This window comes from Balaenoptera musculus, chromosome 6, assembly GCF_009873245.2.
Source record: "Balaenoptera musculus isolate JJ_BM4_2016_0621 chromosome 6, mBalMus1.pri.v3, whole genome shotgun sequence".
Classification (NCBI taxonomy): Eukaryota; Metazoa; Chordata; class Mammalia; order Artiodactyla; family Balaenopteridae; genus Balaenoptera; species Balaenoptera musculus.
This window is the reverse complement of record NC_045790.1, coordinates 94604770-94676858: the sequence shown is the minus strand read 5'-3', so window position 1 is coordinate 94676858 and position 72089 is coordinate 94604770. Positions and strand designations below refer to the sequence as shown.

The window sequence follows — 72089 nt, the reverse complement described above, 5'->3', positions numbered from 1 at the left end:
TTCGTCTTACATAAAAGAGCTAGTGAAATGCTCTTGACACCCAATTACCATGTTCCCTTAAATGAAGAACTGTTGTAATGTGTGTCAGGAATGATGGGAATGAAACTGGTAAAAAGCAGTGCCTAACTTTATTTTTCTAGAAGGCTCTGATGTTGCCTTGGAAGTCACCAAGCCCAGAACTTTATGAATAAAGGGTAAATGAAATGGTGAGAATGCCTGAAGGGGGACTATGGTATACACTGGGTAACAAGCCATGGTGGGTTCTGACCCCCAGCTCTTCAGACGATTCCAGGGATGACTCTAAAGCAGAGGGGCAGTTTGGGTCTAATTCTTTGTAGGCAGCGCCTGCTTCCCTATCTCACACCATGTGCCCTGCACTGGGAGGTCTGCCTCTTTCTATAGGATCTGTTTGCTATACATCATCTTTCTGCACAAGCTGAAGGTACTGTGTTTTTTTGTTTGTTTGTTTTTTGTTTTTGTTTTTGGTTGTGCCATGCAGCTTGTAGGACCTTAGTTCCCCGACCAGGGATCAAACCCGTGCCCCCTGCAGTGGCAGCACGGAGTCCTAACCACTGGACAGCCAGGGAATTCTCTTGAAGATACTATGATGCTGAGTCTGGCAATAGCTGAGTGAGGCCGGCACTCTGAATCTCTCACCCAGGGACTCTTAGGATGCAGTCAGCTGGGATCCTTCTCTTCTAGTAGTTGTATTCATTACAGATTGTGATGATATAAAGGGGTTTTAAATGCTCTCTGGACAAAAGAGTTCCTTCCTGCTTGAGGTCAGAACTGAAAATGACTTCTCCATTTGCACAAGGCTCTGGCATCTCCTGTGCACCATTACTAAATGCCTCTACAGCCATAGTAAGTTGAGATATTGCTTTTTAATCCCCTTTTGCCCAATAGCTCTTATTGCATGGTCACAGTTCTCTCTTCCTCTGGCAAATAAATGCTGGAGAGGGTGTGGAGAAAAGGGAACCCTCCTACACTATTGGTGGGAATGTAAATTGACGCAGCCACTATGGAGAACAGCATGGAGGTTCCTTAAAAAACTAAAAATAGAGTTACCATATGATCCAGCAATCCCACTCCTAGGCATATACCCAGAGAAAACCATAATTCAAAAAGATACATGCACCCCAGTGTTCATTGCAGCACTATTTACGATAACCAGGACATGGAAGCAACACAAATGTCCATCAACAGGGGAATGGATAAAGAAGATGTTGTACATATATACAATGGAATATTACTCAGCCTTAAAAAAGAATGAAATAACGTCATTTGCAGCAACATGGATGGACCTAGAGACTGTCATACTGAGTGAAGTGAGTCAGACACAGAAAAACATATGATATCACTTATATGTGGAATCTAAAAAATGGGTACAAATGAACTTAGTTACAAAACAGAAGTAGAGTCACAGATGTAGAAGACAAACTTATGGTTAACAGGGGAGAGGGATACATTGGGAGATTGGGATCGACATATACACACTACTATATATAAAATCTGTAACTAATAAGAACCTGCTGTATAGCACAGGGAACTCTACTCAATACTCTGTAATGACTTATATGGGAAAAGAATCTAAAAACAGAGTGCATGTATGTATATGTATAACTGATTCATTTTGCTGTACACCTGAAACTAACACAACATTGTAAATCAACTATATTCCAATAAAAATTAAAAAAAAAAAAAGAAAGACAGAAAGGCAGAAGTGTTGGTGAATAGTTTGAGTTCTCCAACTGCCATCTGTAAGGGAGGTCAGTGAGGTGCTGTCTACGTCATTCTACTGGAGAAATCAGAGGAAGGTTTGATGGAGGGAGATGTCACCTTGCCTATATCCATTCTCCATCCAGACAAGCTGTGGGCTACAACACTGGTCATCTCATATCATGACTGCAGAGAATTCCAAAGACTGCTTCTTCCTCATGAGAGCCATCCTTAATGGATACTCCCTGAAAGAAAGAGATTCAACATAAAGTTTGCTACATGTAGGAGTATACCTATAGACTAAATCCCTAGAAGTGGAACTATTAGGTCAAAAAGCATGTGATCTGTAATTTTCATACCCCAAATTGTACCAATTTATACTTCCACCAACAGTCTAGGAGAGTGCTTGTTTTCCTGTGCCTTTGTAAATAAAAAGGGCTTTTAAACTGCCAATTTTATAGGTGAGAAAATTAAATAAAGTTTGCACCTAATGGTGAAAATTCATGTTTTTATCACCAGAGACTCTTTGGGAGAAGGAGACCTGGATTTTGCAGATGCTTCCTATGGGTTTACTCATACCACCCAGGGTCAAGGGGATGGAAGAGGAGAGAAGAGTGGCAGAGAGCAAAAAAGGGGTGAGGAGGGTGAGGAAGTAGCGTAGCAGTTGGGGCAAATCAGAGCGAAGCTAGAGGTTATATTTCTGAGCTAATATGGGGGCATTCCTGCTCTCTCCCCACTCAACTTACCTCCTTCCATCCAACACAAACATTTCCACCCCGCAGCTCCACTTCCTGTAAATAGGGAGTTTATGCTCTGGGCATTTAAGCATTTTGACTGCTCATGCCATGTTAGGACCTTAGGACAGACACTAGACACGGATGCAACGACTGCCCAAGAAATCCCTGCTTAGAGTGTCAGGAAAACAAAAGGAGTTGGTGAGGCTATACCTGAAGGTTTCTAAAGCTGTATCACTGATTATTTGAGATGGAAGAAGTGACCACAGGGAGTTCTGGGTTAATCAGAAGACCTCAGAGGGGATAAAACTATTGGATCAAAAATTATAATACTAATTTATATGGTTTGTACAGGTGCCGTTGCCAGTATGAAAGCTAGTGGGCTAGTCCCTTTGGGTTGTAAGGTACAAAGGGGTTCATCTAGACTACCCTGAGTGTTGGTAGTTTATGAAGTTATACGTTTTAAGAAAGGGTGGTATCTTGACCATACAGCCAGATCTCTGGCGAATCTATAAACAGCACAATAGCTAGCCTCCCCAGGGCCCAGAACACAGTTTGGTAATTGAAGGGCAGTATAGGATCCTATGTGGGTCTGACAACTAGGTGATCTCTACCCCTCCCTCAGCAGCAGGAGGAGCTGATTGCTACCTTAGAGCTTCACCATCATTTGAATCCGGCTCTTCCATCTTTTCTTCTACTGTCCACAACCCTACCTAAAAAATGCCCTTTATTCTCCACCTGACCTCACAGCCTCTGCTCACTCATGGTTTCAGCTCATGCCTCTTGCTGCCTGTTCTCTGTGTCTTTTGCCCCTCCATTCAACTGTTCAATGTCCAATGTCTCATATTCAAAAATCCTCAAAAGACAGAATCTCATTGATTCAATCGGTCACTGGAGTGCCTACTGCCCAATTTAGAGAGTAGCATATAACCTGGCTACCCTTGCATCAGATACCCATTCAGGGATGGCCAGGCTAGAGGGGTCACCAGTGTGAGCATGGGACCTAAAAACGAGAAAGCTTTAGAAGGGGCTCATGAGTATGGGGCAGAAGTCATTAGACTTCTTTAGGACGACCTGACTAAAAGTCTGAGTTTGCATCCCAGCTTCCATATGATGGTAACTGCTTCCTTTATGACCTTGACAGACAGGCCTGTCAGGTGTGCAGGTATTTATTGTACATTATCTCTAAGGTTCTTCCTTGACTGGTGATTCCATCAGTCCCCAACTAACACACCTACTCGTCTAGGTTACTAGTCCTCCCTCCTATATGACTGCCACACTTACCAACTATTCTAGATAAGACAAAGACCACTGTCTCTCTTTCCTCATCAGAAGGGATTATATGATTGCATCAGCTGATGGTCCATGACTCAGGATGTTGCTATGTAGGAGGCACAGTGCTGAGAGGGACGAATGCGTGCTCCCCTTTCCTTACACTGTCACAGAGAAGAGAAGAAATTATGGGCAGATGTGTCCATCTCCTCTGTGCTTCCTGCGGCAAGGAAGATTGATTAACCAGAAGAGTGAGAATGTGGAAATCCTCTTTTGGAGCAGCCTACTGTCAGCAAACTCAGGTTCTCTGCTCCTTCAGGCAGTGAACTTACCAGTGTTCTGCCCCTCATAGAGGGAGGACTAAAATGCAGGGGATAAACAGTAGGAAGTCTGGGAGGTGAAGCTATGGTCTCCTTTATCAGCCAGAAAGCTAGTATTTTGATCTTGGACTGTGTAATGCCTATGATTAAATCTCAGTGGCTTTGGGAGCTGGCTTAGGAGGGAGGAGTATGGGTAATGAACATTACCCCTTTCCAAATACGCTGCCATCCCTAGGCCTCGATGCTGAGAAAGCATGCCACACCAGCTCTGAGTACAGGATATGGTGATTTGCCTTAAGGGTCCCAAAGCAACATGAGGAAAGAAGGACATCCTGCAGGAATACCGGCCTCCAACCAGGGAGTCCCAGGTGCATGACTCTATCCAGAAAGATGCTCCATCCCTCATCTTCCTTTGTGGCTTAATGTATTGAAAAAACGCACTGGTTTTGGAGTCAGAGGATTTGAACTCAAACTTCAGCTCGGCTGGTTACTAGTTGCATAACTGCACGCAGGTGAGTCTACTACTGAGACTCAGTTTCTCCATCTTTAAAATGGGCCTTGTAATACCTACCTCAGAGAGTCCTTGTGAAGATTTCATTCAAGAGAAAACAAGCGGGAACCATGTTTGTAAACTCTGCAGTTGGGAGTGGTTGCCATCAATCCTGAGGATGAGCACACTCTCCTTACCCACCCTCTTCCCTCTGCTTTTCCTATTAGGTCCCCGTGGTCCCAGGCAGGAAGTGAAAAAGACACAGTAGTTCTCTCCATGACTGTAGCATTTCTAAGTTTCCCATGAGTCTCTTAATATAGAGCAAAAGAAGAACAGGGGCCACAGCCAGGCCAACTGGGGCTAGATTAGCCTGGCAGGTGGGAATTCTGAAAACAGTGGGGAATCCACTTGTGACTCTTATCATCTGTAAAATGAATATAATCATGCCAACCTCATAAGATTCTTGGAATAAATAGGCTCATGGATCTGGCATGTGATAGATCATCAAATGTTACTTCTCTTCTTTCCATCAAACACTGAGTAAGACACTACTCCTCAGAAATGTTTCCTATAGAAGGAACATGTTCTGCATAAGTGCAACTTTTGAGGACCTCACAACAAAGGAAGTTAGGGAATGTCAAAGCCAACCTTCAATCCACACAGAGAAGATACTCTCATGTGACATCTAGACAGATTTGAGTTTGATCATTCTTTCATTCAAATACCAGAAAAAATGATTAGCAGTGACTTTTAAGAGATTAAAAATTGTGATTAGAAAGACATGTGAGTTCTTTGCCCACAGGCAAACCAGGAATGAGACTGCAAACCATCTCTGCTATCCTAGATCTAGACCCCTGATCTAGTCTAAGCCTCAGTGTCTCAACATAGACTAGAGTGAAGGTCTCTTCATTGGCCTTGTCATGACCTTAACTGAACTTGTCTCAAGTTTTTCCTTTATATAGCTTCCCTACTGCTACCAGTTTAATTCTCCCAATGTAATTGTCAGTTCCCTGCTCAGAAACCTGAACCAATTCCACAATCACACTTTCTAGACTTTCCTTCCATTCCTTCTTTTCATGTATCTTTCAACCCTTTCAATGGAACTAGTCCCTATATGGATCAGGCAGAGTCACCAGTTGCAAGCAACAGAAACGGTCTCTGGATATTGGGCAGTTTGCAGACCAAGAGAATCAGCCACAGTTCCACATTTCCAGGGACCTGAAACCATGCCACAGAACTGGTTTTATGAGAAAATCACCTAAGTTGTTTCCCCTGAGCACTAACCAAATACTGTGGTTTCTCTGCTGCCACTTCTGTGTCAGAAATTTGATTTTATTGCAAACATGACTGCTGCCAGTATCTGTGGCATCTCTTTACCAAATATTCAGTCTCGAGGGCTCTGAGAGTCAGTTACTTGTTACTTTATCGACAGAAAAAACCATGCAGTACTGCTTCCTTACATTGGGCACTTTGAAATCTATGTCTACATGGATAAGCCTTATTGGTGGAGTCTGGGTTACTTACATTTTATGCCACAGTTGCCAGAAAAGCTGGGAAAGAGAGTCTTTTGGGCTTTCACCTTGGGGACGTTAAGTGGGACTTAGAAGGTGGTAAATTTCCAAAATATACCAAGTCTGCTCAAAAATTTACTGGACAGCTAGAAAATGTGACAAATATCTACACTATAGTCAATCTTTTGTTTGCCCAGCAAACAAAACATATACCATTTTTGTATTCTTAAGCTTACCAATAACAACTTTCCTGCCTGAGATAATGCAACTATCCCTCAAATGAAAACAGGCTTATCCTCTGTCCAAAAAAGGAGTCAAGTTCTCATCAGTTAGGGCATCCAGCTTCAAGCCCAGGATCTCTGTGTGATGTATATTCTTACTCTAGTTCCATCTGGGTTCTATCTTTATATCCTGTAACCTATGGTTTATATTGTAAAGATAGCCACCGTCACCACACCCTCCATATAAATTAGTAGGGGAGTAGAAAAGAAGGAAAAGAATAATTAGTTATGACACATCAAGGAAAAATTACAAGTACACATTATAGCCTCCCCTCACGACAACTGGTCAAATGGTCAGAGTTGGTATTTATATGTCTTCTTTCCTCCATCATCTACCCCATGCTCCTTTGCCCTCAGTTAGCATGTTGGCTGGTTGCTTCTATACATGCTATGGCGACCTAAATCTTTATTTGCCTGTATTTGGTTTCTGCAGTTTTCACTTAAATTTTACTGGACAAACAAGTACTGGGAGGTATAAGGTATATCCTGGACTTCAGACGTACTCTTCCCTGCCTCCGTTCTATAACAGCAACTCTATTTCTCCTTGATTATCAGGATAAATCACTCCCATCAACACCATAACCCCTTGTTCTTCAAGTAATATAAGAAGCCCCGAATGGCCAAGTAACTGTTTCAGCTTTCACTTCAGTGCCATCCTTTTTGTGTCCCTGATGGACAGATTTCTTGATTGTTTATGAAGACTTCTAAACTAGCAGAGTTCATAGTTGTGAAAATGAGCATCACATTTTTTTTTCTAAGTGGGTCATTAGATGTAATAGTGAAAGATGCTACACCCACCATTTCTAACCCTTGGCTACAGAACCTACGTATTTGGGCTATAGAAGAAATAGCACCACAGGTTCAGAGCATGTACTTTAACCCAAATTCTCAAGGTCTTGTCTTTAGCCCTTGCCATACTGAGTCTTCAATAAACAATTTCACTTGTCTTTAAGGCTGGCTGCTTTTGGGTGACTGGGATACATGGTGAGACACCTGAATCCCATGAACACCAGCCCATTTTCTTCTTAAATGATAAAATGAGTTTCTTGGTCAGAACCAATAGAGTCTGTGATACCTGGAAAAAGCATGGAGAGAAGGGAAGACAAATTAAAACCCAGAAAAAATGTCTCTCCAGGGAGGACTATCCTCTGTAATGGAAGGAGTCCAATGAAATTAACCTGCCACCAGGTAGCCTACTGGTCCCCCTGCGTTATATCAGCATATCAGGGGCTTTGGTTTGGTTTTACTGCTAGTAAGTGAGCATTCAGTAATAGCAGTAGCCAGGCCAGCCTTGATGAGGGGAATCCATGTTCTTGAGGTGTGCAAAACCTTCAGTCTTGCCACCGTGACCTCCTCTGCAGTGGAGGCTTTTGGTGAGTATTCACATGGGACACACCCTCACACTCTCACATATCTTGTGAGGTTCTTCAACAAACTTCTTCCATTAACTTTTTGCCATCAATATGTTTTGGTCATTCCAACTTCTTGAACATCTGGCCAAACCATTAGCCATTTCCCATGAATCTACATTGTACGTTCCCCACGAATCTACACAATAGATCCATGCTGAGGCCACCTTACTTTACAGGCAAAGTTCTGCCTATTGGAGGATTTCTCTCTCTCATTTAAGGATGGTCTTTCAGGGCTAACCTTAAGGGGGCTTAAAAGGCTTAGCATTCTACTTCCTTCTGATGCCAGAACATCACAGAGTCTTCTGAATTAGGCCAACAAGTTATAAAAAACTCTGCATGAGATCATAGGTATGTGTCAAGGAAGAGGTGGCAGTGTGACGAGTAGAGGCACACTGAGAATTTGAGTTATCTGAATTTGTAATTTGTGCCTTCAGGACATTTTGATGGGGTGTTATTAAGTATGCTTGGCCTTATGGCTTGGTGGATCAGATAACTTCCCGTCCACAATGGACAGTCCACATTGTGTGAACTCTTGGTGTTCACTGACAGGAATCCAATCACCATGTACCAGTAACAAGCCAAGACTGCTTCTCCAAAGGAAAATAGTTACTTGCCAAAGAGTGCTTGGCTTTTCTCCAAAACCCAGGGGACTCTGTTGTGGTTCTCCAGTTGAGGTTTGCTACAGGTGCCATATAGCATCCTGTATCTACACACACACACCTCAAACACCACTGGATCTGCAGGAATCCTAAGTGCTGAGTGTTAAAAACAGCTGTGGAGTATTTTCCTTGCTCTGGGTCCTGCTCAATCCTGAAAGACTTTTAGGTCCTGCTCAATTCCGAAAGCAGTAAAAGGGTCAACAGCATGCTTAATTGTGGTATATAGTGCCTCTAAAATCTAAAGAAGTAATGTGTTTCTTTCTTCCTTCCTTTCTTTTTTTTTTTTATTGAAGTATAGTTGATTTACGATGTTTCAGGTGTACAGCAAAGTGATACAGCTATCTATCTATCTATTCTTTTTCGGGTTGTCTTCCATTATAGGTTATCATAAGATATTGAATATAGTTCCCTGTCCTCTAAGTAGGTCCTTGTTGTTTATCTATTTTATATACAGTAGTGTGTATCTGCTAATCCCAAATTCTTAATTTATCCCTACACCCCTCCATCCCACATGTGCTTCTTTCTTAATGGTAGAAGTTACAAGGTACACTCACTCATCTTTTCCTTTGAGGGTGAGATCCCAATTCCTGAACTTTATGAGGGATTTATACTTTAATGAGGTGGCAGCCCCCTATCTTTTCAGGGGTTACATCTCTCACTTTAGGCACAGATGTGTCCTTTTTAAAATTTATTTTTATAATTTATTTTTTTATTTTTGGCTGCATTGGGTCTTCATTGCTGTGCCCAGGCTTTCTCTAGTTTCGGCGAGTGGGGGCTACTTTTCATTGTGGTGCGTGGGCTTCTCATTGCGGTGGCTTCTGTTGTGTAGCATGGGTTCTAGGCGCGTGGGCTTCAGTAGTTGTGGCACGTGGGCTCAGTAGTTGTGGCTCGCGGGCACTAGAGCGCAGGCTCAGTAGTTGTGGCACACAGGCTTAGTTTCTCTGCGGCATGTGGGATCTTCCTGGACCAGGGATCAAACCTGTGTCCCCTGCATTGGCAGGTGGATTCTTAACCACTGGACCACCAGAGGAGTCCCTAGGCACAAATGTATCTTACCCAAAGTATCTAAAGCATCTGCTACATCCTGGCCTCCAAGTCTTATTAGTTTGATGTCATCAACTTAATGAGCCAACATCACGTCCTGTGAAATAGGGAGAAAGTTAAGCATGGACTAAATCGCGGCACAGATGCAGAGTTGACATAATCCCAAGGCAAAACAGTGGAGGTGGATGGCTCTGCCTGCCAGGTGAAAGCAAATTGCAACTAATGCTTTCTTCTTATTTGAATGGACAGAGGTTACTGCATCCATAGTTGCATACTAGATGTTAGGAACTGTGCTGATTTACTCCAACAAAGAGACCACATCTGAAACAGCAGATACAATTTCAGTCACTACCTAATTAAGCCTTTAATAATCCTCTGCAACCAGCAAGGGAGCTGTACTCAATATTTTGTAATAACCAATAAGGGAAAAGAATCTGAAAAAACTAGATGTATAATGTATGTATAACTGAATCACTTTGCTGTGCACCTAAAACTAACACAACATTGTAAATCAACTATACTTCAATTTTTTAAAAATCACAATAAAAAAATAATCCTCTGTATTTCTTTGAGATCTATCTGACAACTGCATAGACAACAGATATGTTAAAAAAGGATATGAAAGGAACCATAACCCCTGCAACTCTCAGCTCTTTTTTGATTTGACTGCACATGCATTTCTGAGAATCTTCCAGGAATGAGACATTTTTTTGGCTTGTTTTCATGGTGGGGAGGGGAAGCTCTAAAGCTATGCTGTCCAATACCATAGCTACTAGCCACATGAGCACTTGAAATGTGGTGAGTCTGTAATGAAATGTTCTATAAGTGCAAAATATGCACCCTGTTTTGAAGACTTAGTACAAAAATAAGTATATTAATAAGTTGTGTATTGATTATATGTTGAAATGATAGTATTTTGGATGTATCAGGTGAAATAAAATGTCCTATTAAACTTAATTTTACCTGTTTCTTCTTCTCTTTTAGAAATATGGCCACTAGAAAATTTAAAATTAGATTTGTGGCTCACATTATATTTCTATGGGGCAGTACTGCTTGAAGGCTTAATTTGCTTTTCCTACTGTAATAGCGCTCTTGATAGAGGTTAGGAAACAAATCTGGAAATTATGCCAATGGCTGAATTTATTTATTCCAGCTATATGGTCACCATAAGATGAGTTTGGGGTCTCATAGGGCCCACTGTGAGGCTGATTAAAATTAAAGCATTTATAATCTGATCGCCATAAGGCTGCCACTGACTGGTAATCCATAGTGGCATTCTAGTTTCCCATTATTTCAAAGCCAAAGGTTGGGATATTTTCTTTCCCTAAGTGTACATTTACCCTGATCAATAGTTGTCTTTTGGAGAAGAGGAAGAGGAAGAGACACATATAAACCTGTCAAGTTATCAGAATCTTTTGTCAGGGGTATGCAACCTTCCTTTCATTTAAGGGGCTCAGAATTTCTGAAATAAGTCATGCCTGGGAATTGAATGAGGAAGTGGAATTCTCTATTGCAGCAGCCCAAGTAAGGTCTCTTTCCACCAGACTGGTTTTTTTTTGGCGGAGGGGTGGGGGTTGGAGGAGTGGTTCATAAATCAGGTAAAACCTTGTGGTTGGCTGCCTATGTTTCACTTCTGGATCTTCTGTTTAGTTAATTGGCTACAATCAAAGAGTCAGACCAATCAGATTACCACTGTAGCACCTTTGCCAATTATGATAATTATACATACCATGCCTCGGAGTGTTAAGTCTGATGTTTTGGCCTTGTTTAAGTGTCCTGCCCTCATCCTATTACCATTGTCGGAATCAAGGAGACAATTTCAGCACAGCTAGTTCCTCCCATCTGCATCCTCGGCCTACATGTGCTTTTCAAAGTTTCTAGGTCTTCTGAACCAACGTATTTTTCAATGGTTTGGTGATATGAGTACAGTGGTCTCCGTATATGGGTTCTGCATCCACGGATACAGAGGGCCGACTGTACTATGCCATTTTATATAAGGGATTTGAGCATCTGCGGATTTTGGTACCCACAGGGCCTGGGGAGGTGGGGGTGGGGGTGTCCTGGAAGCCATCCCCCCTCAGATACTGAGGGATGACTGTATATTCTTGATCTTTATTGAGAGGAGGGCTGAATCACCTATGGTAAATCCATTCCCAGATTCCTGTCTTCCTAAGTCTTTTTATTCATCCCTCTTTATTATATCCAGGAATTTCTGACTTCTTGGCTTTATTTGGTGTTGTCCATCTTTGAGTCAGTTTGAAGTCTGCCAACTGAGAAAAACAATTAGACTCACTCTGGCTGCTGGAGATACCATTTTCATCCAACATCTCTGGAAAGAATATCAGATCAAAAAGTGTAGCCTAATCTTTGTTTATGTCTCTCTTTCCTTGGCCAAGCCCTTAATCTCGCATACATTCTCCAGGGTTTTGCTGATAAATTAGGAAAGACTTAAAGTCTTTTTATTTCTTAGCCTTATTCCGGGTTCTGGGTCTCTGGGGACAGGCTAGGCTATAATTCTCATTGTAAGTCTGGAGACAATCAGAGATGGTAAAAGGACGGGGCATAGAGAGAACTGGCTCCCTTTTGCAAGGTAAATCCCTATAGCAAGATCTCTGTGGGCTCCCAGACAGGAGAGGAGGAGGAGGAGAAGGGGGAGGAGGAGGGGGAGAGCAAGGGGGAGATAGTTGGGGGAAGGAAGAGCTGGACCTGCAGCCAAGAGAGGCTCAGTGGGGATTTGGGATACTCTGAGTCACATGAATTCCGCCAGGTTAATTCTTGGCACCTACTTCTTTCTAGTCAGTGCCATAACTTTTGCCCTAGACCTGATGAAGCTCTGAATTTAACGAAGGTTTGAATTTAACATGCTGTAGAATCAAACTTTGAATATTAGGAAGCAGCAGGGAATGCCAAGCTGGTCATCATATTCAAGAGTGAGTAGGAGACTGGATGGGGAGATACAGCCAGTAGCACTGAGAGCCAGTCATACGCAGAACCAATTGGAGAATGATGTCTGGGAGAGCTCAGGTAAAGGTGGGAAGTCAGATGAAATGGCTGTGATCCTGACATGGACTTGTCTTGGGTGTCAGCCTCCTGGGACCTTTAGAGCAGGGGGTCAAACCCTCATAAAGGCAGACTTAGGGTTGGTATGAAACAAAGATGAATTCTCATTGCAGAAACTAGGCAGCTTACAAGTGGTACATTCCCATCTGACCTGTACAAAAGGAAAAAAACAAAAGTTTCCATCCACACTTAGGTCACAGGGATGGATAGGATTTCTGTAAATAAACAGAATTCCTCACTGGGATTAGAGCAACAACTTTCCTGCTGGCTTCTCTACTTTCAAGCCTCATTCATCTCCACACAGCAGCCAGGGATATCTTTCTTTCTTTCCTTCTTTCTTTTTGATGTGGACCATTTTAAAAGTCTTTATTGAATTTGTTAAAACATTGCTCCTGTTCTACGTTTTGGCTTTTTGGCCGCAAGTCATGTGGAATCCTAGCTCCCCAGCCACAGATCAAACCCACACCTCCTGGGGTGGAGAAGGAGAAGGAGAAGTCTTAACCACTGGACCGCCAGGGAAGTCCCAGGGATATCTTTCTAACACACAAAACCTTTAATGGCTCCACTCTGCCTTCAGGATAAAGCCCAAACTCTTTAACTAGGCTCTCAAGGCTCAGCAGGCTGCATCCTTGCCGACCTCTCCATCCTCATCTCATTGTCCCCACCTCCATCCTTACCCCTATTCTCAACCCTACAGCTTTTCCCTGAAAGCTGACACTGAACTTCTTACAGGACTCTGGAGCAGATGGGGAGAAATGGTCTTTAAAAATGCACAGCCTTCTAATGAGGGTGGATGCTGTCAACGGAAAGACCATAATCACAAATTTTCTGCTAGGCCTTTTCATTACTAAAGGAGAAATTGCTCTTTTTGTTCAGCTGAGCATCTTGATGGATTTTGGGATGTGCACAGGTGAGCCTGGAGCAAAGTCTGAAATCTGTAGTTAATTTGGCCTGTGTGAAGAGTGAGATGAATATGGGTAGGGAGAAAAAAAAGACGAGGAGCTGAGAAGGTAAAGAAAGGAGACAGCTAGGTTAAAGAGAGAGAGAGAGAGAGAGCGAGAGAGAGAGAGAGAGAGAGGGAGAGAGAGAGATACTACTGCTAGTAAGAAATCCTCAGTGAAAGAACAAAGGACTTTTGGGGCTTCCCTCGTGGCTCAGCAGTTAAGAATCCGCCTGCCAATGCAGGGAACACGGGGTTGAGTCCTGGTCTGGGAAGATCCCACATGCTGCGGAGCAACTAAGCCCGTGCTCCACAACTACTGAGCCTGCGCTCTAGAGGCGGCGAGCCACAACTACTGAGCCCACGTGCCACAACTACTGAAGCCCATGCACTTAGAGCCCGTGCTCTGCAACAAGAGAAGCCACAGCAATGAGAAGCCTGCACACCGCAAGGAAGAGTAGCCCCAACTCGCTGTAACTAGAGAAAGCCCGCCTGCAGCAAGGAAGACCCAACGCAGCCAAAAATAAATAAATAAGAAAAGAACAAAGGACTTTTCGTGTCTAAGGAGCAAGTTCAAGTTGTTTTTTGTGCACTGCACCCCTTCCTTCAAGATTCGTAAACCTATATAAAACTTTGAACCATTTTTACTTCTCCATTTTCTTCTTTCACATCCCTACTCCTAGGTTTTGAGAGAAAAGAATTTTAGCTAAAGCTATTGATATGTCCCCTAGAGTCGGTCTTATGTTATTCAAAAATTCTTATTATTCCATGTCACACTAGCACTATCCATTTAGATTATGACTAATACAAGGTACATTAATCACCACCGTTTTCCTGTATTTTTTGTCATCTTCCATGCAGAGGTTTTTGTTTGGGGTTATTTTCTCGAGAACTTTCTTGACAAATTTCCTCAGAGTACAGGGGTATAGATTTTCCAAGGCACTATGTGTTAAAAAATGCCTCTTTTTGCTCTCATATAATGATTTGACTGGATATAAGATTTTCAGATCATAATCCATTTTTCCCCCAAATAGCCTATGGATATCATACCTTTGTCTCTCAAGAGCCTCCAGTATTGCTGATAATCCAATTATGGCCTCCCTCTTTTTTTTGTCAATAACTTGTTCTTTCTGGCTGATGAGGGTTAAATTAATCCTTGAAGCTGAGAACATTCACCGGGATACTTCTTTGTGTGAGTGTGTCTTTTCATTAAACCCACCTGGGACCAGGGGAGTCCTTTAAATGTAAATAATCAAGTCTTTCTTTGGTTTTCTTCTATCTTCTTTCTCCTTCTGGAACTCCTATTATTAGACTACTTAGTCTCTGCCTAATTGGTCCTCTATGTGTTGTATTTGTGCATTTTTCTTAGCAGTTAGTATGCTTTGTTTTCTTTTGCTTCGGGTTATTGGGACAACCCCCTACACCCACCCCAAATACCAATTTAGTTTTCAGAAACTATCATTCTCTTTCATTTCTGCGTTGAATTTCTCAATTTAGAAATCATGCTCCTTAGTTGCATAATTTCATTTTTTATGCTCTAATTCTATCTTCTTAAAAGTTCTCATTATGGTTTTTCCCTCATTATGTTTTAATTGAATTTCGCTTCTGTGTCTCCCATGAATTCTGCCTCTGTTGCCCACGTCTTCTGGCCATTCAGTTTGGGCTCTTCCCTAAAAATGACATGTTCCCTTTGTTTGTAGTCCGTTTGCCTGATCATTTGGCAACTCGGCTGCTGGAATCCCTCAAGCGGAGTGGACTGATTGCCACTGTAACATGGGCCAGCAGTGTTGGGACAGGAAGCCAGGACTTTTCAGCTTAGGATTTAGGTTGTGGGGAGAGGTCATTGTTCTCAGATGTAAGAAAGCTAAGCCTCCCTTCTAGCACTCCTGGCATCAGTGGAATCACCTCCGTTTCCCCCAGAGAGGGTCACAGCAAGGAAGAGGAGGTAAGGCAGCCAGATCTGGGTCCTCACCCCTAGATGTCAAACAATAAGCTCTTAGCCGTGTCTGGACTCATCATTTGATGCCTGACTTGTCCTAGATGGGAGGGACTGAGATGAGGAGTGACTGCACAGGTTGTCATTTTCCCAGAATTCCCTAAGGATGGGCAAGGGCAGCACTTCTGGCCCAGATCAGTGGGACTCTGAAGGCCAGAGACTGCTTCCTACATTCCCTTGGCAGCTCTGGTTCAACCTCATTAGATACAGCAATGGTACTCCTCCACCACATTTTTCTCCCTGGGCTGGTCCATGAAAACAAAGTAAAAATTTTAAATTCCAGTTACACTGGTGATAAGTTCAAAATCGCAGTTTCTCAGAATCAGGGACGTAGAGAATAGACTGGTGGTTGCCAAGGGGGAGGGTGTGGGAGAGGGATGGATTGGGAGTTTGGGATTAGCAGATGCAAACTGGTATATATAGAATGGATAAACAACAGGGTCCTACTGTATAGCACAGGGAACTATATTCAATATCCTTTGATTAAACCATAACGGAAAAGAATATGAAAAAAAATGTGTATATATGTATAACTGGGTCACTTTGCTATACAGCAGTAATTAACACAGCATTGTAAATCAACTATACTTCAATTTTTAAAAAAGACAAAAAATACTGCAGTTTCTAAGGAAAAGATGTTTGAATGGAAAACTTTGTTAATTTTTCAACTAGTTTTGCTTTGTTTCTATCTCTTTCATTACCAGACCTCTTGTTTGCCAATCAACATCTGCTGTTTCGAATGGCCCGCCTTGCAGACTCCTGGGTGTCGTGGCAACCTCTGGGGACTACACCCCTACTGGACCACAGTCTCGTTCCCGATCACAATTCCAATGTGTGAAGGGGGAGGTTTCTTCCCACATTGCCCAGCAACGCTTGGGACACCAGCTAGGTGTCCAAAAATTCAACTCAATTCTGATACTATCTACCTGGAGATAGCGTCAGATCCCACAGGTTAAGGACTCAGTCCTATAATACTGCCCAGCCCCCTCTTCAGGCACCAATTGCAAGTCCAGGTTGTCACCTGTGCTTCTGACCTACTGGCTATAGATGGGAGGCTCTCACGACCCCCTCCTTGGGTTCAATTAATTTGCTAGAGCAGCTCATAGAACTCAGAGAAACATTTTACTTACTTGATTACTAGCTTATTAGAAAAGGATGTAACTCAGGAACAGGCAGATGGAAGAGACGTATAGGGCGAGGTATGGGGAAGGGGGGTGGAGTTTCCATGCCCTCTCCAGGCCTGCCATTCTCTCCAGATCTCCATGTGTTCATCAACCAGGAAGGTCCTCGAACTCTGTCCTTTCGGGTTTTTATAGAGGCATCAATACAAAGACACAATTGATTACATCATTGTCTATTGGTAACTGATTCAACCTCCAGCCCCTCTCCCAACCCCAGATGTCGGGGTGGGAGGGGTGGAGCCAGAAGTGCCAACATTCTAATCACAAGGTTGGTTCTCCTGGCAACCAGTCCCCATCTTAGACGTGGTCCAAAAGTCACCTCATTCACATAACAAAAGACACCTTCATGGCTCTCATCCCTTAGGGAATGCTAAGGGTTTTAGGAGCTTTGTGCCAGGAATGGGGATGAAGACCAAATATATGTTTCTTATCATAAACCACAATATCACAGCCACTTCACCTAGAGATCGACGAAATGAGATCCTAAGAGCAGAGTCTCAACCTTCCTCTGCCCAAGGCCACCACCCTCCTCTGCTCCACTGTCCTTGACTTCCATAAAGTGCATTCCCCAGTGATGGACCTCCACTGAAATGTTCCTCAAAGTGTACTGGAAGGTGCCCGCATCAGAATCTCAGGAGAGCTTATACAGGCTGAGAGTTCTCAACTTCATCTCAGGGGAGTAGGGCCCTGTGGTTGGCATTTTACATAATTCTTATTCATACTACAGTCTGGGAACCATGGAAGCTATAAAGCCTTGTGGAAGAAAATTCCCTTTCAGATGGCCAGTTTTAATCCCCCACACTCACTGCTCTGAGTGCCACAAGTCAGAGAACACCTGGGAAACTGCCTTTGCATTATACAAAACCAGTTGTCCATTAAAAGAATGATAGCTGGGAACATTCCAGCTGGGTAAAATTCCTTGAGTGTTGCCCACGTCATGGGTGCAACTCATTCCACAGAGCATGTGCAATGCCCTGCCGTAAACGCCAGGTTCTCTCAGCCTTGGGATTTCGTGGACTATTCTCGCAGGAATGCAGGCCTGTGTCCTGAAGCCTTGTAACTGCCTGCCATGCCTTGCAGCTCAGTCCATTGGTGCTAACATTCTGGACAGTATTATATGGGCTACACTAGCACTATTTATAATAATTCAAATTAATCAGATTGATTTTCTCCTTGAATGCTAGAATATTCACTCTGAACCATCAAGGGCTGAGGGTCAGTTGTCCTAGAAAAGCTCATGCAACCCTCTCCATTAGATTGTGAACAATTCTCTTCCTCAAGCCTTGAAGGAAAGAAGAGCTACTTTGTCGACTGGGTAGCGAAACTTTCGTTTTTACTTAGCGACCACAGCCTAACACTGGAGATCCTTATGATACTAACACAAAGCTTTTATTGAGAATGTGCCTTTGCATATGTATTATCTCCTTTAATTCTCAGATCAACCTGAAAAGGAGGTAACGCTGGTGTCCACTGAGGCACAGAGAGGTACAGGGAGCAAGTGGTGATACCGACAAGTGAATGCAAGCAGTCTGGCTCCACAGTCTGCATTCCTAACTGTTGTGTGATTAGCTATAGGCATAAGATTCGTGATCAAGGCATACTTATCCTTATTTGTTCATTAATTCCTTCAATATAATGAACTTCGTGTCAGGTCGTAACCTGGGTGCTTGGGACACAAAGTCGGATATTACTGACCCTCCCTGCTGTGACATTCCCAATCGAATGATGAAGACAAACAACTGAAAGGTCAATTAAAATAATGAGCGTTAAGTGAGGGGTGAGGTTATGGAGGCACAGACCCAGGGTGGAGGGGGGGCGGTACCTAACCCATAGTTAGATAAGTCATGGAGGAGTTGGCTTCTGAGTCCCAAGGTCAGGCTGGGGGGATAGTTAGAGGAACTGGGGGACCCGGATGAGGAAGCAGAGCAGAACAAAGGCCCAGAGCAGGAAAGGGCAGATGTCAGGGAAGCTACAGGAAGTTTACTACCAGGAGAGGTTATATGAATGGGCTAGGCAAGCGGCAAGGGACAAGACTGGAGGGATTGGCAGGGACCTAACTTAAATGGCCTCTGTATGAGAAAAGCTTGAGCTTTATCCTGAAGGTCACACCAAGCCATTCAAGCTTTTTAAGAGGAAGAGTAACTAGGTTGGTCAGCTTTTCTTCATATTAAAAGGATACTGGTGTCACAGGAGGGATGGCCTTGCCTGCCACTCAGCTCTCAGATCACAGAGGCCCAAGTTCAATTGGCACAGGGGCCGCAAACCTCCTGGACAACAGCATATTTGGCCAGAAAGAGTTTGTAAAGAATTATGAAAATGCTATGTGCATCTCTATGGTGTAACTGACTAAAACTGACTTTTAAAAAAATGTAGAAAGTATGAACTGATTATTACCAATGAAATAAACTGAAAATGTTATTGAAGTGCCAGGCCCCTAAAGTTTTAAGGATAAATTCTTTCAAGCTTTCAAGGAACAGATAATTCCTAGCTAAATCATTTTTTTTTCTAGAGCATAGATTAAAAAAGAAAAATAAAAAGGCCAATTGACTTTGTAGTTAGCATAACCTCACTCTACAGCCTAGAAAATATTTCGTAAAATACTAGCAAATAAAGTTCAGAAATGTATTGGAAAAACAGTACCCAAAAGCTTTAAGTAAGCTTTATTTCAGAAATGTAAATATATGTAGACTCTGAAAAAAGTGTTACTTCAGAACTGAAAAGGGTTTTGTGCTAAAAGAGGGAGGGAAATAACATTTGGGAAAACTGATCTTTGATCTGGATGCCTTCGTGGGCCATTTAGTTGCACAAATGTTAATCAATTATTTCCATGCCTACCCCATCTTGCCTTGGGGAAATATCCTAAAGGCAAAGATTTTAGCAGTGTGTTCTGGTTGGCAATGTAAATTGTTTCATATGGTTAAAAAGAAAAGAGGTGTGTAATAAGCAATAGGAAAGCCTTAAGACTCTCAGGTAAATAAGATTAAGAAATGGAAGAAATTTCAGTGGCTAAAAATCATACATAAAGAATACTCAATCATAACCAGTCACTTAAAAATCTATAATTTAGACAATGAGGTACAATATTTTCACCTGTCAAATGTAAAAAGATTTAGAAAATGGCAATCCCGAGTTCTAGCAAGGATGCCAAGTAACGAGCAGTTACCCACACCCTCTCTTGAAACATTTCGGCAATACGTGTCAGCACACTGGAAGGAAATAATACATTAACAGTGACTTTTATTTTTCCTTTATTTAAAAAATTGAGATATAATTCCCATACCGTAAGATTTGCCTTTTAAAATGTACAATTCAGAGGTGCTTTTTTGTTTGTTTTGTTGTTGTGCAACAATCACCACTATCTAATTGCAAAACATTTCCATCATTCCAAAGAGAAACCCTGACTCTGTTAGGAGTCACTCCTCTTTCCTCCCATCCTCCAGCCTCTGGCAGCTACTAATCTACTTCCTGTCTCCATGGATTTGCCTACTCTGGACATTTCATACAAATGGAATCATACAGTATGTAGCCTTTTGTATCTGACTTCTTTTACTTAGCATAATGTTTCCAAGGTTGTGTTGTGGCATGTATCAATATTTCACTGTTGCAGTTTCCAAATATCTGTGCCCATAGCTTTCATTTCTTCCTCACATGCTCCTTAAATCCCAATAATCTGATTTCTGCTCCTTCCACTCTACTGAACAGCCATGTTTTTTGGTTTTTGGTTTTTTTTGGCTGTGCCACGCAGCTTGCAGGACCTTAGTTCCCCAACCAGGGATTGAACCCGGGCCCTCAGTAGTGAAATCATGGAGTCCTAACCATCGTATCGCCAGGGAATTCCCAGAGCAGCCATTCTTAAAACTTTTTTTTGGCACGATGGTTACTCTCAGGGTCAGGAGCGATTTCTGGCTCTATCTGAACATCCCACCCTTTTCTCTTTCCCTGAAGAGAGTATAATGTAAAACAAGACAGACCATCCATAAAGAAGCTATGTTCTCACATGCTGACACTTCACCTATCATTATGCGACGATTCACAATGGCCCGAAATCCAACAACACTGGTGCCCCTGCAGGAAGTACTTCTGCTCCTGAACTCACCAGCCATCATTCCTTTTCGTCCATGACCCCACTGACCATTTCCTTCTTGAAACCTCTCTAAGGCACCCGTGGCACTCCTTTCACTACTTCGTCTTTGAAAGGGAAAAGGAGCTAACCATCACTTTATACACATTAGCTCCCCATTTCCACATGGTTAATAAACGTAGGCTCAGAAAGATTAAGTAAACTGCCCCAAATCCCATAGCTACCAAAAGGCTGTCAGACTCCACATTGGCAGCCTCTTTCCCTGGATGCTTTTCTCCCATTGTATGTCTAAATAGGTCCCCAAGATTCTCATCCATTGACACTCTATCTTTGGTTGTCACGTTCATTGTCGTCAACTATCACGTCTATGGAAAGGACTCCCAAGTCTCCACTTCCAAGCCTACTCTTTTCCGTGCTCCAGAGCAGCCTGTCAACGGTCTGCAGAATTCTCTAGCATCCTGCCTATGTTCCTTCCACTGGCCTGATGTTGGTCAGCCATGAGGGAAGATGACAGAGGTTCCAGGGCTGATGACAAGGGTAAGAAAACAGTGAAAACAAGGTGGCAATGGGAGGTGTGGAGGCAGCAGCGGGGGCAGAACAGATACTTCCAGTCCTGGCATAAATAAGTGATATCCTTAAATTGTTTAATTACAAGTCCATGCTGTTAGCACGGATGTCTTAATGATGAATCGACTAAACAGCAAAGCACATGAAACTACCCCCAGTCTCTGCCAATCTCTCCCAGGACAGGGCAGGGGTCGTGTAAAGTGTTTAGCACATTTTGGTTCTTAGGCAAGTAGCTGCTTAAGAAACTGTTAAAGTTATACATTTTTACTTGTTTTTAGAAAATGTGGAGATAGTGATTCTAAGCTATCTTGCAGATATTAGTATTTTTAAGGCAAATTACTCAAACGCATTCCTTGCAGCTCTGCAGGGATAACTGCTCACCATTTTGCAATGTTTGTTTCCTTTCCAACAAAAAGAAGTTGGTGTAGTCATAAACTATAACTTGAAATGAATAAATAATCCAAACACTATATCCTACTAAACATGAGAAGGAAATGTCTGAACTATTTTCATAAACATGAACAGTCTTGTGGTATGTACTAATCTTATCTATCAAATAATATATGTAAAGCATTTACCTTAAACTAGCTTTATAATTATTCTTGTTTGGCAGGTTTGAATCTGGTTCTCTAGAACAATTTAAGAGTTGGAATATAGACGGTTATTGAAATTATGGATTTTTAAAAAAATTTTATGGTTTATATACTGAGTTTTAAAGCTGTTGTAGGCAGAATTTTAAACAACAGGATCTAGTGGAGTGACCGACAATGTTGGGACCTGAAAGATGCAGGGGCTACTCCCAGCTCAGCCGACAACTGTCCTCCTACCCTCTGTGACCACAGCTTTCACAGTGGGTGTCTCAGTTTTTTACTCTAAAATAAGGGCAAGGGCTTTTCAAAGTTTGCCTAGCTATAAAACTCTAAGACTTACACCAACTTTTTGTTGATCGTTTCTTCAACGTTAGGGTTAGAAGTATACTTTACAAACCAGGAGGAATGAGCTTGTTTACTGGGTCAGGGTGCTAGGAGTGGGGCCCCTGGCAGGCCACAGCCAAACCCCTTCTAGAGTCTTTCTCCCCTGGGACTGGCTCTCCAGTTAAGAGCATTCTTCGCTCACGGGCTGGTGGTAAAACAGGCCTGGGGGTGCCTCTAAGCTTGGGAGGAGAGCCTGACCCCGGACAGTGTGTGGGATGACACGTAGTCTGTTTCTCTTTTAGATGTCCAGCAGCAAAGCCGTTCCTTTCTTTTCCTTGGATCTGCCTTTCCTCGCCATTGGGGTGGTAAGATCTCAAAGGCTGAGTTCAGGTTGTAAGCGCGGGCGAGAGGGGACTAAAGAACCACTGAGTCTTTTCTAAATGTTATAATGGGCCAGGGCTTCTCAAATCTGCTTGCACAGAACAAAGAGCAGTGCTCAGGCTCCACCCAGAATAATTAAACCAGACGCTGCAGGCAGGGCCCAGGCATCTGTTTTTTTTTTTTTTTTAAGTTCTACTGGTGATTCTAACATGCAACCAATACAGAAAAGCCTGACTTTAAGTCATACATCTCACCTGTAGCACAGGTAGAGGGAAGATTTCAAAATTAACACTACAGAATTCTTCAAATAATTCTGCTGTGAATGGTGGAAAATGTTAGATTATTTATAAAAATATAAAATAAAAGACAAGAAACAAAAACACATGATTGCTAATGTTTTGATTGTATTCAAATTTTTATTTTTTGAACAAAAAACTTAAGACAATGATTTTAAATAATAAACATGGTATATTCTAGACACCTGGTGTTCTTTTTTTAGACGGTTTATTAAATTTGGACTCCTACAGTTCTGCTGTGATGCTTTCTTCATCATTATAATAACATTTGATATTATTTCTTGCCATTTTATCATCGCTCTAAACTTGCTAAACAAAGAATCACTCTGTCTGCTTAAGTGAAGCTTCACTGGAAGGAAATACTCCACTACCACATTAAAAACACACATATACAGAAAAGTCATTTTTTATATTTACAAACACAAGAAGTCTGTCCAGCCATTTGGGTTTTGTTGTTACACTGCCCATACCGAGATCAGCAAAAAGCTAAGGAATAAGCAAGATTTCACTTCAGCAGTGCAAAGGATGGCATCAACCAAACTTCGTTAAACAAACAAACAAATTACAAACACGGTCAGCAAAATTCAGCTTGCCTGATACTGACTTAAAAAAATAAACAGAGTGGGTCACAACTAGACTGGTTTTCGCTATGCAACTTTCCTCAGGGAACAATACTACCCCCATTTCACGTAGAAAGGAATATGCATCAAAGCCTTTGTTCATGAAGAAAATGCCCTTCAAACAAATTCATCATAAGGCAAAAAAACAAAACAAAACAAAAAAATGAAAAAACTGAATGAAGCAGTTTGGCCCAGAGAAAGCTTGTATATACCGTATATACTCAGTATACACACATTTACAGATATACTGCAATTTAAACCATGTATATACTCATTAGACAATTAAATGAAATTGGCTCAGTGAAAAAGTGTTTTTTATAAATATGCAGTTATTGCTAATATGTGACACATTATGCTTTGACATGGAAATTGCAGTAACTTAAGAGTTTGAAGCTGCCATATTGCCAGTGTCAGCCCTGCAGCAGGCATTCATATGGACAACATGCCATCCAATCCTGAAGAGAGAGCAAAACGTCCACTACAAAAAAAAAAAAAAAATGAAAGGCTTATGCACTGTCCCTTACATTTCTGCCTATTCTTTTTTTTTTCTTTTAAACAAAAACAAGTCCAGCTCACCACAAGTTAAGCACAACCTGACAAGCAAGTTTAGCGGCATGATGGGGAGAGAAGAGTGAAATACAGCATGCATTTACAACCAGAACTTCTCTAGTCTATTTTGTCATACAAACTGGAATACAAAAATCCAATTTAAATAAGACTAGTAAACAGTAATAGTAAATTAAAAAACAAAACAAAACAAAACACACAAACACACAGTAGACTTAGTTGGATACTGATTAATTTTAAGAATAAAACTCATCCTGTCCCCTCTTAATACTCTACTGCAATTTATTTATTGATGGCTAGAATATTTATTTACTTAAAAAAGATATTAAATACCTGTATCATGAAATTACATTCTTTTTAACAATAAGACAGACCGTGTAAGAAAATAGCTCATGTGTGAAATGTGTCTGAAATGCATTTTTCCTCACAACTATCAAAACATCCATTCACACTAAAACAAACCCCCCCACCCCACCCCCTGCAAAAAGTTAAGGAAAGATGGGATGGGTCAGGTGAGGAGCAGGGAAGGAAAGACTTACCAGCACAGTGATTAACAATGGTTCAAGACAGAACCAACACGAGTTGGTCAAAAAGATGCCTTCAAGACATGGCTACAATTAAAAACCAAACTCAACCACTTTTGGTTCGTTGCGGTGAGACCGAAAAAATATTTCTCACAGATTCATATAAATACTAGACTCCAGCTCTTTTGTTATTATTATTTTTAAAGTTTTTCCATTTGTTTTTGCAAGGCCTAGCTACCATATTACAGTTTATATTTCCTCTGCAACGACTACAAGAGGTAGGCATAAAGCATGAAAAAGTTTCTCAGTTAGTACCTCACTGCAGGCAGTTCACTGCATTAATACCTTTCACTTTAGACATGAAAAGGGATTGCACCTTCTGCTCTTTTCGAGTCCCCCAAACAAAGCTGTTGCCATCCCATACATATTCTAAATGAGTGTACTCACCAATAAGAAACTTTCTCTACTGAAGGATACTGTCATAGTGTTTGTTGCAGAACATTCATATATATATAGATAGATTTATTTATGTATTTTTAAAAAGTAAACAAACAAACAACAACAAAAACCGAACCCAGGTTCCTAGAACCAATTCTCTTGATTCTCTACTTCCACAAAATAAAGTATAACCATTTGGCCAAGACTACAGATGTGGTTTTTTTTTTTTTCTTTCCTTTTCACAGATGCAAGTGCCATGCAAAATAAATTAGAGAACAGATACCAAAACATACATGTGATAAAACTACGGAAGGTAGATTTTTTAAAAGCATTTATATAAACATAATTTATAATCCTCTTTTTTTCCTTATGTACAGTCACAAAGCTGTGGTTAGACATCTAGGATTTCCTCGGCTGTGCCTCCACAGCGTAGTCTGTAGCGACCAGTTCTCCAGCTTATCGTTGGGTCCCATAATGCCGACAAAAAAATGTATATTGTCATGGATTCACGGATGAACCAAGCTACTGCATAATCAAGTTTTGAAAAACACAGTGTGCCACCCTAGGAATTAAAAAAATAAATTATGTACTGTCAGACTAAAGACACAGTTTAAAAAATGAGATTCTTCAATTTCACTCTTTTAAATACACTATACAAAGTCAAGTCTGCTTCTTAAGATAATTCAACTGTCATGCTATATTGGTTAAGGAAATGTTAATTAGGAAGAAAAGCAGCATTAAAATAACTGCTATCCTAACATATTCTTAGTTTGAAGACTTGTTGATTTGCTTAACATCATTCTTTTTTTTTTTTTTTTTTGGAGCCTTAATAAAAGTGATTGTATAACCAGCTGAAAGTTGAAAATCAAGTTCCATTTTGTGTCCACGTTCCATTAAGGAAAGTAATGCTTAAACCTGATTTTAACCTTCACTGGGAGGCTGAAGAATGGCTCAGATAGATTTTCTTCAACCTCTTCTAAATCAAAAGTGTTTTAGTTCCACCAAATGACTGCCAACTTTCCCAAGCCTATCCACGTACCTGGACACCCCTGAGTTGAATGTAGTCAAATATAAACCATGCCAGGCAATGACACATGAAAAATACCATAATATCCCATCTGAATACATGGTGGGCTGCCCATCCAATAATTAAACTGGCAACAAAGCACTCTGAAATTGGCTCACAAATTATTGTTGCAGGAAGCATGTTAATTCGCAATTTGGTCCACCTTAAACAAACAAGCAAAAAGGGATTTTCTTTAAACAACAGCCTGGTTACAAGACTAATCAATTTTTCTCAAAATGATCAGCATTTTATCCTGTTATATAAAAGCCTTTTATATAAACTTTAAAGACTATTTAATGAATCTCTTTTCTATTTTTATTTAGTATCTCAAAGAAAAAAGTCTATCAATTCATTTGTATGGCCTATACTCTGATGAATAAAGATCATAAAATTCAAAGGGTAGAAAGTTAGAAAATAGAGATTGGCATAAAAAAATTCAAAGTCTCAACATCTCTTTTTTGAAAGCTTTCAGTGTTACATAGGAAAGAAAATATATTTGGACGTTAAATTTATTTTAATAAGGAAGTTAACCTCTCTTTTCTGGAAATAAACAAAATCTGACTTTTAGTTTTTTTTTAAAAACGAAGTTAAAACCATGTAAAAATTACTCTCCCTTCCCCTTTTCTTTTAATAAAGTATAAAAAGAAGAAATCCAGCTGATTTACCTGATCATTCTGGATTGAAACTGAGAAATTGAATACGAGCCAGAGTTTTGCATTGCAACTTGAGTGGACATTGCAAACCTCCAACCTCTGAAAATTAAGACAATTATAAAATGAGCTATGATGATGAACACATGCAAGCATGACTGATTATGCATTTATTCATCCTTATAAAGAGTAAGAAGCATTATCTACAGTAGCCAAGATATGGAAGTACACACACACACACACACACACACACGCACTAGAATATTACTCAGTCATAAAAAAAGAATGAAATCCTGTTATTTGCAACAATGTGCATGGACCTAGAGGGTATTATGCTTAGTGAAATAAGTGAGACAGAGAAAGACAAATACTTAGTGAAATAAGTGAGACAGAGAAAGACAAGTAGTCTGTTATCACTTATATGTGGAATCTAAAAAATAAAACAAATGAATGACTAAACAAAAAAGAAAAGACTCACAGACTTAGAGAACTAGTGGTTACCAGTGGGGAGATAGAAGGAGCGAGGGGCAAGATAGGGGAAGAGGATGAAGAGATAGAAACTACCTTGTATAAAATAGGCAACAAGGATATATTGCACAGCGCAGGGAAATACAGCCATTATTTTGCTATAACTTTAAATGGGGTATAATCTATAAAAATACTGAATCACTATGTTGTATACCTAAAACTATATAATACTGTAAATCAACTATATTTTAATTAAAAAAAAAAAGTGAGCAACTGCCAGTGTTCAGGGTGAGCCTCGTCCCAGGATAGCACCCTACGTAGGGTATATCATACTTATACACATTTTAATCATTACAGAGGCCCATGATAGTACCACCTAAGAAATGGAAGGAACAACTCCTCAGTTCACAGTTTAATAAACTTAAAATACAGACATTCTGAAAGTACTAAATGGAGTGGTTCCTGTATTTAATAGTTCAGTCTCTGAACACTATTAATCAAAAAAAAAGGGGGGGGGCAGGGTGTGAAACCAAAAGTGGTATTCCGTATCTCATGAGAAACGCTATGAAACCATGGACCACATTAACACCATCAGGAGAGAAGTTTAAAAACATACTTCGATTTTTAAGATCGCATCTTTAGTAAATTATCAGACAAGGAAACGACCCCCTTTAAAAAAGCAAATGAGTGTCATTGTGTGATAGAGAATGTTATTAAGCCAATCATGTGAATCATTAGGTGGCTTCTTAGCAAAGTATCAAATAATCTACTGAGAAATTTCAAAATTTGAAATCATATTCTTTAAATTTTCACCTACTGGCTTATGACTGCACTGACATTTTTAATTCTTCTAAAACACATAAAAATTTACATCCATAATAATGAAAATTTATAATCACAGAGAAGCTTCAATTTAATAACTTCAAACCACGCAGTTTTTTTTTTTTAGGGTTTAAATGTATTTATTTTATTTTTAAATTGAAGTGTAGTATAACATTAATTTACAATGTTGTGTTAGTTTCAAGTGTACAGTAAAGTGATTCAGTGTGTATGTATCTGTATGCTATACAGTAGGTCCTTGTTGTTTACCTGTTTTATATAGTGTATATATGTTAACCCCAAACTCCTGAGTTATCTCCCCCCACCCCTCCTATCCTCGTTGGTAAACATAAGTTTGGTTTCTATGTCTGTGAATTTATTTCTGTTTTGTAAATAAGTTCATTTGTATCGTTTTTTTAGATTCCATCTATAAGTGATATTATATGATATTTGTCTTTCTCTGTCTGACTTACTTCACTTAACATAATCTCTAGGCCTAACCATGTTGCTGCAAATGACATTATTTCATTGTTTTTTATGACTGAGTAATATTCCATTGTATATTCAGACCACATCTTCTTTACCTATTCATCTGCTGATGTGCATTTATGTTGCTTCCATGTCTTGGCTATTGCAAATAGTGTTGCTATGAACATTGGGATGCATGTATCTTCAAATTAGAGTTTTCTCCAGGTATATACCCAGGAGTGGGATTGCAGGATCATATGGTAACTCTATTTTTAGTTTTTTTAAGGAAACTCTATACTGCTCTAGAAACCACATTAATTTGAAGAATGTAGAGAAATTAGAACATTTATTTGCTTCATTAGTATATAACTGAATAATTAATAGGAATTACATTCTAAAAGTATTAAACTATTCTGTATTCACTAGCAAAAAATAAAATAAAATAGCTCTTAATCCATGGGTTTAACAAACAGAATAAACCAACAGAAGTTAGGAACCAAAAATGTAACAGCCTAATTTAATTTAGTTTTCTTACCGGTCAGCTATTGCTTTGGCCATGAAGTAATCTTCAGCAATGTATTGAGCAAAAGCTATAAGCCCTCCTGCTTGATCTAACACATCCTTTCTCATTAAACAAGACATTCCCGTCACACATTTGAAACCAGTGACATTGGCAGAGATATAGGACCTTGGATGAGAGGTTCCAAAATACACCTGTCAAAACAAAGCCAAAAACATATGTATACAATTAGAATTTTATGTTAAAAGTATGATGTTTATAAATTCTTTTTCCTAATGAATTTAAGTATGATTGGGTGAATATTCTCTTATTCTTACATAAATTACCTGAATAAAAAGTGGTACAAAGTAATATTTACATATAGCAAGCAGTCAATAATTTCTTATTTGATTGACTACACTTGTTATTATCACCATTACAAAGAAGTATTTACTTCTAGGAGGGAAAAGTGTATTTTATTCTCAAATAAATACTGTCTTCTCTAAAACTCCAAGATTTAAAGATTTACTGAAGTAAAACTTAATTTGGATTTAAATCAGACAGGTAAAAAATATCACTCACTTCATATAAAATATTAATATTTAACGTATTGTTCTCAGAATGTTCATGTAGATATACACACATCTACATATATAGGTATACGTACGTACATGTATATGTGTATATGGATGCATGTGGCTACACACATGCGTACATTCATACACACAATACTTATAGGTACATCAACCAATAGGACAATCTTATTTCTTAATTCCTTTTCTTGTGTCAAATAGCTAGCTATTTCCTGCCGGAGTCACTGAGCTTCCCAACTTCCCCATTTTTCAATGTATTTTTCATAAATAGGGTGGATACTAATATTCTGTCTTCCATTTTACTGCCCTTTTCCTAGATGTGCTTTGAAGTCATGAGAAATGCAAACTACTTAATTAATGGTAGAATTAAATGGTCATCACCCAACTTATCAGATATAAAACCTATTTATTATTTACATCTTAGATATGCTGCCTTTTGTAATTAGTCATCTCTCTGTATCCTAGGGGAATTGGTTCCAAGAGCCCTGTACCAAAATCCACTGATGCTATTTGCGTATTACCTACACCTGTCAGATTACTTGTAATACCTAATACAATGTAAATGCTATGTAAACAGTTGCTGGCACAAGGCAAATTCACATTTTGCTTTTTGTAACTTTCTGGAATTTTTTTTTCCGAATATTTTTGACCTACGGTTGGTTGAAGCCACAGATGTAGAACCCACAGATATGGAGGGCATTCTCAATGGCAGAAGTCACATACATGGCGTAGAACAAGGTAATTCTCAGAAACAATTACATATGTGATTCTTGCTACCTAACCTATGTCCAGACTGGAATGAAGCCCTAGTATTTGTAGGATGGAAGTGAATCAAACTTCTAAAACCAGAAGCACACATCTTAATTCCTTAAGCAGTTATTAAGTGAGGTTTTAGGAATGAGGTGGGACTAGGTACTGTGTTGAAGGCTCCCAGGACTTCTTTACAGAGTGGAATAATTCCTTTGGCCTATCTCCATTCACTCTGTATGACAGAGTGACCTTTAGGGATTAAACCTTTAAACTAAGGGAGAGGGTATAATCTGGGAGATATCTATTATTGACATACAAATCAAGTTGGATATTTCCAAAACAAAAAACACAACATGGTGCATAAGAATAAAAAGTTTTTGATTTTAAAGTAACTACCCAGAGCCTCTTTTACTAACCAAAAACTGGTATTTAAGACTAATGATTTCTTACAGCGGGACAAATATACTCACAGGCAATATTAAGAAAGACCTCATGGTTCAAATTCCCAAAGGTTAAATACAAGTTTCTACAATGTACCTTTCACCCTCAGATGATTGCAATTCAAAAGAACATAAATGCAGATATGCTTAAAAGCAAGTTGGTATATTTAGAGACTGAAACTGTATATCCTTCCCTTATAACATTAAGTCTTCCCTCCTGAATGTTTAACAGTACAGGAATGGTTAAGTATAGGACATACATATGATAGACTATGATAAAGCCAATAAAAATTATACTTTTATAAAATAATATTAATGATATGGGGAAAAGTTTATGAAGTGACAAAAATAAGATATAAATTATTTTGAGTATTATCTCCACTTTGTTTTTTAGAAGGTACATAGGAAGAAAAAAAGAGAGTCCTAATGCTAAAAGAAAAACAAACAACCTTAATTTTTAAAAATAGAAACTTCCTCTAATGGTAGGGTTCTGGGAGTGGTTTGTGTTTTGATCTTTTTGCTTATTATATTTTTCCCCATAACTTATATTTTCCTACACATAAGTTTATATTTCTGTTAAAAGGTGAGGAGTAAAAATGGAAAACATAAAATAAGTTGCTCAGATAATTTTTAGAAGTCTGTTATAGCAGGAAATCAAATGGATTTTATAATGACTTGTATGAACAATTTTCCTTTTTTAATATATTTGAAATACTTCATGATACTTAAGCATTTCTTCACTAATGAAAACAGCTACTCTCAACTTGAGGATGCCAGAACTCAGCAGGTTAAAGCAGACTTAATACAGTTAACTTCAGGTAGCTCATCCCAACTCTCAGCATAGTCTCAAGCTTCTGGGAGATTAGGGATCTGATAACAAGAATATTATTTATAACCATTGCACTTACCTGTTCTAGCGTGGCGGCAAAGCCCTGTCTGTCTGCTACATATGGCAGCCCGTGAACCAGGCCTACTTTCTCTGTCATTTGGTTAACCATGTCCGTGAGTGTGTCTGGAATCACTAGGTTGCAAAAGAAAAAAGGTGCAGAGGGAGAGAGGAAACAATTTCCTTTTAGTAAAATGCCCACTAATGTAAAATATAATTTATGAGTTATTAAATTCTTAATAAATGTTTTTCTTTGTATGTGGGTCTAATAAAATGAATCTCAATCACCTTTCTGAGTAGAATACAAAATTTCAGAGAGGTTAACTTATGGTAGCTAATTTATTCTGGACACTTGCAGGCTGGTACATAACTAATATGTAACAGGGGCAGGATGTACCTTGAAAACGTTAACAGTCCGTTTCTGAACCTCCCAACTGGAATAACGGACAATACGTCCTAGTACAAAAGGTACAGGAGCAGAGGTCAAAGGGGCTCAGTGTTCACTATGACTCCTCCATTCCAACCATAGGGAATGAGCCTCCTCTTTCTGGGGGTATGAGATATTCTCTCTCAAAACTGCTAATTGGACTTGAATGAGAATATACTTGACAGAGACTGATACACTGAAAACATAGCAAATATATGATAGTAAATAATTTAAGATAGCAAATGTGAAAAACGAATGTAATCTGTGACCACGAATTGACAGATCTGTCATGATCTAATTAAGTAGGAGTGCCACACTTACTATTAATTTTCAAATTTGCACATTTCAAGCTGATAAAATTTAAATCATTTTCCCATTTTTAAATAGAAAAAAATCTCATATCATTTTATACGACTTCATTTTTATTTCCTTCAAGTATTTAAGAACTAAATCTACTGTATAAAAGTGTATTTGGACCTTAAATACAGGTAGTCTGGGTAGTGGTTCTCAGCTACTGCCCTGGAGGGGACATCTGGCAATGTCCAGAGACAGTTCTGGCTGTCACAACCAACAGCGGCTACTACTGCATCTAGTGGGTAGGGGCTAGAGATGTTGCTAACATCCTGCAGGACAGCCCTGACAACAAAGAATTACCCAGCCCAGAAGTGCTGAGGCTGAAAAACTTGAGGCAATTAGAATATAACAGAATATTACAGAACACCAAAATTATTGTAAGTATAAATGTTTAAAAATGCAAAAATACAAATTATAATGTCAGTATATTGATATTGAAATTATAATTTCAATATAATTGAAAACATTATTATTGAAATAATTCCTGATAAAATCAGCTAGGTAAAAAGCCATGAATGTATTCTAATAAATGTATGTAATTCTAGTAAAATACGCACCTATTAATTTCTGTCCCTTTGCATGAGACAGTACATTGCGCATGCCACAAACAGATTAAAGTAAAAGATGTCACATGAATAAGGGAAAACTTACACCTATGAAAAAGCTCATAGACTATATAACGGACCACGACTATTTTTTTTTTTTTTGGCTGCATTGGGTCTTTGTTGCGGCGCGCGGGCTTTTCTCTAGTTGCAGCGAGCGGGGGCTACTCCTTGAGGTGTGCAGGCCTCTTACTGTGGTGGCTTCTCCTGTTGCGGAGCACGGGCTCTAGGCGCGCGGGCTTCAGTAGTTGTGGCTCGCGGGCTCTAGAGCGCAGGCTCAGTAGTTGTGGCGCACGGGCTTAGTTGCTCTGCGGCTTGTGGGATCTTCCCGGGCCAGGGCTCGAACCCGTGTCTCCTGCATTGGCAGGCGGATTCTTAACCACTGCACCATCAGGGAAGGCCCGACTATTTTTTTTTTTTTAATAGTTGGAATTTTCAAAATGAAAACATTTTCACACATGTAACATTCTAGGTTAGTATAAAAAACATCAAAATCTTAGTAAGCATAACTTGACATATTACCACGAAATAATGATAAAATGAATTACTTTATTAGGCAAACAAATAGGATTGATAAATGTATTCTCAGACTGCTCTTGGCGTTTTATCATTGAATGAATAGTTCTGCAAAATAAATAAGAAAAACCTCACCTCTTATTCCACTATCACAAATCCATATAAGATCATACTTTGCAACTTCATATCCTGGCATTAAATTGTTAATTTTAGGATTAATGCCAACCTTTTTGCCACCTAAAAATTTTAAAGTACAGCAGTGAACAATTCATGCAATATTGGAAATATTTTCTATTATACATATACATAGTAGAGAGAAGTAAAAAGTACTTGCAGGTTTAATAATTTAAACAAACATACTTTAACATTATGTTTCTCTTGAGACACAGATGTAGAGAACAAACATATGGACACCAAGGGGGGAAAGTGGCGCAGGGTGGTGGTGGACACTGGTGGTGGGATGAATTGGGAGATTGGGATTGACATGTATACACCAATATGGATAACTAATAAGAACCTGCTGTATAAAAAACTAAATAAAATAAAATTCAAAAATTCAAAAAAAAAAAGAAAATAGTAGGTGAAACCATCATACATAAAAAAAAGCCAAAAAACCCATTATGTTTCCTATTATTCATAATAATATATTTAGAAAAAAATTGTTCATTCTCAAAAAGAAAATTACATCATTTATCTTTGAAAATTCATTAGTTTCAGTTTTCTAATTCTTAAGTGCTTGCATTAATAGTAAACATTAATCAATATTTAATAGCAAATATACCTCTAATGAGTCTTTAGAATAAGCCTGTAGGCTTTTGGAAAAATATTCTTTTTGCAATATTACAAAAATGAATTCTATCCCTCACTCCCAATTATAATCAATGAGATACAGAAAAGGCCATAGATTGAAAATATTAAAGAAACAAAAATAACAGACTCCCATGTCTGACTGACGAGTAAAACATAATTTGGGATAATTCTGTTAATCCTAGATATGAAAAAAAAACTTTGTCTTTATAACTTAAGTCTTCTCAAAAGGACAGAAACACCTTTCACTGTATCTAACAAACATGTGTAAAGTAAACATGCTAATAACTTAATGGGTGTCTAGCACCCTAATCTATAGTTTAATGCAAAGAAGATTACTGATATTTAATATATTAAAGCAAAAAGGTTATTGTAGAATTTGTTACTTACCTATAAACAATCTAGCATCAACATTTGGATATTTTCCAAGAAGCTTCTTACACACATCAATGGCTGGATCATCATGATCTTGGACACAGAGGAGTACTTCATACTAGTCAAAGAACACATTTTATGTAAATTAACCTCTTTTCCAAAGATAACCACTTATTATTAGCATTTACTGATAGATGAAAAAGCATTAAGAAAAACAAGCAATTGTACACACAAAGTTTAAAAGTTAAGAGAGTATTCATAATGGATGCAGACATTTAAAGGATTATCAAGTGTTGCTTTAACCGAAAACAGCTTCTCCAGAAGGGGCCTGTTTGCAAGCCAAAGAGAGAATGAAGAGATTGGCAGGGCCCACAGCTGAAGTCTTGCCATTGCCAGATAGGCATGGCCTAATGATTCAACTGGATTCTAAGCTTCTCCATGGCCTTCATCACTGAAGATTTACTAGATGCTCACAGGGTGCCTAGCAGTGTAAAAGCAACATAGAAAGCAACCAAAATGAACACACCCTTCGTTCCCTAGCTGCTTTGTCTCTGAACTTAATATCATTTCATCAAGGTGCTAAAAATTACATATTGAATACTACTATGATAAATTTAAAGAGGTTTCCCAAACTCTTCACAAGGACAAAGTGAGATTAGATGTTCTGTTGTATAATAATTTTCTGAAGTAAAATAGAATCTGATTTGATTAAAAATGTATCCTGAAAAGCACACTTAGCCTTTTAACTATAAAAACACCCAGGATTTTATTTTGCCCAGACCCATGTTTACTCTTTTTTTTTTTTTAATTTATTTATTTAATTTTTTTGGCTGCATTGGGTCTTCGTTGCTGTGTGCAGGATTTCTCTAGTTGTGGCCGGCTGGGGCTACTCTTTGTTGCGGTGCGCGGGCTTCTCATTGCGATGGCTTCTCTTGTTGCGGAGCATGGGCTCTAGGCCTGCTGGCTTCAGTAGTTGTGGCTCACGGGCTCTAGAGTGCAGGCTCAGTAGTTGTGGCGCTCGGGCTTAGTTGTTCCGCGGCACGTGGGATCTTCCTGGACCAGGGCTTGAACCTGTGTCCCCTGCATTGGCAGGTGGATTCTTAACCACTGCGCCACTGGGGAAGCCCTATGTTTACTCTCTGATTGTACACTAAGGAAGTCATTTCTTAGCACTTGGCTGGCTGTGTCAAAATTACCCTCAGACAATTTTTTTAAAAAGAGAATACTGGGCCCCACTCTTAAACTTCTGAATCAGAGCATCTGAGGGGATTCTGACATGTAACCAAGTTTATAAAATCTTGAGCTCTAAGATACCATTTAGTAAACTACTGAATTTTTCTGAAGTGTTTGCTTTCACACATACAGATGCTACTCTATTATTTTGTGGGCTATGTATTCTAAGCAGTAATTTTTTTCAAAAGTGGTGATAAATTCATGCTGACTCAATAGCAAATTTCCAACCAAACCTTCTTTCTAAGACAGATTGAACATTTTTAAGCAAAGGAGGAAGGTTAATTATGTCCATGAGAAAATAACAAAGCTATGTGTTCTAAAAAATACAAAAAGTTGAGGACGCAATTTTTTAGGTGTCTAACATACAGGGACTAAAGCTAAGGTAATGGGAAGGCCTGTTTGATTTACTTCCATTGATAAGCATACACAAGTAAAAAGTGGAAATAAAATGTGTACAGTGCCTTGAGCACAATAATTACTGTTCACCTAATATATTGATACATTATCTCAGCAAAAAGTGGCAGCATAGAATTTAGTGGTTGAGCACATAAGGACCAGGACTAAGGTAAATAAAGGAAGTTTAGCTAACAAGGTAAGATTTTTTTTTTCAAGTGAAAAAAAAGTTTTCTCAATAATTAAGTAGAGACCTGGATGGACCTAAGAGTCTATCATACAGAGTTAAGTAAGTCAGAAAGAGAAAAACAAATATCGTATATTAACGCATATGTGTGGACCCTAGAAAAATGGTACAGATGAACCTATCTGCAGGGCAGGAATAGAGATGCAGACGTAGAGAAGGGACGTGTGGACACAAGGTTGGGGGAGGATGAATTGGGAGATTGGGATTGATATATATACACTACCATGTGTAAAACAGATAGCTTGTGGGAAGCTGCTGTATAGCGCAGGGAGCTCAGCTTGGTGCTCTGTGAGTGGGATGGGTGGGATTGGGGGGGGTGGGAGGGAGGTCCAAGAGAGAGGGGATATATGTATACATACAGCTGATTCACTTTGTTGTAAAGCAACTATACCCCAATTAAAAAAAAAAAAGTAAAGGGGGAAAAGCAATGTATACTTTCCTCATACTTTCTACCTATAGTTATTACATACTCTATCCAATATCTACCTCTCACGATGACTGACCAAAATTGTCACCTTAGAGGTATTGAAATAATTAAGCAACTTTACAGCCACTGGTCTCCAGAGATCAGATAAAAATCTGAGAATGGGATGGGCACCATTCCTGCCACACCCTGAAACTTCTTCAAGGGTTGACTCTAAGTCCCATAAAAAGTCAGCCATCCTCCCAACCAAAATGTTTGCTTGAGCCAACAAGACGCAGACCTTAACGATGAAGATTAGAAAGGTTAAGTGACTTTCCAAAGGGTGTAAGTAACAATTAGCTTTCCTACTATAGTGAGTTGCTCAGTCAGGCTTGCTCTAAAGAGTTCATTGTTTTTCCGAACATAGCATAGTTTTATGCTTTTATAATTTATGCTGTTTTACAGGTGTAAGTAAATATAGTGAAAGAATATGTTTATAAGTAATACAATTCCATAAAATATTATTAAAAACCTACTCTTGGCTTTTTCCTCAGCAAGAGAAAACTCTGTAATATATAGTACTAGACATCTACTCAATGGGAAGAAAAAGGCTATACTAGGTTGTAGCAAAAACTTTTTCAGAAGTATATGGTGTTAGTATAAGTAAGGGAGGTATAGTTTACCTTTATCCAAATGCAAGATTTAAAGTTTTTGTTTTTATTGATTACACCTCTTAAACTTAATTTCAAATGAAAAACAAATACCTCCTGATTAGCCAGAGCGCAGATGAAACTCAATTCACTTTATCTAAAAAATGTTCAGACTCTTATTAAAGATATAACTTTCCCTTAGTTGTTTCTGATATTAAAAATTATACCAAATTGGAGGTAGTATTCCAAGTGTTTTCTAAAGTGTCAGATTTTAACCAAGAATCTTCATTTTTCAGCTAGAATCTCTATGTTTGATCAACATTTAATTTGCTAGGAATTTCTGTACTTAAATAGTTAAATCACTCTGACTACACTGCAATTGGTAAAACATAAGATATTAAGTTGGTTAAAAGTTTTCTTAGCTAACACAAAAATAATTTTTTAGATATTTTTATACTATCAAAAGAACTAGGCATAAATATGTGTTCAAAAATACAGCGTTTATTAAAAATATTATACTTTAAAAATATTTCAAGAAAACATTTATAAACCTGAAAGAGATATAAGGTATAGTAAATTCCACTATGAATGGGCACAGTAATGAATACATAAAATCTAGAAATAACCCCAGAGTATTTTAGATGAGGTTAGCCTCATCTTAGTAAGCTTGCTATACAAATAGCTAAACTGACTAATTTTCCCTTTTTGTTTTCAAACACTGAAATGACTAAAAGGCTAAGTACAAGAGAGGTACAGACAATCCGTAAACTGGTATTCGGTCCTTTGATATTTAAGAATTAAATATCTGAAACTGCAATAATTATAAATGCTACTTTGCTTTTATGAATAAATTTAGATACATAAATAATATTCAATTTAGATATATAAATAATATTAAAAAATCTCCTCACTGATTCAGCCCTGTAGATATTAGGAATGTAAACTCTACCATACTAAACCACATAAAATATCCTCTTAAAATAGAAAAAATTTTTCAACATATATTAATCGATTATATTGCATATCAAGTAGGAATATCTTGAATTATTTATAAATTACACACGTTTAAAAAAAATGTTATGATGATATTTGGATTACAGCAGAATATAATTTCTACAACAGGAAGGACTTAGACTCCAAATGTCTAGAACATTCTCTGGCACTGAGTAGATGATGAATAGATTTGTTACGTTAATACGTTTGTCCTAGGGTAATTTTGAGTGAAAGATAGATGCTTCCTTTGAGTGAAAGGAAGATGTTTTGTAAGAAAACTGCTCTGAATTCAAAGTTTTGATAAGTTATATCAAAAACTTACTTACTTTCAAGAACTAGGTAGTTTACATGATTTTTCAAATTTATTTGGTAAAACGCTAATCTTTCAGACGTAGTAGTTTTCTTACATGTATTGTGCCGATCTTTCAATAATTGAACCTATTTTCAATCTTTTAAAATTCTTTATTGTCATCAGTGACAATAAAGAATCCAAGTATGGCACTGGACTTATAACATTTTAAACCCATTCTATATTTGCAAAAAAGAAAAGAAAGTCGCAATTACCATAACCTCACTCTGTTAATAACTCTACTCATTCATTTTAAAATTCTTCATATGCCCAGAATTTACTAAAGTAAAGCCATCAAGACACTTTAGATGCAGATTACTGAATCCTCCTACTATGGCTGAATTTCTGCCTAAATGCCTTCTTCTATGCTGATGCCAAATGAGTACTCGATTTTGTGAAAAATGAATTGCATTCATTTTCTTTATTCTTATATTTTTTCCAAGAATTTTTTTTCCCCAAGGAATAAATATCAATATAAGGTGGATTTACAAGATATTTAAAGCATGGATATCTTTCAGGGCACTTAGTATAATAACAGTCTCACCAAAATTTAAACCTAGAAATTCAGAACAAGTGTCAGTAATAAATCTTCTTGCACATGTCTAAAATTAAACGAAATTTTAGAATTTCAATATGTTATATACATATTTCCAAATGGCCTCTAAGGTTCCAAATCAAATAACAGAGGGAAAGAGTTACATCCAGAACAAAAACGTTTCCATACTTTTATAAAACAATGTTCACATTTGACAAATGGAGAATATTAAAGTGCGCTGGGCCTAGCAGTTACACAAATGTTCATTTCATGACTACATGCCTCCTTGATGACACAAACAACTCATGTTCACACTCAGATTTGTGCGATTTCAGTGGTTTAACTTCAGTCTCCTATAGAATTGCCATTGCGTTTTGTCTTTTAAAAAGCAAATACAGTGTGGTGAGATCAACATTTCCTTTTAGATTGCAGGTACTTTGCACTTTTGCTCTGCTTTCTAAATGTTCTTTTTACGCAGCTAACAATTCTTTTGTAATTAGAAAATAAAATTATGAATTAAAAAAGAATGAAAACAATCTCTTGCATATAATGTTATTCATTTTTGTAATGTGTCAAACAGCTTTCTCCTCAACCAAATAAATGTCTTAATGACATAACTTAAGTGGAAAAAGAACTAAGTGAAAAACTAGAGCTCTGGAGATAATTCCAAACTGTATAAAAAAAAAACTTCATTCAGAAGAAGAAATCAATTATTGATTCATCCCAAATGTTCATAGTTAATGGATACATATGTTCCTGGGGCTATTTTAAGAAACTCTTTAAACTCACACTAACTTCCAAAACCATTTTAAATTCCAGGACTATTATCTCACAAGAGCAGCAACATAAAAATTCCATAACTAAGTTTTAAGAGTGGTTGAATAGGGAAAGGGGAAAGGGTTGCATGATGGTTAAAAAATTGAAATTTGTGAGATTAAGTTTCACAAGGATAAATGCATATGGTTCCACACTATGCTCTGAAATTTATTCATAATCAATGAAAATATTCTTTCATTCATAAAAATAAATTCTCCTTTGCATTTACTTATATAAGGTGAGGCTTGAAAAACTTCCATTTTTCTTATTGCAAAGCTTATTTTACAATTAATTTTGTTTGTCTCATCCTCCCTGAATTATCAAAGGCCACTTTTTGCATTTTTAGTTTGAAAAAAAAAAATCAAGTACCAATCTTCTTATTTCTTCTAATTATATATTTAATTTATTGAACAGATAATGCATGCATATGATTCAGATCTCTAAAATTATTAAATATATGTACACACACAAACTAGAAGAAATACATAATTTTCTGCTTCAAATTAGCTTCAAATGCCTAGACTCCAAAACTCCAAAAGCAATAATATAGCAACACTAAAAAATAACTGAATGATACTCATGTCTACATACTGAATAAGAGCTGAATTAAGGCTACCACGTCTGTGTCTTCTTCTTCTTAAAAGAAAAGAAATAACAGCGTGAAAACCAGTCACCATGAGAAATGTGGTGTGTAGATGTCATCTTCTTTCTCACTACTTGGGTGACATTGTTCTAAAGAAATAGGAAGGAAAGAGTCTCCGACTGGCAAAAACTATGGAAAAACTGAGGCAATGACGGTAAAAACTGAGGAAAGTGAGTAGAGACCACAGAGGGAAAATTAAACTGGACTGAAAATCAAGCAGGTAGAAATTTAGACATATTTTCACAAGTAATCTACCACTGCCAGAACATGCTTTTAAAAGCAGCGTCTCAAATAGGCAATTGAAAAAGCTGCCATAAAACTAAATACAAAAATTAAGAAATATTAAGTTTTCCTAAGAAACTAAAGGGAAGAAATAAAAAGAATACTCCCATCTCAAGAAAACTGAAGTCTCCAAGGAAGGAAGTACATTGAGTTTATAGATAAACAGATTATATAGATAAAAGATATAAGCAATACAATTAGGTATTAAAACCCAGAAAAATCAAGAAATCAAAAATCAGGTGTTTTTTTTTTAACATCTTTATTGCAGTATAATTGCTTTACAATGGTGTGTTAGTTTCTGCTGTATAACAAAGTGAATCAGCTATACATATACATACATCCCCATAGCTCCTCCCTCTTGCGTCTCCCTCCCACTCTCCCTTATCCCACCCCTCTAGGTGGTCGCAAAGCACCGAGCTGATCTCCCTGTGAAAAATCAGATATTGATGAAGCTCCACCTTACCACTAATTCTAACCCCAAAAGTCAGATTCTCAAGGGGATTTATCATTAGTTCTAGCTGTCCTGCATCCCATTTCTGACCACTGAATATTGCTTTCTCGCTTTCACTGCGACTCTCATGGAATAAGATTTTCATACTCAAACTACCGGGCACTTAACACTGTCTGCGTTCCAGGAGCTTTATTCAGGGATTTCTAATTCAGGTTGACATATAGGTAGTTAGAAAAGGAATTTATACCCCTTCCTCAACCCCGTTTCTGTCCTGTGATGACAACCACAACCACAACAACTACTACTACTACTACTACTACTACTACTACTACTACTACTACTACCACTACTACTACTACTACTACTACTACTACTACTACTACTACTACTAGAGCATAAATATGATGAAGCCAACACCATCATGCATTTTTAATACCTTCACCTGATACAGTGTCAAAATTTCTCTCTAAGTGTTTATTATAAGAAAAAAAAAGTATGGTCTAGCCCGCCCATTCCTATGAGTACAACACTGTACTTACCTTGGGATAATCCAATTCAAAGAATGTTTCCAAGTTGTTGATTAGGTTAGGATCTACTCCTTTCAGTGGTTTCAGAAGAGACACCCCTGGGAGCTTGCTATATGGTTGTTTGTCTGTTGCCTTCTTGTTTAGGTGTAATCGGCTAAAAAGCGAATGATACATATATTAACATACATTTCTGGAGAACATATTAGGGCCAAATCTATATAAAGTATGTATCAAGCTACCAATAAATTACTGAATTTTTTTTTAATTGGCATCTTTCGAAAGGGATATCTGAAAATGAAAGAAAGTAGAACCAGGTAAGCTTCCAGTTGCGGAAAACCAGAACTAAGCAGGGTGAATGTTCCAGTGAAGGCTGAAGCTTAAGACTGTTGTTTACCACTGTACTCTCAGAACCCAGAACAGTGCTAGGCCTGGAGCAGGCATTCAATAAATACCGGCTGAAGAAATACATGAGAGTGTTAGCCCACACATTAACTGCCCTTCCTCCCAAATCGCCATCAAGGTGGCCAAAGAACTATAAACATAGCAGGGAAAAAAAAACCCTATTTGCACCAGAAAAATATGGAAGAGTAACCAGAATTTGAGAAATTTCTATTAACAAACAGTCCACACAACCACTGATTGAAAGAACTACCAAGAACTACCTGCATGGCAAGCAAGAAAATGGGATAACTATCAGAACTCCCAATGTTCACAATCTCAGAATGGCAGGGATGGAATAGAGGGAAATTGAAGGTAAGAAAAAAAATCTCAGTGATCACAGAAATGCCTATTAAGGACACTAGAAGATATACCAGTGCCACCAAATCACAGATAAGTTGGCCAAGGTTCTCAGAGCTGCTCCATCCTATGGGGGACGTAGCACAGGGCTCCCAATGGGGAGAGCCATGCCAATTAGAGAAGACAGAATGTGCTCCAGTTCATGTCAGGTTGTCACAATAAAGAGAGGAGATGCCCTTCAGCAGAGTGCTGAAGTTTCTAAAGGAAGTCACCAAAGGCGTCTTCCCTCCTTCTCATAAGCAGGTCTCCAAGCACTCAACAGTAATTAGAGGCTGGGACAATCACGGGGCCAACTGTAGGATATTTTAAGACACATTCTTCCACATTTTAACATCTCTGAAATCAATGGCATCTTATAGTTGCTGGCAGCCAGATGGCGGCCCGGACTTAATAGCAGGAAAACCAACCCTTCTAGAAGATCAAGAAAATGCCAGTATCAATGCATAGTGAAATATACTATTCATCTATGAATGATTTCTGGAAGTATACCAGTACCATCATCCACAGAAGTTAGCCCCAGGCTCACTCCCCTAATTAAGGCAGGGGTGTGCTGCAGCAAACATCTCATGTTTCAGATAAGGCCATAAGCAGGGGTCCCCAACCCCCGGTCAGAGGCCTGTTAGGAACCGGGCCATACAGCAGGAGGTGAGCGGCGGGAGAGTGAGGGAAGCTTCATCTGCAGCTCCCCATGGCTCGCATTACCGCCTGAACCATCCCCTCCCCCCACCACCATCCATGGAATAATTGTCTTCCACGGGTCCCTGATGCCAAAAAGGTTGGGGACCGCTGCCATAATGCATCTTTACGGAAAGAAAAGCAGGTTACTACCTACAATGGAAAAAAATTTAAACCAACAAAAAATTTAAAGAACAGCGTGGCCTCAATTTTTCATCCGTAACATCAAACGCCAGAAAATAATGAGCACCATCTACAGCAGTGCTGTTCAGTGTGGCAGTGGTCCACAAGTTGCTTTTTACTGGCCAATGATGAAAAGAAATGGAGAGAAAGCATTTAGAAACTTTTATAGCAGCTTGACATTGCCATGCCATCCAAGCATATGATTAGTCATTTATTTTCACTGTAGTTTTACCAAAGTATCAATCCATGACAGATTGGAAAACTTTTAAAGAACTGATCCTTTGCCACAGATAGTTTGGAAAATATTGATCTACAGGGTTCATCTAGAGGGCTGGAAAGAGGTAAAACCATGATCTAAAATTTATATAACCACAAATATGACCACTATTCCATTTCTAACAAAATAGTAGACTAGATGTCTCGAGAAACCCACCCAGTACAGAACATCTAGACTGCCAGAAGGAAAAGTTTATGTTATATATTTAATTGGTTGGTTGAAACATTTATGTATCCACATGGTTCAAATCACTAAAAATATTAAGAGGTTCATATAAAGAAGTCTCCCTGTCACTCCTGTCCCCCATCTGTCTTGCTGCCATCACCACCTCCTCAGCATTATTAGTTTCTTACTTATCTTTCCAGAGATTTTAAAAAATGCATATTCAAGCCAAAACATACACACGTGAAATTCTTACATAATATTTATAATTTTCTCTCCTCCTTCTTAATACAAGCACACTAAAAGCATGTTTTTAAATATATGACTAAACTGTTAGAAATAAAAGGAAAGTGTCCCAAGTCAGAAATGAGGAGAAACTCCTGAGTGAGTAGTGCTGGAGACAATACTTGCACTGGGACCATCTGTTGGTCCCTAGTGACCTAGAGATGGTGACAAGCCTGAGACAGGAATGATAGTACATCTGTCTGAAGAACCTTGAATAAATATGGAATCTCTTACAGGCAAAGTAGAAAACTTCTGGACCACAGAGGGAAGATGGGGATGCTGCCTATCTTGGATTCAGTCCGAAGCAAAATGGAACAAAAGCAAAAAGGCTCCCTGGAGAACACCTAACCACGTGGGTTTACGGAACCCAGAACGCAAACTATAGGTGTTGCTTGAACAAAACCTAAGAGATGGAACGAGAGAGACCATCATATGTGACCACGAATATATGAAAAGAACTACACAACGTCTAGAAATGAAAATGGCGGTCACTGACATCAGAAACTCAATAGACAGGTCATAGAGAAGTTGCATACACACAGTTCAAAAGACAACTGGAGAACTGGAATCTAGATTTGAAGAAATTATCCAGAATGCAGCACAGAGAGAATGAGAGGCAACGACACTGAAATCATGAAAGGGTTTGAGACATGGAGGCTAGAATAAGAAGTCTAAAATCATAGTAATTTTTATCTATTGGTCCCATTATATGCTCATTAAGTGCTATTAAATTGTAACAAAACATGCATGTGAGGTGATGACCAATTATGGAAAAACCTAGCCCACTAACACACTGCATTTGGCGAGGCTTTAGATGAAAAACAAGGTTAATTTAAACTGTGCTAAACAGTGTAGCGTTGATCCTGTTTTTCCCTTCTTCCCTTTGTCTTCATTAAGACATTTTACTTTAAATGCTAATATAGATATACCTCCTATTCTTTCATATCAAGAATGCAGCATTTTACCAAAGATAGGCTGACCTGCCAAACAACAATGAAGCCCTCTCCAGGTTTACAGTGAAGTGAATTGATGATAAGTACTATATCTGAAATTTCTACTCAAAATCATTATAAGCGCAACTATATCACAGGACCTTTAAAAAAATTCTCATTTGTGCCTCCTCCCAATATCTGTCTATCTATGTATCTAGTCCTCTCCCTCCCTTTCCCACCCCCCGCCTCTCTAACATACAAACACACACACAATTTTCCCTCCACACCCCAAGGGGTCATCTTACAGTTTGCCCCCTAGCATACAAGTATCCTACTTTGGAGAGTATTGTTTTGACTTATGTAATACAACTGACATAACCCCTTGCTACAAATTACTTGAAATGCTTATCAAAAAAAAAAAAAGAATATCCATTATGTCAACACGTGCACACACACACGCAATCACATAACACTCTGCTGTGCACACAGTGGTGTTCCATGACTACTCAGCGTTCCCTTATTGAACAAATCTATTTTGAGCCCAAACGTACACTAGGCATTATCCTATGCACTGGTGATACCATGATGAACAGACGGACTCCATACTGTCAAGGAGCTGTGGTTTAACGGGGGAGGGGCCCGCATACAGAAGCTCTTCTCCTTATAAAACTCCTACAGAGGCCAACAGAGCCACGCTCTAGAGCAAGAATACCTACCTGAACTCTGCCTGCCACACACAGAAATGATGCCGATGGGTACCTTGGCCATGGCCAGTGTGTTGTAAACTAATTTGTAGTTTTCAAATTATGAACAACAGCCCATTTGCCTGGAGTCTCAAAAGTGGCCTGAATGGTGAAGTCCCCCAAGTGGGCCAGTTTCATGAGTGTCTCTGACAGGGTCTTGCAAGGTTTCCTGGTTTCAAAGCAGTTTTTATTTAAGTATCTCAGGTCAGGGTTTCTGCATTACCTAGGTGGCATGAACGTGAGCTTACTGCCCTGACACCTTGCACAGGATTTCCTCTGGGTGCCCGTTTCCGCCCTTAGCTTGATCAGGTAACTTGCTTTCTTGCAGGATCCAGGGTACAGCACTTTCTCAGTTTCAGCTGCTATACCGGGAATCCACTTCTACCTTCCCATCGTGCATCTGGCTTGAAGCCTTGACCTTTTTGTAGGGGAGCCAGGGAGTACTTTTTCTTGATATGTAACACATATAGTAAAGTCACATGTAAGTACACAGCTCAATGAATTTTCTCAAAGTGAAACACTCATGGAACCAGTACCCAGCTCAAGAAACAGAGTCTTACCAGAACCCCAGAAGCTCATGAATGTGCCCTTCTACTAACTACCCTCTCCTCAAGGTAACCACATCCTGACTGCAAACACCATAGACTAATTTTGCTGGTTTAAAAATTTATCTAAATGGAACCCCATAGGACATACTCTTTTGTGTCTGGCTCCTTTTACTTTACACCATGTTTGTGACCGTCCTTGTTGGTACAGTTATTATAGTTCATTCAGTCTCACAGCTGCATAGTATTCCTTGTATACCACACTTTATCTACTTTCTGGTGATGGACTTCTGGGTTGTTTCCAGCTTTGGGTTATTACAAATAGTCTGCGACTTTGTCTCTCACTTTACGTAAGTATAAAAACCCCTGGCTTCCCCTCGCTCACGCCTCAGGACTTCAACTTTTGGACAATATGAAGAAGCAGGAACTGGATTTACTCTCCCACCTGAAACAAACAAACAAAAAAAGCAGACAAACAATAGGAAATGGTTTTTAAGATACTGAATATCAGGTAAAGAAGTGATTCCTAAGACATGAAAAACGAATGAGGCGAGTCCTCCAACTGCCTCAGCTTACTGCTCTGAGACAATTTCCAGGCCAGGAGACTCCTGTTTTTTTTTTAAACGTTTAGTAGACAAAACGCCCACAGGCAGAAATCACAACTTACTGGACCATTCCAGCGCCTCAGAATCTGCATTTTCACAAACATCTCAAATGATTCTGATGCAGCCTAGCAGTGAACCACACTTGAAGACACACTACAGTAGGCTGTCAAGTCTCTAGGGTCCAACACAACAATGATACATAGTATGTTCACAATTTTAAAAAATGTTAAATAAATGAAGAGTAAAAAATGGTTGGCTAAATAGAGCTGGAAGGTATGGTTAGTCTAGAGATGAAAACATGGGAGTCGCCCACAGTTTGGTAAATACATAATCTCTCCCAGGTGGAGAATGCCATTAGCAGGTGGCCACAAATCAATATACTAATATTACAGAACCAGTAATGCATGAGGGAGATCAAGAGTGAGTGACCAGGAGAGTAGAAAGAGAGCCAGGAAGAAAGTGAAGTCACAGAAGGGTTTATTTGGCTGGGCTGTTTTCTTTTTGAAAGGGTTCAAGAAAGAAAAACATTGAATGCTGTCAAGGGCACAAGATAAGAACTGAAATGTCCACTGGATTGAAAAGTCCACATAACTGAAATGTCCACTAGAATGTGTGAACACTGGTGACCTCAGGGTACTCTGGGCAAGGGGCAGATAGATAAAAATGGTTAAGAAGCAAATGAATGAGAGGTGAGCTGTGACAACAGTGAATAAACACTAGTTTCTCCTGAAACCTGACAGTGAAAAAGAGCCGAAGAGTAACTAGATGGAGAAGCGTTTTTCAGATTAATTTTTAATTATTTTTAGTTTTTAATCCTTGAGTATATATGGTCAGGGGAAAGAGCTAGTCAAAAGGTAAATAGAGAAAAAATAAAAATAATTAATGGCATGATAGGATCCACAGTGTGAAGTAGGAGTGAAGGTAATGTGACAAGAATGAAGGTAAAATGGTGAAGATTTAGAAGAGGTGCTGCCAGTCATGGGTGTCAGAGCTAAAAACAGAAACAAAGTATTGCCAGACACCAGCGTAGGCTTAGCTGAGATTCGAGACCATGAATGTGTAGTAAGTAGTACCAATTCACGTGGCTGCGTGATTACCTGTGCAAGATTCTGAAAGTTGAGAAGCTATAAATTATGAGATGGATACAGGATAATAGGGCAGACTGATATATGAGGGAAGGCAAGGGGCAAGATAATGCAAGGCAAGTGATGAATTGTAATGGAGAATTAAGTGAAACCAAGAGGTAAGCAGGTAGAGGCCACACCTGTGGATAAACTGCCTAGAGCAGCTGTTCTCAGCCTTGACTGTACATGAAAATCATCTGGGGAGGTTTTTTTTTGAAAATTCCTGATGCCCAGACCAAATAAATCTGAATCTCTTGAGTTGAGACCCAGGCAGCAGCATGCTTTTTTTTAAAAAACAAAACAAAACAAAACAAAACCTCCCCGGTGAGTCCAAAGTGCAAAGTTGAGACCCACGGACCTAGGAAGGCTAGATTACTGTAAGAACAGAAGAGGGCTGAGATGGAAACTCTCAGAAAGATCAGCAGTTATGGGATGGATGGAAAACAAGGAGCCTGTAAGGAGCCATACAAGTGGCACGAGAATGGGGAAGGGTTGTAGAAGAGAGAAAGTAAGGGCTCTCTCCCTAGTGATCTAAATGTTGCCAGTTATCAGAAACTTAAGATTCATAGCAACTGGAGAAATTCCCATACAGATTACCCTATCCCTATGGATTACTTCTGAGGTTATTTTTAGGTTATCACTGGCAGTGTATATAGCATACTGGTTTAAGAGCCAGGGCTGGAGGGGGACTGCCTGGATTTCTGTACCAGCTTCACAGCTAACTAGCTGTGTATCCTTGGGCAAAGTACTTCTTTATCTCAAGTTGTTCTTGTTGTTGTTTAAAGTGTGAATAACAGTACCTACCTCATAAAGTATTGATAGTTGTGAGAAACAGATGAGATTAAGCCACAAAGTAAACATTCAGTGATAGCTATCACTGGTAATTTTTTTCAAAAACTGCTAATTTTAAGGACATTTTCCACTAAATGTAACTTCTCTGAATTACCATAGTTCTGATAAGAGATTTAGAGATATCAAACATTGATGCGACATATAAACAAAAAGGAAGGACTGGAAATTCATAGATTTAAAGATTATTTCATATATATTTAAAGATTAGACCATTATGTTGGTTTTCTTTTTTTTTTTAGCATATGTATTGGAGTATAATTGCTTTACAATGTCGTTAGTTTCTGCTGTATAACAAAGTGAATCAGCTATATGTATACATATATCCCCATATCCCCTCTCTCTTGCATCTCCCTCTCACCCTCCCTATCCCACCCCTCTAGGTGGTCACAAAGCTTGGTTTTCTTTTTAAACATAGAGTCAACTCTTATGTATTAAGAAAGATTAAAGGGGGGAAAGGGAATCATCAAAAGTCTCAAATCATGGTTAAAACAGAATAAGTCAAAACATGGGATAAAACATTTAATGTAAAGTTTAAATTATATCCAATATTTAAGCTAAAATTGTATTCAAGGTTTAAATTACACTCAAAATTTAGGAACCAATTTAAAGTTCTATAGGCGTCATCCAAAAGTATAAAAACAATGCAAGTATGAGAGTGAGAGGCATTAAATGTCACAAATTATTATTGCCCAAAATGACCTGTTACTGTTTTCTTAGGTGAGCTCTCCTTTAAGACTATTAAATGGGTTCTCAGTTGGGCAGAGGTGCTGCATAGTCCTGGCTTCTCGAAATTCCTCTATCCTCAGAGCCTGGCTCAAAGTGTTGGATTCTGTAGCCACATGAATCCCCCCCTTCACTTGGCTCTGCTCGAGGGAGAGACTGTCACCCTCAGAGCTGACAGGCAGAGGCAAGATAATTGCCACAATGCAGCAGGTACAATGTACAAAGCAACTACTGGTTACTATGTAATCCAATCAATACCACCGTCTCTCATGAAGGTATTTTGAGGCATTCCAAAGGGGACTGTATTCTGTTTTGTTGACCATTAAATCACCACGCCTAACACAGTCCCCAAAGCAAAGACTACAATGCAGCCTTCCTCCCGGGGGTCCAGGCCTGAGAGAAAGCCCCTCCCCGCAGCCCCTAATACCCCGCAAGCTCTCAGTCAGCGGCAGCATGTCCAGGCACCAGGACCAGCAGATCCACAGTCTGGGATTTTAATACTTTTCTTAGTTTTCTTGAAACAGAATCTCCCCTCCTAACGTGCATGTCCATTTGATTTTCAGAAATTTGATTTTATTACATTTTCAGAAACACATTAGGTAAAAGAGATATGAACCTCTTATATACTAGCCAATGGTTTTGATTGGCTTCATTTTTGAAGAATAGGGGGCTTCCCTGGTGGCGCAGTGGTTGAGAATCTGCGTGCCAATGCAGGGGACACGGGTTCGAGCCCTGGTCTGGGACGATCCCACATGCCACGGAGCAACTAGGCCCGTGAGCCACAACTACTGAGCCTGCGCGTCTGGAGCCTGTGCTCCGCGACAAGAGAGGCCGCGATAGTGAGAGGCCCGCGCGCCGCGATGAAGTGTGGCCCCCGCTCGCCGCAACTAGAGAAAGCCCTCGCACAGAAACGAAGACCCAACACAGCCAAAAATAAATTAAAAAAAAAAAAAAAAAAAAAGAATAAAATGATCCTGAAACTAAGGGAGCAATTGGGGAAGACAAGAAAGCAGGGTAAATTTTCAATACGTGTCATTTTCCCAAGGAATTATTTCTAAATTACATTTGAAATTGAGAGCTGGAGTCAAAAGAAAGAAAGAAAATCGAATTCATGTAACTAAGGCGTGTCACTGTCAAGGACAGGGAGGGGCAGATGCTCACAGCGAGCTGCTGCAGGGATGTACCTTCCAGCTGCAAGGACAGGGAACAGGATGGTAGGTACCATCTGAGGTGCTTTCTCAGAGTAAGAGTCACTTCAGTCTAAAAGGTCACAAGAGATGAATCACGGGCAAGAGAGACAGGCCTTCAGGGTCCTGCTTTCCGTTGTGAGCTAGAAGGACATCTATTCAGGGAACACTTCAAAGAACTCCAAGGGATGGTAAGGAGTATTCAGGGATATTCTGCTGGACTTTATGGCTGCTTTGGCTTGATGAATCTTCACTGCGTCTCTGCATAAGCGTTTTCAACTTGTTAGCTGGTGGGATGGCCTTGTTCTTCCTCGTTGATTTTTATTTCCTAACATCTCGGTCTCTAAAATTGTTACTGTCCTTCCCGTCATTTTAGTTTATTGTTTTATCTTTCAAATCTTTTAGTCTCCTCTCTGCACCTACTCAACAGTTTATTTAATGGTTTGCACCATTTTAAAATGACTTATTGTACAGTTCTGTATTCGAATTGAGTTTTGAGTGGGAGGGGGGCCTGGAATGAAGGGACACTTCTGGGAGGGGGCTGGCTGTGCTCGTCCCCTTCTGTCAGCCCCTTGCAGCAACCTTAAGACGGCGCTACACCTCCCAGAAGTGAGGCACAAGAATCTCCCTAGAAGCTTCTAAGGGAGAATACGGATTCCTTGAGGGCAAAGTTCACCTTGCTCAACAGTCCCAGACTGTGCTGTGCAATTCAGCTGAACCAACTTATCTGACATTGGGAATTTTCTCCTCTGCTCCATGCCATCAAGGTTGTTAATATTTCATGTAAAATTAAGTTGATTGCTTGATCAGCAGATCCCCTACTTCATATAGTCTGTGCCAGCAATTCCCAATGATAAAAGGCTTCTGTTGTTGTTGTGAGCTATGACTGTGCCCTGGAAGGCTGTTACTGTGTTTAATAATCAGTATGTGTCATGACTAATGTTACTTCCATATAGCACTTATCTTGTCAAAAATGGTACTGCAGCAAAATGGGCCTCATCAGCAACACAAAGCATACCTGGTGCAACGTTAACTTTGTAGGCACAAGATTCCCCAGAGGACACAGAACAACCAATAATGAGTTAGCTTTATAGGAAAACACAGACTATTTCCAATGGACAACGGACTTGTACACTACAAAACACAAAAGATTCCATCACCATAAAAAACAAAGAGGAGATCTTTATTAATTTTGCTCCCCCTCCCTCCCCAAAAAACTCCACTCACTCACCCTTTGGTGACAAGAGTCAGCCCTAGTGTATGGGAAATAAATAGATCAAGGTATTTTGCTAACAGCAACTAATGGCTTTGCATTTCCCAAAGGGCAGATCTAAGTGTAAAGATTATGATGGCACGACAGGTATTCCCTTTGGAAAACCTTGGGGGGAAAATTCAAATCTAACAAATAATTTGTGGGTGAACATGTTATTGATACGGCCCTGTTTCTATTTGAACCACGATTAGTTAGAAATAGTGAGATAAAGATTCCATTTGGTCCAATTAATTTCATTAAAGACCATGGCCACTCAATGCATCCCAAATTCTGTCCATCTACTTCAAATCACAATGGCCAAATGACACTAAGTTAATGAGTGAGCAAGAATCCCACCACTACTGCTGGAAAAAATTCAACGATCATTCATTCGACATGCAATAATTGAGTGCCAAGTAGCACTGAAGATACAATAGTAAGACACCTCCTTAAGGCAAGGATATACAATGGAGAAAAGACAGCCTCTTCAATAAGTGGTGCTGGGAAAACTGGACAGATACATGTAAAAGAATGAAATTAGAACACTCCCTAACACCATACACAAAAATAAACTCAAAATGGATTAAAGACCTAAATGTAAGACTGGACACTATAAAACTCTTAGAGGAAAACATAGGAAGAACACTCTCTGACATACATCACAGCAAGATCTTTTTTGACCCACCTCCTAGAGTAATAGAAATAAAAACAAAAATAAACAAATGGGACCTAATGAAACTTAAAAGCTTTTGCACAGCAAAGGAAACTATAAACAAGAAGAAAAGACAACCCTCAGAATGGGAGAAAACATTTGCAAAAGAATCTATGGACAGTGGATTAATCTCCAAAATATATAAACAGCTCATGCAGCTCAATATTAAAAAAACAAACCACCCAATCAAAAAATGGGCAGAAGACCTCAATAGACATTTCTCCAAAGAAGACATATAGATGGCCAAGAAGCACATGAAAAGCTGCTCAACATCACTAATTATTAGAGAAATGCAAATCAAAACTACAATGAGGTATCACCTCACACTGGTTAGGATGGGTATCATCAGAAAATCTGCAAATAAATGCTGGAGAGGGTGTGGAGAAAAGAGAGCCCTCTTGCACTGTTGGTGAGAACGTAAATTGATACAGCAGCTATGGAGAACAGTATGGAGGCTCCTTAAAAAACTAAAAATAGAATTACCATACGACCCAGCAATCCCACTACTGGGCATATACCCAGACAAAACCATAATTCAAAAAGACACATGCTGCGACTTCACTGGTGGCACAGTGGTTAAGAATCTGCCTGCCGTTGCAGGAGACACGAGTTCGAGCCTTGGTCCAGGAAGATCCCACATGCTGCAGAGCAACTAAGCCCTTGCACCACAACTACTGAGCCTGTGCTCTAGAGCCCGTGTGCCACAACTACTGAAGCCCGTGCACCTAGAGCCCATGCTCTGCAACAAGAGAAGCCACCGCAATGAGAAGCCCACACACCACAACAAAGAGTAGCCCCTGCTCACCACAACTAGAGAAAGCCTGCGCACAGCAACAAAGATCCAATGCAGCCAAAAATAAATAAATAAATTAAAAAAAAAAAAAAGACACATGCACCCCAATGTTCACTGCAGCATTATTTACAATAGCCAGGTCATGGAAGCAACCTAAATGCCCATCAACAGACAAATGGATAAAGAAGATGTGGTACATATATACAATGGAATATTACTCAGCCATGAAAAGGAACGAAATTGGGTCACTTGTAGAGACGTGGATGGATCTAGAGACTGTCATACAGAGTGAAGTAAGTCAGAAAGCGAAAAACAAATATCGTATATTAACGCATATATATGGAATGTAGAAAAATGGTGCAGATGAACCGGTTTGCAAGGCAGAAATAGAGACACAGATGTAGAGAACAAACATATAGACACCAAGGGGGGAGAGTGGGGGCAGGTGGTGGTGGTGGTGGGATGAATTGGGAGATTGGGATTGACATATATACACTAATGTGTATAAAATAGATAACTAATAAGAATATGCTGTATAAAAAATAAATAAATAAAGATGTAAAAAAAAAAAAAAAAGACACCTCCTTACCCTCAAAAGCTTATAATCTAAGTGGGGAAAGAGACAACGGAACACCTGTTTGTTTAGATGGGTAAATTCAAGATACTGTGGAAGGACATAAGAGGGGGTGCCAATTCCAATAAAGAGCTAAAGTCGACAATGACTTGAATGAGCAGAAGTTAGTAAAACAAAAAGGAAGGAGGAGGGAAGGAGGGAGAGAAGGGGAAAAAAAGGAAGGAAAGAGAATTCTAAAGAAAATTACATTGCATATTCAAGGGAAGGCCAGTAATTCAACGTTGCTGGAGAAACAGGCTCAGGGGATGGCTCAGCTCCTACAGAACTATACATGTCTTGTTAAGGAATTTGAATTTTAACCTGAAGGCAGTGGGGAACCATGGCAAGATTTTAAGCACATGATCCAAGATTACTGCACCAGAAAGATTAGGTTACAATAAGAAAAATAAAGTAGATAAGGAGCAAAGCTGTAGGTAAAGATACCAGAGAGTAGAGAGAGTTCAATAATCTAGGGCAGAGATAACGTGTACTGAACTAATAATGTAGGTAGGAAAAGGGAGGAATGATGAATCAAGAGAATCATCACTAAATATTAAAACTGAATTACAATTTCCTTTTTGCTTTTTAAAGCTATCACAATATAGTCCAATTCTGTATCTACCCCAGGCTCAGGTTCAAGGGGCTCAATTGCCTTATTCGTGCACCCAAAAGTGGTTCTGGTAGCAATGACCCTGACTGATCAACATCTGTCTAAAGTCCAAGTGCATCCTCAGGAATAAACCCAGAAAATAAGCTCTCAATTTACATTCTACTAAGGCTCAGAACATCAATGTATTAATGAATTTAAGGCCAAAAAAAAAATCATATTATCTAAAAATAATATTTGAAATGCTAAAATTCACATTAAAAACACAATTACTTTCTAACAGGAAGTTTATCACAATTATCCTGATACAGTGAGTATTTAAACTCCATTCAAAAGCTGTGCAGCAGGTATAAAAGTTGTTACACTAGAAAAATTAGGAAAGGCAGAATTAACTTGAGAAAAAAATCTTCAGGAAAAGGACCTCTGCTTTAGTAGAGGGCAGTTAATATTTATGGATACAAGTACTTCCACCATACCCTGGCACCTGCAGTCAATTAATAGAAAAGATAAAGCCTATCACTAAACATTAGGATACCATGTGTAGAGGGGAAAAAATGATAAATCCAAGGAGGGAGAGGGATGGGGGGAGTGAGAGGAGAAAAAAGCAAGGTGTCTTGCTTAGATACTCTTATCTAGCAGTTATGGCTCCTAACGGCCAAACAGGGAAGAAAACAGCAGCCCCCAAGCTATCAAACCACACTAGCTCTCAAAAAAGGGAAAAAATCCATAAAGATCACTTAACCAACTCCGCCTACAGAGGATATAATCATTAGTTTTTTTGTTGTTATTTTTTGTTTTGTTTTGTTTTAGGAAAATATAATCTTCAAAATAAGAGCCCTGAATTTCAAATGCTATAATCTGAATGTGAGCTTTAACATTATAGGGGAAGTCCCTGGTGGTCCAGTGGTTAGGAGTCAGCACTTTCACTACCATGGGCCCGGGATTCAATCCCTGGTCAGGGAACTAAGATCCCGCAAGCTGTGCGGGGGCAAGGGGGAGACATTATAGGCAAAATCCCACAAATGTCTGCCATCTAAAATATGTTATGAAATGATTAGGCATCAGTCGATACTAAATCTGGAAAGGAGCAAAGCAGTAGGTAGAGATACCAGTGAGCAGAAAATATTGAAAATAATGGTTCTCTAGTTTATAAATCATCTCAATTTTTTAAATTGTAGGCTTATAGGAATTGTAAGATATTTATGAAATTGGAGCAAAAAATTTCATTGAACAACAATTATTCACTGTATTAATCACATTGAGCTCCATTTTTAAACTACAGGCCAATACTTAGCTCTTTATCTCATTTTAAGAAGTTACAGGCTTCCCTGGTGGCGCAGTGGTTGAGAATCTGCCTGCCAATGCAGGGGACACGGGTTCGAGCCTTGGTCTGGGAAGATCCCACATGCCGCGGAGCGACTGGGCCCGTGAGCCACAACTACTGAGCCTGCGCGTCTGGAGCCTGTGCTCCGCAGCAAGAGAGGCCGCGACAGTGAGAGGCCCGCGCACCGCGATGAAGAGTGGCCCCCGCTTGCCACAACTACAGAAAGCCCTCGCACAGAAACGAAGATCCAACACAGCCAAAAAAAAAAAGAAAGAAAGAAAGAAAGAATTATTAAAAAAAAAAAAAAAAGTTACAATACAATAGAACATTGAATCTAAATTAACTAGATACCTACACACTGTATTTAATTTTTTAAAAATAACCACTGGTTTTAAGAAAGAATGTTTTATCGTTTCTCTCAGCAATTTCACTACAATGTTTGTATTACTTAAACATTTTTAAACATTAGTAGCTCACAGATTATGCTCCTTAATCTGACGACCAGATATGGAGCCATATAAGGTTTTGAAAATAGGCTCCATTTCCACCAGCTGCAGGCACAAGGTTTTAGGAGAGGATCGATATATGATTATTTTATTTATACTTTACCTCACTTAAAAAGGATTTGAGAGGACACAGAACACCTGCTCAGAAACTATATTCTTCAGTAAAATACAGAATGCTTAGCACAATATTTTAACCAAAATATCATTGCCAATGTTCTTTAACCTTGCTTGTCAAAATGTGGAGATTATCAAATTTGCTATTTTACTAAATACAGAAGAGAGAAGGAGAGGACAAAACCTTAGGGCTCTGCTTGAAAACAACTCATTAAATTGGGAAGTATCTTTACTTCAGTAAGAAAGGAATCAAATCAACCAGGTAAATAATTTTGATGGTGGGATGAGATGAAAGGAACTTAATTTTTAAAAAGGCAAGATTTAATTTATACATAAATTAAGCTGTTGATTATTTACTTTATGTTCAGTTATCCATTTCAGAAAGATAGTCAGAAGATTCCTACTCATCTGTTATAAACTAATGGTATTTTCTCTATTCTATTTTCACATAACTTTTCTGAATCCTGTTACTGTCAATATAAAAGGTAACTTTATGGGGCACTGGAAAAGAAATACAAAGACTCTTTACAGTATCTTAACTAAGCTAAAGTTTGTACTAGTCTCAAAAACTAGAAGTATTTTAAGTAAAAAAGTATTTAAGAAAATTCTGCAGTTTATCATGAAGCACAAAATAACTTAAAACAATTCTGGAGTTGTCACAGTCTAAGAGTATAAACATTCCCAAATGGTTATTTGAAGTATTAAGCTACATCACCAGCATTAAAGAAGTGTGACTTTATCATTATGTATACATCATAGAGGGAAGGGGATCCATCATGGTCCTATATTGAAAGAAGTCAACTTTCTTCCAATCAAGCTGTGAATTTAACAACTCCAATTTAAATACAAGATTACTTACAGTCTGAAAAAAAAAAGGTTCTAAAGTTCATTTTTAAGTAAAAATGTATAAAAAGTTTAAAAATTTGCAAAAGAATAAGGAGGGGCTGGACTCACCAGTAATATGGTAATAAAGGTAATAATACTTCATTCATTAAAACAGTGGATACTGTTACACTTTGTAAGGGTAAAGTGTAAAAAAAAAATCTAAGAAAACTCAAAATACTAGAAGAAAAACAGATACTTACTATATAATAGTTGGGGGAAATGGAGAAGATAAAAAATTTTACCAGAGTCAGGAGAAAAAAAAAAAAGACTACCTAAAACACACAGGTACACACTTTTTCTCCATGTTAAATACATGTACAAAATTGAAAGACAAAAAAAACCAAAACCAAACCAAACCAAAACAAAACAACACGCTGGGAAAAAACTGCAACATATCACAGAAGAACAATCTTCCTATTAAAAAGATTATCACAGCAATACATTGCAGCACAAGCAAAAGATTGAGTATGAAATTTACAACTAAATGTAACTAGTATTAAATATATGAAAAACATTCAATGGAACTAGTAATTAAAGAAATGAAAATAAAAAACAGAAAACAGTAAAAAGCCTGATACTTAGGGGAAATGGGGACCATCATACAATGTTACAAGGACTATGAATAGATACAACCTTCCTATAGGGCAATATGTAACAAAGTTTAAAATGTACACCACTTCTGGCCCAATAATTCCTCTTTCGGAATGTAAACTAAGGAGATCATCTCGCAAAGATGTAAGCGTATGAATTCATCACCATGTTGTTTGTAATCTTGACAAATTGAAAATAACCTAAATGCCCATCAATAATAACAATGAATACATATTAGTACCTCATAAACAAAAATGTCATGCATCTATTAAAAATGATGGAGAGATCATACATTTATTTTATTTTATTAATTAATTATTTATTTATTTTTTGGCTGTGTTGGTCTTTGTTGCAGTGCACGGGCTTCTCACTGAGGTGGCTTGTTGCAGAGCACGCGCTGTAGGTGCGTGAGCTTCAGTAGTTACGGCATGCGGACTCAGTAGTTGTGGCTCGCATGGTCTAGAGCGCAAGCTCAGTAGTTGTGGCACATGGGCTTAGTTGCTCCGCGGCATGTGGGATCTTCCCCAACCAGGGCTCGAACCCATGTCCCCTGCATTGGCAGGCGGATTCTTAACTACTGTGCCACCAGGGAAATCCCTCATACATTTACTGACATGAGAAAATTACTCAACACATTTTACATGGACGCTCCATGTGAGCAGGGGCCCTGGATGTATTGTTCTTCAATCTTATTTCCAGCACCTAGAACAGTGCCTTGTATATAAAAAAGAGCTTCCCAGCAAGTATTTATTAAATAGATGAATTTTGAGGCTGGTGAAAGAACAACCATAATATGGTCCCTTTCTCTCTCCCTCTTTACCTCCCTCCCCCCACAGAAATATAACTGGAAGGATAGTCACAAAAGGTTGACAGGTAATGGAGTTTTGGTGTGTGTGTTTAACTTTCTTCTTTCTTCCTCTCTGTACTGTCTAAATGCTCTATATAGTAAGCATGTTTTATTTTTATGATTGGAAAAAGTGACAAAATTGTTTTTTAAGAACTCATATATTTAAAATGAACTCCAGAATGTTCAGTGCCTACAGCTCACAAACTCCAAAACCTAAGATCAACAGTATCCAAGAAGCATTTTTCTTTCATCTTCAAAGAAATATCAGTATGCCTTGTACAATGTAGCATCTTTCTCCAGTACCAGGAAATGCCACACTATACTAATAAAATGCAGCATTTCCAAAAGGAAAAAGCACACTTTTTCTGTAGTGAAAAGGAAAAAGAACTATAAGTAATTAATTTCTTAAAGTCCTCCCCTCTCTTCTACTAACATATACCCTATTCTAATGGGTGGTAAAGATCACTATGCACCATCATCTTTTTGGGGTGCTAAAAATCCAGTGAATCCAAGAGTAATGCGCTCTATGCCAATTCTTTCATATCCTCATGAAGGCTTCCTTCATTTTAAAGACATTTGAACAATTGAAATATCAAAAGTAGCTACAGACTCTATGTCATATTCATCCATTACCCGGTTTTATTTTATTCATAGTCTTTATCACTACCTGAAATAACCTTATTCGGAATTTTATTATCTGTCTCTCCCTTCTGGAATGTAAGATCTTTGAGGACAGGAATTCTGTCGTGCTCGCCACTGTGTCCCCAGTGAAAGGCATCTAATGAAAAGGTGGGGGGGGGGGGCACATCTAAACAAGATAATAAATAAGGAATTGGGGGAAAAAAAAAAAAAGGAAAGAAAACCACACTGAAATGTACAAGCTGACATGACTCAAGGCTACAACGCCAGCTCAGAGATTTGGTGGACATTTTTCAAGGTGGACAGGTGCTTCACACCTATCTAAGGACACAGAGCTCTTCCAGGAAGAAGAAAATCCACAGGGAGGTCCCCAGGTGGCTGTGTGCAGCTCACCGAAGAGTGGAAACGATCATCACCATAATAGAAACGTGGCCCAGGTCGAGGGAAAAAAACAAAACAAAACACAATACACCATACATCTTGGCCCAGATGAAAAATCACACGAATCCCCAACACAATCAAACCAAGCACGCAACCTTCCGCCTGACACGTAAAAAGAGCATAGTCTCCTTTCCCCTGGCTGTGCAGTCGCCTGAAGCCCAGCCATCCCCTCACTCGCCACTTTTCTCTTCCAATGAACCCCCCGCCCCAGCTGATGCAAAGGGAGAGGGAATGGGAGGAAGAGTCTGAGAATTAGCTTTCTCCACCCCCATCCGATCCCAATCCCCTCCAAAGCGAAATTCCTCCCACCCTCGCCTGTCCCCAGGCCTCGACCCCGCCACGGGCTCCTCCAGCTGCCCCTCACTCACGTGTAGATGATGGCCATGAAATGCATCAGCCACAGCACCAAGAAGAGGACGAACCCGAAGACGGCCATTCCCTCCAGGGCCAGGTCCAGCAGCGCCATCCCCCGGCCTGGCCCGCTCCGGCCGCCGCAGCGGACAGCGCTCCCGCAGGAGGACAGGGTGGGCGCCCGGCGCGGGGTCGCAGAAGTGGAGAGAAAGGTGGCGAGAGGAAGGGGCGGAGGGGGCTGGGGGCGGAAGGGGCGGGCAGGGCCTGCGCGCCCCCGCCCGCGCGCACTCGCTCGCGCGCTGGCCTGGGCGGGCTCGCGGATGCAGGCGTTGCGGTGGCCGGACTCAGTGGGCAGGGCGGCCGCGGCCCCGCGCTCCGGCTCGCCTCTCCACCCCCTCACGGCCGCCGACCGGACCCCACACGCCTGCGCCTCCGCCGCCGCCGCCCCGCCGCCTCCCTGCCGCCTCGCCGCCGGGCTCCGGGCAGCGCAGCTCCGTGCCCTGCTTTGCAGCCGCAACTGCGCGTACTAATCGAAACCGCCGGCTTGCGCCCAGACTCCCCGGCGCACCCGGCCCCGCCCCGGCCCTCCGGAACCGCGGCCCACCCCCCCCCGCCTCCGAGGGGCGGTACGCGCCGCTCCTCTCCGCCCACCCTGCCGCCCTCGCGCCCGTGGCGTCACTGTCGTGAGCGCACCCGTGGGAGGCTTCTCCAGCTGGACGCAGGCAGGGTTTTCCCCCACCTCCGGGCTCAGGCCGCCGCCCACCTCTCAGTGACCGGCGGAGGCTACCCGGGCGGCCAGCACTGCAGCTCTGGGCCAGTCTCCGTCGGCGGAGCGGGTTCCTGTATCTAACTCGGAGGACACTTTCCCTTTGTCCGGTTCTGGTGTTCCAGGGCGCCCCAGGAAAAGACCCGGGGTTCCAGGCAGCCCCCGAGTTGTCTCGCAGTCCAACTTCCAACGCTGTGTTCGCAGCCGCTGCGCCGGGCATTACTCGGAGCGGCTCAGGCCCTATTCCAAGACACGTTCCTGGGCGCCAGGGTATCCCATTGCCTTCCTCCCTCGCTGGTTGTAGTGCTGTGGAGTCTTGGATCACAACGGACCGAGAGTAAAAATAATCTCCTTGTGCTTCGCAGATCTCTAAGCACCTTAGAGGCAGCGTGTAACATAAAAGAAATTCTCAAACTCAGAATGTAAAGAATCAGCTAATACTGAAGTCCTCAAAGACTACTCCTGCCCAATACTGTAGCCATAGGGGGTATTGAGCGCTTGAAATGTGGCTGGTAGGAATTGAGATGTATTGCGAATGTAAATCATACACCTGATATCGAAGACCACCTCATTTATTTTATATTGATTACATGTTGAAACAATATTTTGATATACTGAGTTAAATTATTAAAATTATTTCACTGTCTTTGCTGTTGTTTTACTTTTTAAATTTGGTTAGCTACTAGAAAATTTTAAATTACACAGGGGGATAGCACTGCTCTAAAATGGAAAGAAATGGCATTTTGGATAGTAAGGTAACTTAGTGTTTATCTTAACTTTAAATCAGTCCAGGGAGATGGGTTAATCTAGTACTAAATGTTTGTTTCTTCAGCCTAGATGAGTTTATATAGTTTCTCTATTGTTTTATGTTTAGACGATGTTTATTCAAGTGATTTCCTTTTAAATAATCCATGACCTCCCTTGAGAGATTTCAGAATGGAATTCAATTTTGAAAAGAAGTTTATTTTATTATTGTTATTTATTATAGTTAATATTGATCGAATGAGCTACCCCAATCTATAAGTAAATGATAAACTACAATCAGAAAAGAGTTTTAATTAATGTCTATAGTGAGAATCAATCCTGGATTTGCTATACCCTTTGTTTTACCCGGTTAAAGTCAGTAAGAAAGAACAGGGCTTAGAAACCAAACTTCCATTGTTGAGAGTTACTGGTTGATAAAGTTAAAGCCCAATAGTATATTAGCATGGAAATAACACTACAAGTGGAAATTTTAAAACATCACTATTTTAGTTAATCAATTCTAAGACATAATTTTAAAAAAACATTTCATTTTAACATTTCTTAAATAGAAATGCATCTCACAGTCAAGGGCATCTTACAACAAATTGGTAGATTTTTTTTTTCTTAATCGTATATAAAATAATACTGCATTCAATTAATGTACTCTAAGATTTGATGAACTACATCAATAGGTCAATTGAAGCATTTTGTTGTACTCTACATTTCTCCAAATGGTTTTTGGAACCTTACAACAAAGGATTTTATACAGTATGATCAATGACTTGGAAAAGGAGGCCAAAGAAAGTTGAAAGAACCCGATATTCTTAACAGTTAACAGAACTCCTCTGATTGAGTATAATCAGTAGATAATAGATCAGCTATGTTGTACTTGAGCCTAGTTAAACTTGGTCTGTCCAAACCTGGTTGATGAGTTTAAAGTAGCAGCTTTAGAATGTGCAATCCTAACATTCTATAGATATAGAATATTCTATAGATATAGATATATATATTCTATAGATATGGTAAAAGTGTAAATTTTTTCCATGTAGCACAGCAGCATAGGAGTCTAGCAAAGACCCTGTCCACCAATCTCACTTTTGGCAGCTAACGTTGTTTTGGTTGTTTGTCTAAAGGGCTCTCCTCAAATTCTACCAAGTTCAGGGCCTCTGACTTTTTCCAGTGGCAATCTAGTAACATTAGTATATATTAGAATTCATACATTTTAAGAAGCAATGTTTTTAGAGGTAAACAAAAGCCAAATTTGACTGTCATTTAGTGGCCCTAGATAGTTTAGTTATAAAACCTTAACCAGAAAAGGATGCAAAATGTCTGGTTCAAACCAAGTAGTTGGAACACATTTTCAGTTTGAACCAACTCCAAGCCAAAATAATTGTAGCTGATTCCAACTGAAACTGAAATGAAATTATATTGGTTCTAGTCACATGTCCCAGAAAAGACAAGAGTGGAGGCTGGGAGAACCCAGGTACATAAGTTACCTCAGAGAAATGAAACAAACATTGGCAAGTTGATACTCTGTTACATTGTGCCCCAAATGCCTATATATAAAAGTTAGTTTTACATTTTTTAAAGTTGTAATATTTTCAATAATCAGGATTCTTTTTTTAAAGATGTATTTATTTTTTTAATTAAGTAATTAATTAATATTTGCCTGCATTGGGTCTTCGTTGTGCTCCACACGGGCTTTCTCTAGTTGCGGCGAGCTGGGGCTACTCTTCATTGCAGTGCGCGGGCTTCTCATTGTGGTCAGTGGCTTCTCTTGCTGCGGAGTATGGGCTCTAGGCACACGGGCTTCAGTAGTTGTGGTTCGTGGGCTCAGTAGTTGTGGCTCGTGGTCTCTAGAGTGCAGGCTCAGTAGTTGTGGTGCATGGGCTTAGCTGCTCTGTGGCATGTGGAATCTTCCTGGACCAGGGATTGAACCCCCATCCCCTGCGTTGGCAGGCAGATTCTTAACCACTGTGCCACCAGGGAAGTCTAATAATCAGGATTCTTGATTTGGATTGCATCTAAGAAAAACATCATCTTTAGTGAGATTTCTAGAAAAATCAAGTTTAAAATGTGACACAAAGCCTATGTACAGAAAAAAGACTAAAAGAAATTACACCAGTTATGAGTACTTATCTTTGAGGAATGAAACGTGTTGATTTTTTAAAATCTACCTGTTTATATTGTTGACTTTCTATAATGAGCATTACTGTTTCCATGAAGAAAAATGACCATTTTCTATTTTACAAATGAGTTATCAATGATGAAAAATCATGTAGAAATTTTTCATAATTTAAAAAAAAATTACAAGTGATAGTCACTTTGGAAGATAGTTTGGCATTTACTTACAAAACTAAACATACTCTTACCATACAATCCAGCATCGCGCTCCTTGCTGTTTAGCCAAATGAATTGAAAACATAACCATACAAAAACCTGCACACGGATGTTTATAGCAGCTTTATTCCTAATTGCCAAAACTTGGAAGCAACCAAGATGTCCTTCTGTAGATGAATGGATAAATCCATTGTCTGGTACATCCAGACAATGGAATATTATTCAATGCTAAGAAGAAATTATCAAGCCATGAAAGACATGGAGGAAACTTAAAGGCATATTACTAAGTAAAAGAAGACAATCTGAAAAGGCTACATACTGTATGATTCCAATTATATGACATTCTGGAAAAGGCAAAACTATGGAGACAGTAAAAATGTCAGTGGTTGCCAGAAGGGAGAGAGGGAGGGATGAATAGGCAGGTCACAGAGGATTTTTAGGGCAGTAAAACTATTCTGTATGATACTATTCAATATAATGGTAGATACATGTACCATACATTTGTCCAAAACCTTAGAATGTACAACATCAAGAGTGAACCCTAATGTAAACTATGGACTTTGGGTGACTGTGATGTGTCAATGTAGGTTCATCAGCTGTAACAAATATACCACTCTGGGGCAGGATGTTGACAGCGGGGGAAGCTGTGCGTATGTTGGGCAGGGAGTATATGGGAACTGTATTTTCTGCTCAGTTTTACTGTGAACCTAAAACTGCTTTAAAAATAGTCTATTTTGTAAAAAATAATTAGTGAGTGCTCCATTTGAAGTATTGGAAATGTTATAAGTGTCTGAATTAGTGAGATAAAGTAGTTTGTCATCAGATCCCAGGGCTTTCCACCTTCTAGGCACACAAATATTTGTTGAACAAGTGAATTAGTTTATTTAAACTGATCTACACTGAGAGATGTCACTAGAAAAATTGTTCAACTTTCTCCTTTGTTTGCAAATACTTTAAATATGTTTTTTTTCTCTGTGGAAAACAAATACACATTAACTACTCATAACCCTCCTTCAGATTACAAAATTAGACCACAGAGTTAGAGTGAGTGAAAGTAACTACATATTAGTTCACCTAATCACAACCTGAAGACCTGCTCCAAAGCCCATGCTCTACTTGACAGAGTCAACAGCATCATTTTTATGTCAATATTGGACATACAGTTGACCCCTCAACAACAGGGCCCCACTTACATGCAGATATTTTTTCAGTAAATACTACTACAATACTACGTGATCCGAGGTTGGTTGAATGTGGTTAATGTGTTATTTTTAAAAGATAGGTATACTGTAAATTTTCAGCCCTTATAAAAACTTTTTTAAAATGTAAAAAGTGATCCTCCAGAAATTGGGTAAATTTGAAGTTTCAAAAACAAAGTTAGAATCAATTGATCTGAAATTTGTTGTGCTAATGCCCAAAGAAACAATTTAATTCTTGTCCTTTTTTTCCCCTAAGCATGTTTGAAATTAGTAGAAAAATGCCTTATCTACTTAGCAGTTCAGGTGCTTAACCTACAGTAGTTTTTTTACCCATTAAATGGTAACTTTGTAAAGGCTTTCAGATCCTGAGATACTATATCACTATGAAGACTTCAAATGTACAAAGGTTCTAGGCAAATTGTCAGTTCAAGGCCTGATCTTGATAAACCACTGGTATAGTGTGTTTGTATGTATAGGTGTGGTCCAGGGGAGTGCCTAGAGTTTACTAGAGTTCGTTTCATTCTCAGCTGTTTTGCTAGCTCATATGCAAATGACTAATTAAAATGTTTTACCTCATACTCATTTCTTTTCAAATTTCATACTTGATTTTGTTTTAATCCATAGTGTGCTAGGTTGAAGCACTGATGTTCATTCCTAAAGGAAGCTAAATTCTAAAGATTTCCAAATGTGTCCCATGTAAGTATCAATTATTTTCTTTTTCAAAATGTTTTTGAAATTGCTTTCTTTTTAGATAGATATTCATGACTCAATTCAATTTATTTATTAAAGTTTATAATGTCAAAACTTTCACCTAGGCTCTGCGTGTGTGTGTGTGTGTAAACAAACTTGGTAGATTTATTGGAGAATGAGAGAGAGACAGAGACAGAGACTGAGACTGTAATACAGTCCTCCCTTGGTATCAGTGGGTGATTATTTCCAGGACCCCCTCAGACACCAAAATCCACAAATGCTCAAGTCCCTTATATAAAATGACATAGTATTTGCATATAACCTAAGCACTATAGGTATGTATTATATAAGCATATAATCCTGTATACTTGAAATCATCTCTAGATTACTTATAATATCTAATACAATATAAATGCTACGTAAATAGTTGCCAGGACATGCAGCAAATTCAAGTTTTGCTTTTTGGAACTTTCTAGAATTTTTTTTCAAATATTTTCTCTTCTGGGTTTGAATTCCAGTTGGTTGAATCCATGGACTCAGAACCCACGGTTATGGAGGGCCAACTGTATTTACTGAACACAAGAACATAAGTTATGTGCCAAGCAAATTTTAAAATATTAACTTGACTTTCACAAATGTCATGAAATATATAATTGGAAGCCAAAAAGATAAAGTTAACTACCAAAGTTATGCATCTGATAAGGAGGGAGCTGGAGTTTGGACCCAGGTCTGTCAGACTCCAAAGCCAATGCTCCTTATATTAAAATGTACAATATTAAGTTAATTTAAACAATGTAGAGTAGATAATCAATCCTCAAAGTTCAGATCACGAAGTAGATTTTGGTTTAGCATTATTTAGTTTGATAACCAATACTCTGTAGAAGGCAATTTCAACATCTGAGACATAGGAAAGTGTATTTAGAATAGACCATATATTTCATGCTAAGATGCACTAAACATCTTACTCTTTACCACATCTTTTACTTCAATTAAGAGGAATTTCACGAAATATACCGTCATTTCAGAACAATTCATCTAAGAGAGTAAACAACAAGTAGGAGAATTTAAAAGATCAGAAAAATGACAATAAAATCTGTTTCTTATTGTATTATTTCATAGTATTAACAACAATATAATTAAATGTGAGTTTAACTTTTACTAAGGAACAAATGCTGTGGAGATAACCTAGATCTTTGGAGTTTAGGATCTCTTCAAAATACTTTCTATCTGAAGAAAGCTTTGTTTGAGGATACAGTGTAGACTATCAGTTAAGCACATACATACATTGTGAATGTCAAACTGCCTGGGTTTGAATTCCAGTTCTACCATTTACCAGCTATATGACCTGTGTTGTGAGGACTAAAGTTAACATATATAAAATAGTCAGAAGAGTAGCAGACATGTGTAAATTTTTTGAAACTTTTATTGTTATTCCTTAACAGAGAGCATTCCTTCATTCTAATTTCATCTAGATCACTAACTTATTTTCTCAGTTTCTTCCTTTACTGTTTTTACCTATGAAAAATAAAATTAACTATACTTAAAAGGATTTTTTTTTAAAGCGAATTGGTCTCTCTGTAGCAGAAGCATCAACACTCAACAATTTTTGCTTATAACACAAACCAGGATATCCTTTAGATCTCATCATTTTGCTAACATAACTGGTTTATTCAGTCAGAAACAAATGCAATTAGATGATAATTGTATAGAATAGGAATAATATCATAAAATAGTAAAGAGCAAACCAAGATACTTTTATTCCATAAGAAAAATAAATTTCAGGGCTTGAAATAAAATATTCTATACAAGCAAAGAATAAGATTTAAAAGGTATTTAGATACACATGGGGTCTTCTGACATGTAAGAAACAATGATATTGAGTGTTAATATTATTTTTGGTAATAAATACCTTAAAAATACTTAGAATAAAATGCATCAGGATATCAGGATTAACAGAAAGCAGTTTTCAGAGTCTAGTTTACATGACAATATTTTTTTTTTAGCTCTGAATTGGTTTAAAAAAAAAAGGAACATCTGCATGAATGAGACCAAACTAACAATGAATTTATGAAGAAGATGAGCCCTACACCCAGTCTAATAATTTAATTGTTCAGAGATCATATCAGATTATTTTTAAGTCTTTATTTCATTGTGGGTATAAATTTGAAGCATTATCTCAAATATGAAGAAGCATGAAACAGTCCACTGGACAATTCAGGGTAACAGAAACAACTCTTGGGGGTTTTCTATATTAAGCTCATCCTTAAATTCAATTGCCCATTTTAATTATTTTGAGATCATTTGGGCTTGGGAGGCATCATTAATGGTTAGTTGCTACAATGGAAAATATTGAGCAAAATTAGTTGAACAGACTGTTAAAATGACAAAGCAAACAAATGAATGGCTTTCCTATCCAGTTATTTCTTTTCCTTTATTCCTCAGCAAATATCAAAAGAAACTATGTTCCAGGAGCACATTGTTCTCATGCTTTGGATACAAAGTTGAAAATGATATAATCCTTTTTCAGGAGATGTTCCCAGTTGGCTATGGAAGATAAACACAAGAACAGATCATTGTAATGCAATGTTATTGAGTATTGATAAAGAGGGATGAGGAGAATTGTGTGGGAGTTGGGAATGGTTACTTTTATTTAGAAAAGTCTAGAAAGACTTCATGGAGAAGTCCTAGGTCCTGAAGAAAGAGTAAGAGTCAGAATGTTTCATTTGGTTACTTTTTGAATCTAAACAACTGAACAATCTGAGGGAGGATGATGGGAGGTAGCCAGAAAACAGTCAAAATGGACACAACTTGAAAACCAGTTGACCTTAGTTAACTGCTAAATTGATTGATATGTGATTGAAAATCCAATTATCTTGAGTGTGACCATATAAATGAAACTGGAACACTTTTCAGAAAGAGAAAGGGCACCATTAACAATCAAGCTAGGAAAACTGGTGTAAACTGAGACTGTCTAGGCAAATTAGCCATATGGTCACACACTACTTAAAGATTATTAAAAGGACACAGCAGTCCCGCAAGGCTCAATCAGGGCTCTTGCTCCATTTTTCTGAGATAGTCTTGGCTCTCTCCTTCTCTGTGTGTCACTTTTGTCTTCAAGCGGACTTCTCTCATGGTTGGTAGATGGTTGCTAACCTGTACCTCATGGTTTTCCCTTTACATGCAGAAAAAGAGAAAACGTATTAGTTATTCACAACCACCTAACAAAAACCTGGGCTTTCTCTCCCCCACCCCGGCCCCCACCCCACCAATTGGAATACGCTTGATGCCACTTGTGTACTGGCCTAAGGTATGGCGAAGAAAACTAGAATGGTCAAATCAGGACCCATTGAAGCTGCTAGTAAGGATAATCACACTCAAACTGCATGGCAGCTATGTAATGGATGGGGAAAATTAGAATTGGAGAGCTAACCATAATACCCACTACACTGAGTTTTCACGAAACAATGGGAAATTTCTAGGAAGTTTTAAATATGAAAGATGCCAGTTAAACTCCTTCAGCTTTTTGTTTTTACTAACAGCTTTATTGAGACGTAGTCATACCATTAAATTCACTCTTTTAAAGTATATAATTCAGTGACTTTTTGTATATTCAGAGTTGTGCAACCATGACCACCTAACTTCAGAACACTTTCATCACTGCAAAAAGAAACCCCATACCCATTAGCAGTCATTCCCCATTTCCCCTTCCCCCTAGCTCATTGCAACCACTAATGTAATTTTTGTCTATAGATTTGCCTATCCTGGACATTTAATAAAAATGGAATTATACAGGGGCAGAGTCAAGATGGCAGACTAGGAGGATGCAGAATTCATGTCTCTGCACAACTAAGGCACCTACCAGGCACAGGTGGGGGACCATGGACACCCAAGGGGACAGAAGGAACCCCAGCGACTGGCTTGCAGGATCATGGTTCCCAGGCAGAAGGTCGGGCCTGAGCTCCTGTGGTGGGAGCTCCTAGTCCAAACCACTGGACTAACACAGAACCTCAAACCCCAGGGAATATTAATCGGAGTGAGGCCTCCCAGAGGTCCTAATGTCAGCACCAAGACTGGGCTCTATCCAACTGCCTGCAAACTCCAGTGCTGGACAGCTCAGGCCAAATAACAAGTAAGACAGGAATACAGCCCCACCCATCAAAAAAAAGAAAGAAAGAAATGACAAAAAAATATGTTACAGACAAAGGAGCAAGGTAAAAACCTACAAGACCAAATACATGAAGATGAAATAGGCAACCTACCTGAAAAAGAATTCAGAGTAATGATAGTAAAGATGAGCCAAAATCTCGGAAACACAATGGAGAAAATACAAGAAACATTTAACAAGGATCTAGAAGAACTAAAGAGCAAACAAACAGTGATGAACAACACAATAACTGAAATTAAAAATACTCTAGAAGCAATCAACAGCAGAGTAACTGAGGCAGAAGAACAGATAAGTGAGCTGGAAGATAAAATGGTGTAAATAACTGCCAGGGAGCAGAATAAAGAAAAAAGAATGAAAAGAATTGAGGATTGTCTCAGAGACCTCTGGGACAACATTAAATGCACCAACATTCAAATTATAGGGGTCCCAGAAGAAGAAGAGAAAAAGAAAGGGTCTGAGAAAATACTTGAAGAGATTATAGTTGAAAACTTCCCCAACATGGGAAAGGAAATAGTCAATCAAGTCCAGGAAGCGCAGAGAGACCCATACAGGATAAATCCAAGGAGAAACATGCCGAGACACGTATTAATCAAACTAACAAAAATTAAACACAAAGAAAAAATATTAAAAGCATCAACGGAAAAGCAACAAAAAACATACAAGGGAATACCCATAAGGTTAACAGCTGATCTTTCAGCAGAAACTCTGCAAGCCAGAAGGGAGTGGCAGAACATATTTAAAGTGATGAAAGGGAAGAACCTACAACCAAGATTACTCTACCCAGCAAGGATCTCATTCAGATTCGACAGAGAAATTAAAACCTTTACAGACAAGCAAAAGTTAAAGAGAATTCAGCACCACCAAACCAGCTTTACAACAAATCCTAAAGGAACTTCTCTAGGCAGGAAACACAAGGGAAGGAAAAGACCTGCAATAACAAACCCAAAACAATTTAAAAAATGGTAATAGGAACATACATATTGATAATTACCTTAAATGTAAATGGATTAAATGCTCCAACCAAAACATAGGCTGAATGGATACAAAAACAAGACTTGTCTCTCTACAAGAGACCCACTTCAGACCTAGGGACACATACAGACTGAAAGGGAAGGGATGGAAAAAGATATTCCATGCAAATGGAAATCAGAAGAAAGCTGGAGTAGCAAT

At 39.0% G+C, this 72089-nt stretch overlaps 1 protein-coding gene across 3 annotated transcripts; it reads right to left on the bottom strand.

The window, feature by feature from the left end:
- Nucleotides 1-25195: 25195 nt before the first annotated feature.
- UGCG (UDP-glucose ceramide glucosyltransferase) lies at nucleotides 25196-61565 on the bottom strand. Of its 3 annotated transcripts, XM_036855935.1 has the most exons (9): nucleotides 61033-61564; nucleotides 42262-42403; nucleotides 34743-34845; nucleotides 33681-33782; nucleotides 31669-31781; nucleotides 29014-29192; nucleotides 26739-26825; nucleotides 26047-26236; nucleotides 25196-25569 (listed from the first exon to the last, which is right to left on the bottom strand). In XM_036855935.1, the coding sequence occupies exons 1-9, from the start codon at nucleotides 61128-61130 to the stop codon at nucleotides 25399-25401; spliced, it is 1185 nt and encodes a 394-aa protein (XP_036711830.1). In that variant the 5' UTR covers nucleotides 61131-61564; the 3' UTR covers nucleotides 25196-25398. The 3 variants fall into 3 exon arrangements, with proteins under 3 accessions (XP_036711830.1, XP_036711831.1, XP_036711832.1); XM_036855936.1 differs by lacking the exon at nucleotides 26739-26825 and having other exon boundaries at nucleotides 61033-61565; XM_036855937.1 differs by lacking the exon at nucleotides 33681-33782 and having other exon boundaries at nucleotides 61033-61565.
- Nucleotides 61566-72089: the final 10524 nt, after the last annotated feature.

Coding starts and splice junctions, on each gene's coding strand:
- UGCG (XM_036855935.1), bottom strand. CDS start 61,130: ATGGCGCTGCTGGACCTGGCCCTGGAGGGAATGGCCGTCTTCGGGTTC. Junction 26,237..26,738: donor TTTCAATCCAGAATGATCAG/GTAAATCAGCTG, acceptor TGTTTGTTTAAG/GTGGACCAAATTGCGAATTA. Junction 25,570..26,046: donor TTCAACTCAGGGGTGTCCAG/GTACGTGGATAG, acceptor TTTAATTCCTAG/GGTGGCACACTGTGTTTTTC.